The 51,040-nt window shown below is 39.8% G+C and overlaps 1 pseudogene; it reads left to right on the top strand.

Annotated features, from left to right (window-relative positions):
• Positions 1-18,405: 18,405 nt before the first annotated feature.
• LOC109054791 lies at positions 18,406-42,475 on the top strand (annotated as a pseudogene).
• The last annotated feature ends 8,565 nt before the right edge of the window (positions 42,476-51,040 follow it).

The following is a 51,040-nucleotide window of genomic DNA, read 5'->3' as shown; positions in this document are numbered from 1 at the left end:
ATGACGCCATCTGCTCAATGGCTATAACCATTTTGAGATGGTTCAGTCAGGTGCAGCGAGTGGATCCGTTCCATGAAGGATACTACTCACCCCTCAGGAGGGCAGAGATGTTAAGCCTTAGTGCGCTGCGCCTCCTCCGGCACCTGGTCAGACAGGATCCAGCCTGTGTGTTCTGCCAAGCCTGGAGTCCCAGTTTCAACAGTTGGAACACTTATGCTAACGTCCACAGGCTGGGGTCACACTCAGGAGGGCGGTAAGTGCATCGTCAAAGAAATAAGAGGAAATCTAACAGATTTTACTGTTTAAAAAAGTCCATGCCAAAAGGATGTGGATTTTCCTCTTTGAAGTGACAGCTGGATTTCGAAGTTTAATTTCTGTAGTGGTAGGAGGAGGAGAAATAGTTAAAAAGCAAGAGAATAAGGATGAGCACATGTATTTCATCTGGGAACTATTGATTTTTTTTTTCTACTTGTATACAGGGTTTGTATAGGGTAGGGACAAACCACAGCATGAAACTATGACTCACAACTAAGCTGCAAAAAAATAAACGCAAACCTTGAACAATAATACTTCTCACCTATTTACGAAAAAACTGTCTTAAAAACTGAATTTAAGAAATAGTTGAGGACGCTGACATTTACGAAATACATAAAATGTTTTCTATTTACAGTCCTATACAGCTGCCCCAAGGATGAAATAGGCAGGTCAATTGACACGCTCAAATAACCTAATCGTACTAGAAATTTAAGTATGAACAGTAATATTCGACAACACGTCAGACACGGTACAAGCATGTTTTCAGGAACCCTGAATGGGAACAAGATAAACATAAGTTATCAAGTTATTTTCTGACATCTCTGAATCATCCAGAGCATAAAATAAGATTCAGAAGATTTAGTTTATTGTCCTCCAGAGTGAGAAAAAACAAGTTGTCCTGATGCCTTGCATTTATGCAAACTGCCCCCATGCCTGCTGCATGGAAAAGATTTAAAATGATTGACATCGGAAATGAGAGATAAGAGATTGTTCTGTCCCTGTCAGTAGCAATACATATATGATAATTGTAGCAATCATTCAAAAAAAGAAAAAAAATCAATGTCCAGACAAAGCCGTCCTAGCTTATCACAGATCTATTCCTATTTTATGTTCTGTTAGTTTAACAATGTTTTGGACATTTGGTAATTATTTGCAATATTTGTATTTCGCGTTTTGCTCTTTTATTTTTTTTTTAATAGTTTCTCTCGGTCGAAAGGAGTCGGGTCGGGGCGTACAGGAAGTGCAGGTGCCCATTATCAACCAGTCCCTCCTTGCCAGTCAATGTAATCAGATTTTGTCCATCTGATTTAGTAAAGAGTTGACCATCCTTCTCAGACATGATCTGCTGCTGGATATACAGAGGGAGGCAAGGATTCCTGTCAGGTATGTGTGATACTATCACACCGCCATTGTACTGAGTATCTGACCATTGAAATAATCATTTGTCTCTTACAGGGGGACTCTGGAGGTCCCTCTGGTGTGTCCTGGTGGCAATGGGGACTTGGCTTCAAGCGGGAGTTGAAGTTTTTTGGACTTGGCTGTGCTCAGAAGAACCGGGCCAGGTAATCTATTCCAGAGTCTCCAGCTTCGCAGAGCCTCATCCGCCCACAGTTCCAGAACGCTCACTTCGTTCCGTTCACGCTCCAGAGAGGGGGGTTGGGGGGGGGGGGGGTGGGGGGGGGTTCTCTCTTTTCGGGAGTGCAAGGCAACCGCTGTCTGGTTCTAGGCCTCCTCTTTTTTTGCCATTAGTTAGCTTTGTGGCAGATAGTATATTGTAAAGTATATGCAAATGTACAATGAGTGAAACACAAAGTCAAGTTTTTGTCCGTGCTTGTGGCATTGATTTGCCATGTCCTGAATGCTTTTTGTGGGGCCACAAAAATACCCAGTGCTACAGCTTCATAGGTTATTGCAAAGTCATTTTTTTAAATTAATAATGTATATGTGACATGTTTTGAATCCTTCCTAACACCAGATCTAGTTGTATATATTCTATTGTTACATTGAATTATATTTCTTTTATGCAGTTCAGTAATGTCACCAAGACCGTCAGAACACTGTTAAAACAGGCACACAAATATTGAAACAGGATATAAATGCAATATAATTTGTATTTCTTGTATTGATTATTTGTAATGAACAAAATCAATTGAGTTGATTGCCGAAGTCAACAATATTGAACTATTCTAATATTGATATAATATTGCACAGTCCAAGCGTTTGTGTGTTTTCAGTACCCGTATTGTAACTTCTTAAATAACTATGAGGATTTATATTAAATTAGAATGCCGACTGTGTTTTCCCTTTTCTGCTGTGTTTTATTTATTAATGTTTTTTAGTTTTACACAGTTATAGCCATCGCAAAGCCCCTTGAGCTTTTTTTTACAATGCATCATATACTTTCCATGGGACTCACACATACCTAAAGATTGTAACCCTCTATGGTTTGTACAGCGTTGGTCATATGGCTTATTTCCTTGTTATTCTGAAAAAAAGATACATATAATACAATATGTTAAATTAAATGGGACGGGCTTTAAGATAGTCTTATGATGTGCTGTTTTTTAAGTCAAATGACATGTTTTGAACGTTCCCTCCTCGCAAAACACTTTTTTCTCATGTCCAACCCTCCGCGCGAGGAACATCTGCTGAAGTGCTCCAGAATTGCTCTGTTAACTTAAATTTCTGCAATCTCTTCTCAAGGGGGATTTTTTAATTCATTATTTTTGCATCATCGTTGGTAGTAATTTGTATTCACAAATCAAACATTGTTTAACAATAGCTTTAACGTGTAATGACTGCTGTTATCTATTTATTTGAAGTGCGTTATGAAGTAGAGGTTGTATTTATGTATGAAGAAGAAATTATTTATTCTTTTCAGAAAAATGAATACAGCAATATTTCACGGAAAGGGCATAGGAAGAGTGCAGAGTTGGCTCCTCCAAAAGTGATGACAACGAGGATGATGATTTAGCCTTTCATTTGACTGGAACGTATAGTGTGTGCGTTTGTGTGTGTGTGTGTGTGTGTCTGTGTGTATTTGTGTGTATGTTTGGGCAGATTTTGATGGAAATTAAGATCGATGCATACATTTCTAAAAGAAATGTCAGAATTTAATAGAAACCTTACGTTTTTTGGCCATTTTTTCCAGTTGTGGTACATATGGCAAAAACGTTTTTTAACACACCCAAACACCACCCCACAAGGTTTTGGTTTGTATAATTGAAGCGATTTCATGTTAATAACAAACATTTTGTACGAAAAAAAAAAAAAAAAAACTAAATTCTGGGGGAATAAGAAACTAATGCATACCAATCGAGTGGTCAGTTCTTTAGATCTGATCGTTACGTCCTGGATGTTAGGTGTTTAAAGTTGGGTATGGCACGCGTTTACTGTTATGATGGTAAGATTTCAGTCTTAAAAACATCACGAGCGTGAAAGGGATGAAGGTGTGCCATCAGCGGTGACGCCGCAAGGCTCAGACCGGACACAACAGTCCTCAGGTCCTCGACATTGTCACAGAAAACACTGGCTAACAGAAGGGGACTCTGAAACACTGATCAAATACTTATCTGGGGTTGTCTGCACAAGAGTCGGAACAACATTTCAAGGCGCGATTATGGCGTCAAATGGTAAGATGTGTTCGGTGGAATAAGATGTCCTCGATTTCTGATAGTCGCTAGGTTATTAACGTTACCTAAACACATAGCTTATGATGCAAAACGCTACTCGCGATTTCCCGCCTAATCTTCTTTCCTTTTTGGGTCACTAATCGTGCGTGGTGAGGACATTTCGTGATCTTATGTTACGTGTTACCGAAGCGATAGACTGTATTTTAAGGCGTGTATGGTTTAATTTGTGAAAAACGGAGAACATGTTCGGCATCCCGCCACAGCTTTGTGTTCGCAAGCGGGCGCTTTTGGGGTTTAAACTGTTGTTGTTTCTCCTTCTACTGACCTAATATTTGAAACCCACTGTACATCGATTTAAATTCAGTTTCAATAAATTAATACTGATAGATATGACTTATTTCGGTCGATCTGGCGTTCTCCGACAACCCCATATTACACTCGACGCGACCAAAAACCGGAACGCTTTCCGTTACCGTAATAAAATTGATGAGTGAGACGGATTAGTTCTCACAGAACCGGGATGCTTGTTTACTTGTCTAAAGGTGATAGTTTCATCCAAAAATCGGTTGCCATTTGACGTTCGGTTGTATGGACCAAAAAACAAAACAAACATATTATTTTCGGTGCTTTCACAGCAGAAGGACTGCCGGTTTAGAGTTGCATGGGGGAATAAAATAGTGACCGTTGCATTTTGTTTGTGAACTCATAAACTACTCTCTAAGCTTCCTAAGAAGGCCAACGTAGACTGATTTTTGATCTTGCCAAATACTTGTAAAGTGACCACAAACAGCCACCATCTATAAACAAAACATGTCTTTTCCTTTAGATTATGACCCAAAACTCAAGCCATGGGGTGATTTAAAGCATCCTTCCCAAAGTGTTTATCGTAATATTTAGCGGATTGCTCACGTTTTTATGCGTAAAATAATTGAATGAACTTGTGTTGTGCCCCAGTTACGGTGGTAATGGCGGACCAGTACCAGCCATAGTGTCAGTCAAGCCCTCCGGTCCAAAATTACAGGCAAGCAGAGCTATTGGGGGAATACACCACCAAACTCGCGAGAGCAGCTTCTGCCTCGGGGGGGGGATACAGTTTCCAGTGATGGACAGTCCCAGTCAGGTATTACTCAGTAATGCCTCTGATTACACTCAAGATGTTGTGACCAGGCCATCTTTATGCTATCATATCGAAATACTTGTTGTTTTTATAGGCGGATATGGGTCCTCCGACGCCTCCTCAGGGCTATAGTCGTCCGTTCCGTCCTTACCGCTCCCTGGAGGCTTACAGTAACCGCAGCCAGGCCTCCGCCAGCGCAAAGCGGCACCGGCATAAAACCAAGCCGTCCCTCTTATTCAGGCTAGAACCAGCATCAGTTCGCTACTCCGTGCTGCCTCTAGTGAGATTTTCATCTAGTCTACAGCTAGTGTTTGTTAAAGATAATACTCACAATGTTTTTAGTGAAGCCAGAAGGTGATGATGTTTGAGTAGAAAAGGTGAAACCCATTGGTGGTTTCAGCAGATATGGCAGCAGCTCGGCAGTTCATCTGTCTACGGTCAGCGCAGCAGGAGGTGGGGGTGGACTTTGGTGGCAGTGCGGGGGTCATTCCTGGAGGATACGGGGCCAGTGGGAGGAACAGAGCGGTGGATACCGGGGCGCCAGCGGGGGCAGCAGCAGCAGTCCTCTCAACATTGGAGGAGGGCTACCTTTACAACCATTCTCTCCCCAACTACAGAGCTCTCCTCCAGATCAAAACTATGGGCAAACAAAATCATAGTAACGGACAGGGAGGGTTGAGCTTGTGAGAGATTCGCTCGGAGTTATAGACATCGTCGTCATTAAGAATTGATTGGTAATAGGAAATAGAGCTGTTCAGTTTTTGTAGTTTCAAACTTCAAGAATTTGAATTGCAATTTTCCCCTTTTTTAAAAAACTAAATCAACTCAATGTGGCTTAAAGATTTGGCTCATTGGTTTGTTGTAGAACTAAACAAGTAATTCTAGGCACCAACCTTATAGGACAATACACAACAAAAAGAAATGTCCAAAGAAAATAATACTAGTATTTTTGTAGTATTTTGTCCTAAAATAAAAACATGAAACGCATAAAGACTAAACTGAAGTAGAACGAAGAACGAGTGTATTTAGGCATCAGAATATTATAATCTTTCATAGGGTAAAAAAAAAAATGTATATGTATAAATATTCCATTTATTTTCTATAACTCCATTCCTTTTCCTAAATATTCAGTTTTACAGGGATAGTTCACCCAAAATGAAAATTCTGTTGGTAAACTACTCACTCCCGTGTCGTTCAAACCTTAAAGCCTTTCATTCATCTGCGGAACACAACTTACAATATTTGTCGATGAAAATCCCGAGAGCTTTCTGACAGCAACGTACCTAACACGTGCAAGACCCAGAAAAGTATTAAATACATCATTAAAATAGTACATGCGCCATCCAGGGTTTTATTTTCTTAATTTTATGCAGCTATAAGAAAAACAAATCTAAGGTTGACCTTATCCAACAATTGTCTTCTTTTCTGTCTTCAGTCCATGCCTATGCACGTTCACGACGAAGCACCACACGCATGATGCAGCTAAACCACTGATGTCACATGGATTGTTTTTAAATCAATGTCGTTTACTACCTATTCTGTGCCTCTGAAGGTTGTCACGTTTCTTGGTGCTGTCTATGGCGGGTCCGAAAGCTCTCAGATTTACTCAAAAACATCTAAATTTGTGTTCAGAAGATGAACAAGGGGTTAGGAGTTCTGGAACGAACATGAGGGCTGAGTAAATCTAGTATAAGGTGAATCAAACCTTTAAAGCCGGGGCCACACCAAGCCGGACTTCAATAGAACTTAGTGGAGTTACCAAAGCTGACGGTGTTGTCAGCTAGGTCGGTGTCGGCCCACAAGCTAAGATTGACCTCAAACGACAGATGACTGCAAACCTAACACATGCGTTCTGCACCTTGCGTGAGAGGAGTCAGCTGTCTTATATCAGCAGCTAATCAATACTTAATATTGCGTCATTCAAAAAAGGAGAAAAACGAAACAAAGATATAAAGGGTAAACCACAGATATTGCGAAACGTAAACAAAGCCGAGAATTGGTTATTCATGTTTGAGTATGAGTAACATTGATGACGTTCATCATTTGAACAGGTTAATGTCACTGTGTAAGGGGGAAGATAGTGCATCTTGAGAAAGGCTTTGTGAAAGATCATTGCATCATTAGCATGTATGTTGTCTGGTGCGCCCTTCATTCACTTTGACATCACTTTTCGCTTTAATTCTCCTGCCCCAGACTCATTCGGTAACGCTGAAACATCCAATCAGCACGGTTCTCACTTAGTTCCGACTGCCCAACACTGATTACACATGTTGAATCGACAAAAGCTGCCGCTGACTTGAGCATGTCGGGAAGCTACAGAGTTGGAACACACCAAACAAACAAAACTATTCCCACAGACGCTCCGGGAACGTCGGCTTGTGTGTCCCAGCCTTAATAGTGCTATTTAAATATTAGTGTTTTTAAAGCTATACTTTAAAGGTTAAGCGTTAGACTGGATCCATAACACAACTTTTAAAATCTTGAAACGATTTAAATTTACCATGGCATCATACCCTGGCGGCCTTGGAGGAATCACACTTCGAGATTTTCAGATCATTTTAAACGCAAACTCACATCGAAATGTGCATCTTGTTACAAAAATTTGTACTACAATCAACTCACAATATCAACTATGTGGAATATCTTCTGACTGGACCAGGACTCATGGACTGTAAAAACAAAAAAAAACAAAAAATAAAAGTAGAGAAAAATGATCATGCGCAGTTTTTTCTCCATCACGGGTCCAATATACTTCCAATCGACCAATAAGATACACAGGCAAAAGCTCTGACACTCAGCTGATAACTTATTAATGTCAAACAAGGTATCCTATCTACTCCAATTGTTATTGTCAAAGGAGTAAAGCCAGTGCAGGGCTGGAATGTTTAAGGACAGACAGTATGTTTTTCCAATCTCAAATGTGGTTGTTTTTGTTCTATGGCAACAGCCAGGATTGCCCCACCAATGATTGGTGCGTGGAGGAGGCGGGGCGATGGTGGCCCGTGACGGTGGATATGGTCAGGATGGATAGAGGTGTACGTGGTCGGCGAGTGTGGAGGTGCGTTGGAGCTTCGAGTGAGACGGGTGGGTTTGACAGAGGTGCTCGGTGGAGGACCCCCGTGGCAGAGGAGGAATGGGGTAAGCAAATATTCACGTTCACAAACTTTTTCCCGTCACCCTTCCCCACATAAAGTCCCCCTGGTATGCATCTGCGTTTCATTTAGGGAAAAAGCAACAGGTAAAAGGTTAAAATAGTGCCAAAGGTGTTGCACCTTATCAACTGGCTGGGATGATAGTACATGGTGGCCCCTAGATCTCGATTAACTAGAGTTACAATGTCTTGAATTGTGGTGTACTATTTTCCGGTCGACTCAAAACGTGAATGAGGTTAAAAATCAATGCAGAAAATGCATCCAATCCATGATCCAGAATGGTCCTGGTGGAAGATTTATTGGTGTTTCTCACATTCATGTATTTACCTAAAATGATACACGATGTTAAGTTGGTGCCGGTGTGCTGAATAATTCCACGTCTTCAACCTTTCACAAAATGACACCAGCCAAAGCTCACAAAAAATTATACAAACACTAATCGAAAGTTGCAATAAGTGACCAGGTCTTTAGTTCGCTGTCATTGACTTTCGATTGGAAAAAATGAATGAATTCTGCGGGTTTGTGTCCCTGTGACAGATAATTGATCATTTTTACTACTGTGTCTAGGAGTGCATTCACATCACATGTTTGCCTTCCACACATTCTACATTGGCACCTTGTGAACAGGAGTTTATTAATTGTATAATTTATTAGATGATTTTTTTTTAGTTTTATTGACTTTTTGTTTAAATAAGTGTAGTACATTGTTTTTTCATTAGTGAATTCTCATCAGTAATGCTTTTATTATGGTTCTTAGTTTTCAGAGTACTTATAAGTAGGACCACTGATAATGGTATTTGGGTTTGATCCTATGTTAATTGTTCTGATACCATTAAAAAAGTTGCATATGCAAAGTACTTTTGACGACTTGTATTTAGCTTTTTTTGGTCTTTTTTTTTAATTCAAAAGTAGCATTGAAGTGTTTGAGTTATGGGTTGTGAAACTTGGATTCGGGTATGATGTTTTGTATATGGGAAAAAAACCTCTTCGCAGATCACTGCTTGAAAGTCGAGGGCATGAGTGTCTCTGATTGTTTCGCTAAAAACACGTTGCTTCAGCTGCATTTTTCCCCAGATGCAGATAGAACCAAGTATTGGCACATGCATAGTATCGCACAGAAACATACAGTCTTTCCATCAAACACGCCCGAAATTTGTTACTTAAAAGTGCCCCTATTATGGGATTTTTGAAAGAATTCCTGTAATGCAGTGTATCCGTGGGTGTCGAGGCCGATCTGGGTTCTTGACAGCTGAGGCTTCGATCTCCTTCGAGAGCAGGCCATGGCCGATATAAAGCGAATATGTTATAGACAGTCTATATATATTATTTTACATTTTAATCATCAATGTAGTTAATTTATTTTAATTTAATGTTTGAGAAAAACGTTGAAATAATTTGGAAAACCTTAAATTATAATAAAAAAATAAATGTTCTAAATAAACAGTACCTTTAGAGTGACAGCGTCCTGATTCTAGTAATTCTGTTACAAGATTTTTTGACCAAAGACATTATTTTACAAGGTATAAAAAGAGAAAGGGAAACACTGAAAACCCAACAGGGGAACGTCGGTCATTGGGGAAGTTTGTGTGCATGTGGGATTCATATTTTTCGAACTAAAGCCAACGGTAAACACTACATTTTACATGCAGCCACGCAGTAAAACTAACATGATTAGCCACAGTGTGCAAGCAACACGCGTTCAGGGGGCAATGATACAAATGCACATTTTCACAAAGATCTGCAGAGCTGGACTAAAAGGGGTTGTGAAGTTAAATGTTCATTAAGCATTTTAAAGTTTGTTTTAAAGATATGCGTATTGGTGCTGAATGCATGAACGATTTCAACCGAGAAAGTATTATTGTTTGCCTCTTCTGCTGACTAATAATCTAAAAAGCAATTCATTATACTACTTTTGTATACCTTTTAATTCAATTGTTTCAGCAGTTATATCTGATTATGAGACAGACACCTTCTCTCTGTATTAGGCAGAAAATGTGTTAACGAATGACCAGCAAAACAATGCAAGAGGGACATGGTTTGTGAGCACTGTGTGCTCTGGCCCCACTGCAAGCTCTCATCGCCGCCAAAATAAAAGTTATGCCCTGTCGTCAAAATAAAGGGTCCTGGCCCGAATACAATCTGGACAAGCCAGAAAACTTATCGGCTGATTGCCGACGCACTTGAAAAATGCCAAATATCGGCCGATATATTCGGTCGACCCACTTATGGCCGTGTGTAACACAGATCTGAAGTGAATGAAAAAATCCTGCGAAGTTTTAAATCTGAAAGTTACACTTCGTGTATAATGTTATTGTCTCTCAAAAGAAAGCATTCGACTCTGAATTATTGAACCGTGTCGTTTTAAAAACAAACCACGAGCTGTTTCATGTTGACCCGTCAACATGAAACTATTATTGCCCACCCACAGTCGCTCTCGCGCAGGCCAGACCTTGGACCAAACCTGTGGTCCTGAATGGCCAATGTCATATTCATTCTTTGCCGTTAGGTGCACCACTTTTGGCATCTGGTAAGAATAGATGTGTACCCAGAAGACACTGTTACAAATAGCTAGCACTGTGGCTTTATCAGGGAATTACAGGCTCCATGATGAAATGAAAATGAGGACCAAGTCGACCACAATCACCATTGCAGTTTAGGGTCAGGCAAAGGAGGGAGTTGTTTGGGAGGCGTTGAGCAAATAAGGTAAAACAATACTGCATTTTATACGACGAATTGAATGGTTTTATTTGACCGTGCATGCATGTCAACCTGCTCGTGGGGGACTCCCGCAATTAAAACCAAAATAACTGAACCTTTCATTAACCCCAATAGTAGGGGCACCTGAAGGGGTCAAGAGTGTTTAAGGTTAAAATGTTATATTAAGAGAACTATTTGAAGGCCAGACAGAGGGACCGATCCATCTGGCTGTGATCCCACATTTCTGGTCCACACCTTAAGGTGCTGTCATGTAAAAAAACCCTGTTCTCCTAAATCTTCTCCATCAGCCTCTTCCTACAGGATTATTGTGTGTTGCAATGCTTTAATGAATCTTTAAATCTCCTCCTAGGCTGTTTTCTACAAGGTTCAGCGACTTTAAGCTTATCCTTTTGAAGAAGGATAAAAACCGAAACACAGGCTCTAGAAAGCTGGGAAACTGGGGAAAGATTAGTCTCAAGAATAAATGTAGGCATGTGTGATTATGCAATTAAAGAAATAAATAAAAACTTATGGCCAAAAAAAAAAAAAGGTTTGCATTAGGGACTGTTTAAAGATCGTTTAAATTTTGTAAAAGGATTCTAAAACAGTATGGAACAGTTGGTTTCATCCAAAAGGGGGGAGAGTGGTCACATCAGTCAGGTCTTCTATTAATTTAAATGCAAAACTGAATTGCAGTGTGTGCAGGTTTCTGTCCAAAGTAACAGAACATGGATATTGTTTGGGGGACGTGAAGGTCCCGGGCTAAAAGATCTGATAAAAGAAAATAATTAATTTGGTGTGGGAAACAAAATGATTGAGGTTCACAGATGCACTGCAAATTCTGTACGGTAAAAAAAAGGTAAATTATTTTGAGCAAAGTAGTGGCAAAATGGTTATGGATATAGGGGTCCCAACATGATCTTGGGAAGGAATATCAAAGGGGTTGCCCAGAAAGCCAATATAGGTTATGAGGAAAAGGTGAAACTAGTGAGAGGGGACCCGCAGGGATGGGGGGGGCGGCGCGGGCAAGTGGGGATCTTGTAGAAAAGATGATGGGATGGGTGGGGCCTTTCCAGCCTCAAGAGTGAAATGGGGCATACCCCTCATCAACCTTCAATTCGTCTCGCTCGTCTTTCTTCTTCCGTCAGTAATGGGTGATCGTGGAGGATTCAATAAGTTTGGTGGTAAAGTGACAAACTCTTTAAACAAGGAAAGTAAGGGGTTTTTTAAAGAGAGCCCTGGTAAAAGAGGGGAGGAGTGGGCATCTGGTTGTGTCCACAGACAAACTTGCATTAGAAGAACACACTGAAGGGAATGTGGGTAAACCACGTGGTGTGTGTGGTAAAACAACTACGCTTTAATAGATTTAGCAAGAGTTGATGCTCAATATGGATGGTTAAGAAAAAGAAATACAAACTCATTTGAAAAACCATCATGGAAAATCAATAAAAATCTAAAACACATAAAAAAGGATATTTTTGCCTAAAATTACAATTCAGTAATTTACTACCCTCATGTTGTTTATGTCTAAACCAACGTTTTCTTCTGTTGAACATAACAGAAGGTATTGGAGAATTGAAATTTTTTGGGGGGTGAATTTAATTGCTATTATTTCAACATTCTTTTGTTACACACTTAAAAAAAAAATATTCTCAATAATACAAGAAAAAATATAAGGATATTTAGTATAGGAGTCTATTGAATTAAGCTATTGAGCAGACTCAGAAACATGAAACAAAATGGTTGTTACCTGATAGGTTTGGTGACTCCAAATGGATTGTTGAGGTTTATTATGCACTTTTATCAAAAAGCACGGTTCTTTAGGTGGACATGCAAAAAAAAAAAAAAAAAAAAAAAGTCAGCTGTGTTGCAAAAAAAATACTTTTTCAATGCTTGCACCTGACTGTGGGCAGTCTCGTTTTGTGGCAGTTGGACATTAAACTGATGAAAACCGACTACCTTTATCAGCTTGGACTGTTCTGTACGAGGCATGTAATTATGCCTCCAGAAGTCTGGGGAGAATATTGGATATTAAAAGTATTAATCAATTTGAATGAAAAATATCTGTACCCTTTACTGATTTTTATTTTACGGGGCCATTTTTTTTTTTTTAACAACCACACAAAAATAAGTTTGAATTTACCTGGAAGAATCCAATACATTCTTTTTTTTTTTAATTGTTTTATTTTGAATCTCACTTTTTGTTGCACCCAACTTGTACTCTGAGCACTTTTGCTTTTTAAAAGGTGGATTCAGGTGGCCAACAAATGGAATTCTAGAGGTTGTTCAAAATCCATGTCAGGTGGTTTTAGTGGTGTACTTGTCTGATAAAGGTCCTGATGGACTAATTCAACAGAAAACAAGTATATGATCTAAAACAGCAGGAATGGGACTGGAGATCGAAGGGGTCAATATTACAAAGCATGTTCACAAATATTTCTACATAAGTTGAAAAACAATGCGTAATATGTTCATAATGGTTTGAACATGACAGCATCGTCTGGAAACCAACATGCTGGTGTTCTCCACATGGTTTCTAACTGTCCGTAAGAACTACAGGTCAAATGTGCATCGTAAAGGTTATAACAAGGTGTTGAAAACTTATCTGGCTAGCGTCAAATACCAATTTGATGTGCAACCAGATCCAGTGAAAATTGTCATGGGTTCCGTATGGAAAAGAAATATTTGCTGAAGATGGTGGATTGTATGGTGAACTTCAAGGGGATTTCAAAGCTTGCTACAGGAACATCTGGCTGTCTAATACAGTCGATGCTCATATTTCCTAATACTGAAGTACAACTTTTTTTTTTTTATAACTTCAGATTGAGACTGGTAAAATGTGTGAGATGGTGGTTCATCGTTGATCATCGTTAATCTTCTTAAAACAAAAAAAAAAAAACGTCAGTGTGTTGGAACTATTCTAATGGTTTGCCAAATTACTTGCAGTTGTATAAATGTTGTGAAAAAATGGTTTCTTAACCTGGGAAAAATCTAATCTCTAGATGGGCTCAGAGAGCAATGATATAAACCCATGTGGTGACTGTTTGGAAAATCTGCTTTATGTGGGCATGGAGAATGAAAACCTTATCATATGGCCAATAAAACGTACGGTCATTCTGATGTAATATGTCGAAAATTTCACGTGTATTCCGTGGCGTGATGTGGCACACAAACGTGGATGTGTGATGGAGTTATCTCCTTCATCAAAAGCTGGTGAAGGAAACTGGGTGTGCAGTGGACGTCCAGTGGTATTTAAGTGTGTGAATATTAAAAAGTTGTCGTTATATAGCTGTGCATGTTTTAAGTTCGTGCGGCATCTGCCTACAACTAATAAATATGACGAAACCAAACAACGTAACAAAACAAAAGAAGAAAGAACCCCAATCGCGCGCTCTTTGCAAAGCTGACTGTAAAAGTATGGTCATGCAGGGGTTTGAACTCAGAAGGTTTATTGCAGGTTTTTTGCAATGAGGGATAAAAAGCCACTACATGGAGTTGTCTGAGTTGTTTTTCGGATGCCTTTGAGTCATAAATCAAAACTATTGGTATGGGCGGAAAGAATCTCCCAAATTGAGACCTCGGACTTATTCAAATGTTGGGCCAGTTGTTCAGGTCAGTTTTGAAAATGTGTAGTGTTGGTTGGTTGCTTGTGTGGTGTTCATCTCTCAAATATCCAGTACAGATTTTGCATCAGATCCTGTATTCTGAGTTTGGAGCATACACATATATACTTATAATTGACCTGGTACAGAAGTATATGACCCCCAAAAAGTGATTAAGATCATGAGTAATATAAGTGTGCCGGTAATTTGTGTATTTGTGTACATATGTTATATTAAGGACGTTACTTTCACACTTCACAAAGGGCCCCAGGGGATCATGGAGGTGTATGGGAAACCAATAGTAAGTCAAAAACATAAATCGTATATTACTTGCATATTAGACCATTTTCCAGCCTGATTTATAAATATCTGAATTTTTTTATTTTATTTTTTTACAGTGAGGGCAGGAGCAGGAGTAACTCTGACAACACACACCATCTTTGTACAAGGTCTTGGGAGACGGACTATACCGTGGGTCGTAGTCCGCAGATCATTCTTCAAACAGATCGAGCAACATCAAGTCCATCCACCACAGGATGGAAAAGCAAGAAGAAAACCGACAACAGTGTAGCAACTATCTTGCATAGTTGTCTCCTGGTCTTAATATCATTTTATGTTCTCGCACCAGGGTCAATAAGAAAACAGGATTGCCCATGATAAATCGTGTACACAGCACCCGACGAGGACAAGGGAAGCTTAAATAGGGGATAGGCATCCTGTTTCCCTTTGGATGACCCTCCTCTGCAAAAGCAGCCATCGATTGGTTTGATGGTATGTTGGTCAGAGTACATCACACTCGTGCCTTTTCCATCTAAAACAAGTTTGCAGTCTCGTTATTTTTCCTGGACATCGAGGAGTGGTCAGACATCTTTCCTCTACTCAGGTCAAGGATTTTATAGTGGAAATCATATCAATGGTGTCTTTCGCTACTCGCAGAGCTGAGTTTGGACGCGGCGGCAGGTGGCGGCATGAGAGGGGGTCAAGTGTGAGTCGAGGAGGGTAAGAGTTAGATATCTCGCGTGTGGTATTTTAAGGTCACCTCCTTTTTTCTTTGTCAGTCTTTGTTTGTTTTCCTGACATGGTTTTCTTCTCCTCTCGCAGGGCCATGGGCCGTGGGGGATTTGGGGGGGGAAGAGATGGTGGTGGTTTCCCAGGCAACAAATGGTGGCGGGCGGCGGCAAGCGGCGGGCCAGCAAAGAGCAGGAGAGACTGGAAAATGTTCAAACCCGTAAAGTGTTGGTTTCATAAACTCTGTACCAAATTGTGAAGCGTTTAACAGTTACATATTACAAAATATATAGAGGTACAGACCTACCGTAAAGTATTAAATACTATATCAAATCTCAAAATGACGGCTTCAACATCGTGTAATGTTGCTCTTCTCTTGTGTGTGGGCGGACTTGTGGTAATTTGAACTTCTTCATGGCGAAATGAGTGTAATCCATGTAGCAAAGCTCCCAAACCGGAGGGGGAAGTGGAGGAGGAATGCCACCGATGGGACGGTGTGAAGAGAAACATTTCTGCGAAGAAAAAAAAGAACAAGATGCTGCAGTCGTATGTGACCGAGTGAACTCGGTGGATTGCTGCTTCTAATGTGGTGTGGTATTTTGTAGGGTGGTTTTGGTGGAGATGGGGTGGCCGAGGCGGCGTTGCGGTTGATCGAGGTGGTTTCCTTTCGCCGGACGTGGGCCAGGTGGCGATCGAGGGGGGCCTTCAGAGGAGGGGAGGGAGGTGACCGGGGAGGGTTTTGACCGCACGGCAAAAGATGGACTCAAGGTGAAATTAATGTGATGATTCACACTCTTGCACGTTTAAAATGTTATTTAGTGGAAAATGATTTTCAGTATTATAATATTCACCAGTGAAAATGTATTTTCATTGCCTGTGTTGTGTTTTTCAGGGGTGAACACAGACATGACCGCAGAGACCGGCTAGGCCCGTGCGGTACTAATGGAGAGAGAAGTCTCTTTTGACTTTAATTGGATGATGAAGGGACCAGTTAGTCACTCCACTTCAAATGTATTACCTTATTGCTTATGTTTTGTGCTGTATGTGTCACAAAATAAGTGTTTTTGTTTGTAGTTCTGGTAATGTTTATTTTTTTGTATTCTCTCTATTCTGATATTCTTAATGCAGTGAATTTTGTGTTTTTTTCTCTGCTCTGAATTCGCTGTGTGTTAAAATTGTAATATTTGTGCAATTTATTAAAAGTACCGTCTTTGAATTTTTTGGAAAACCGTGTTTTAAAATTCAAAATGTTTGTAAATGTTGTAATGTGGCCTTACTTTATTCAGCAACATCTTTTTTATCGTATTTAAAATGCTTTATCTATGGCGTTTAAGAAGAAAAAACAAACAACATGGTTTATCTCTAACCGATGAATGATATTTTTTTTAAATTCCAGTTTTATTATAGTAAAGTAAAAAAGAAACAAACATGTATTACTTTTCGATTACATTCTGTTTTAAATAAAACAACTGAGATTAATTTAATAATAAAATTCACTTCCTTTCAGGTGTTTGCCAAAGTTTAACATCTTATTTTCATTTAAATTAACGTGAATCTACTAAAATAAGTTTTTAAAAAATAAAAAGTGAATAAAAAACTAATATTAAAAAATTTATAAAATATGACAACAAAATTAAAAATAAAATATAAAAAACAGTCAAAAGATCCATTATTTTAAACCTATTCATATTTTAAATATTCAATTGTAAGAGAAAATAACTACTTTAAACGATTTAATGGCACAACATTTTCACATTGTAATTATTTATAGTTTTCAATAATAGGACTTGTCATTGAAGTGACAAAAATTTATGATGGTGAGCTTGAGCTGCAGCTCATCCCAGTTGACTCAGTGCACTTGGTCTATAGAGGACCAGGATGGTTATAAAAGTATAACATGACTGTGTGTCCCTAAAATGTCAAAGTTTATTTTAATCAGTCCGGTCCTAGAAACATTGATTGTCTGTCCTTTGAATTAAGGGGAACTTGAGAAGGTGAGACCACAACACCAACAGTTCAGGTCTTGATTTTGGAAGGTGTGAACCCTCAGACCTCCAACCTGTACCCCAGGAGCCTCTTGGGTTGTTGTTGTGAACATTGGCATGGGAAAAAAAAACAGGAGCCAACAAACAACAGGTAAAAGAAAGAGATTATACCTACTACCATTATATCACCTCACTTATGTCGCACTTATTAATTGCAAAAAGGTCAACTTCAATGGTAGTATTTAGAAGAAGTGAACATAACTATCAATAAATTTTTGTTTAATTTACCTGTAGTGAGGTGGTAGGCAGCACCACCCTGCTCGGTCCACTAACGATAGAAAGAGGTTTCTGACATCTGTTGAATGACATGCCAATTCAAAAATACAAAACAACTTAAAGATAGTGATAAAATGTAATTGAATAATAATGCCTTATAAATGTCGATCGGAAAGCTCGGATATTTCGTCGAACTGTTGTGCGCTTGTAGCAGGTAGATTGCACACCACTGTCTCCGTATCTGAACCGCATGCACCAATATCGTCTAACAATAGGATGGGACAATGCCATTATTATTCTCATAATGCCGCGCAGGAGGTCCACGGGGGCAAAAATGCTGCAGGGCAACCTTTATTATCTCATAGTGATGTTTTATTGTCATTTGAAGTGTTTTCTTTGATTAAGTTATTTATAATGCGATTATACGAGTTATTTAGAACACACGAAGTGACATGTTGCATGATTTTTTTTTGTATGTTTAACGTTATTTGCAGCTCGTCGTGTTATACTCAAACACCCCCCAATTATCCCAAATTATCGGTTGTCGTAGTGGTTGAGGACAGGAAATTGTTTGGTTCTGCAGCAAGAGACAGCACATCAATTTGTATGCACCCTTCTTCTAAATGTGTTGTTTTTCCGTTAATAGAGTAAACGATTATATAAATTGTCCAGTGCAATTGTTTACGCACTCAACAAATGGGTAGCTATATTTATGAATAGAAAAGAACCTTTCAAGTACACGCAGCTATATCAAGTACGCACTTCGATGACGTAAAAAAGACTCGAAAATGCAGATTCGCCATAAAGAAGTCACGCTCACATCGGTCAAAAATATTTTGAGCTGTTCTGAGAAGGTAAAGGCAAGAAATAGTTTAATGTGGATGTATATTACAATTTTAATTTTTATGAGAACAGATACCCACAATCTATTTGAACGTTATTGGTCAAATATTGCATAGCAGAGGCACATAGCCGGGAATTATGTGGAAAGTGCGAGTGCCAATGCAACGGTTAGTATTTCTAGTGACTGATGGCGAGCAGGCGAGGCTCTCAGGTTAGTTACGCGATGGCCGCTCACTGTATTATGTTATTCTTTTAGTACATTTCATCTTCTGCTGGAATTTAAAGACGCACGCCGCTTCGATATAGCACCGGAATACAAGCGGCGCCGGTTTAGACTAGATTTAGGGCGCATACTTCAAACGGAGCTAGTTTTTCACTGAGGCTTGTGTGTTTTCTTCGCCGATGCAGGCCTAGCTGTAGCGAGCTAGCGTCTGCCGAAGCGGGCAATCCTCCTCAAGACCCGCGCTCCGCTACGTGAGGCTTTTGGTACACTGTGTAGTAATATTACTTTCTAGTTTTGGAAATTGGTTTGATTTCGTTTGCTAGAAGTAATTGGCATTTGCCCTGCACTCCACTGTCACATCATTTTGAAGTTGAACTTCAGCTAGCTCGCGCTGTGAGCAGCTAGCAGCCTCAGTGTTTATGTTAGCTTGTTGTTGCTGCTGCTAGCTGATGTGTCAGATGGAACTGTATTATACAAAAACTGTAGTGCATTTCGTTTATTACTCCGTAAAACACAGCGGGGAGCCGTGCTGTTATTTCCCACGCTTTATTGCGTGTGATAAATGTGACATTTTAAGTTGAATATAGCATATTTGTCTAACTCTAATATAAGGGACGTAGAATCAGTTTAACAGATTGACTACAAAATATTAGTCAGGGTCTTAAAAAAGAGACGACAACCCTAAATAGAGACCTCTCTGTGTGTGTTTTTATATGCAAAGTGAAACTTTAATTGTGGATCTGCGTTTGTCAGATTGTTTGCTGTTATTGTTTTGATGCTTACAGTGTGAGGTTTTCAAGATTATAGTGTTTGGTGCTCTTTTGCATGTGGACAGTGTCAGATTGGTTGCTTGGTGAAACGAATGAGCTATAAGTGAAGAGCTTTTCTCACTGCGACTTCAACACGAGCCGCTGAGTGCTGTGAGCCCCTGCACAACATCTCATTCTGGTCTCCTTCCCTGCAGTGATAGCATGGATCCGGACAGTGGGGCGGACACTCAGCGAACTCTCAGTCTGCAGTGGAAGAGCTATAAGCTAGTACAAGACCCTGCTCTCCGACGGGTTACTCAGAAAATCTACAGATATGATGGGATTCATTTTAGTGTACAGGTATGGACATACGTAATAATACACGAGGAATGCATACGTCCACACATAAGTGCATACTCATGTAAAGTCTGTGTGTTCTGCTGGTTTTTAGGATTCAGGATTCCCGCCTGTGGGGGACTTGCGTGATCCAAGACCCCGCAGAATCTGGTCTAGACACACAGAGCTGTCGCTGCCAGTGCCCAAGTTTAAGGTATGCCTCTCTTTTATTATGGTTTTTAATTTATTATGATTTTCTGGTAAGCACTTTTTGTTTTTTTACTGTACGTGCAAACCCTTTTCTTTATTTTCTGCTTGTTCTTCATAGTTGGACGAGTATTACGTAGGTCCCATACCACTTAAGGAAGTGACGTTTGCAGGTTGAATGATAACATCAAAGAGCCGTTCCTGGCAGAGATGTGCGCCAAGTTTGGTGAGGTTGAGGAGATGGAGATTCTGTTTCATCCCAAGACTCGGAAGCATTTGGGCTTGGCCCGTGTCCTCTTCACCAGCACTAGAGGGGCCAAAGACACCGTCAAACACCTGCACAATACTTCTGTCATGGACACATTGTCCACGTCCAGCTAGATATCAAAGGTGTGCTTCTCTCTTGATTGTTTCTGATCATTAATATTTTGAGGTATGTGCTTCTACATACACTGCTGTTCAGAAGTTCAGGGTCAAGGATTTATTTTTTGGTTTGTTTTGGAAAAAAATGCTTTTATTAACAAGGATGCATTAAATTGTTCACAAGTCCAGTAAAGATTTTGGGTTAATGTTAGAAAAGATTTTATTTCAAATAAATTGTTCTTCTGATCTTTCAGTTAATCAAATAATCCTGAAAAAAGTCTATCATGGTTTCCACAGAAATATAATGCAGCACAGCTGTTTTCAATGTTGCTGATCATTTAAAATGTTTCTTGAGCACCAAAGCAGCATATTACAATGAAAGATTATGTAACACTGAAGACTGGCGTACTGGCTGCTGAAAATTCAGCTTGACAATCACAGAAATAAATTGTAAGTATGTCTCACAGTATTAGTCATATTATTAATCAAATAAATGCTGCCTTGGTGATCCCAAGAGACGTCTTTTTTTATTTATTCCTGATTGCTTGTCTTTCCCCCCCGGTGTAATTTTAAACGACTTTTGCCTTCATCTAACTCTCATTAAAAATGAATCTTTAAAACCATAAATAATTTAATAACATTATTAAATGTAATCTTTAGAAAATCTCTAAAGGAGTATCAGTGTTTCATCATTAACGTTATTCATTTGTAGCATTTAAAATGTTTGATTTTAGTTTAGGTATTTATTATACGTTTATTTAGATAATACAGAATAAAATTGTAATATCCTGAAGAAGGCTGTGTAGCTGAAACACATAGATCTACACTTTCAACAATTTTAATGACTTAGCCCAGTTAATTAATGGCTTTTTATCTTTATTATACGAGTGCCTTGGAGTATTTCATCTCTCCAATTTCATATTTACCTTCAATTATCCAAAGAGCACCAGTGGCTACATGAAGAGACCAGTGCAGGATTCTTGCCTTCTGTTGCTTTGCAAAAAATTTAATATGTTTGCATCCCTGCTTGCAACGAAATGTCAAAATTCACTTTAGAACCTTGCTTGTTTATATCCTTCCATCTCTTAATTTCTTGAAAATATGGAGCATAGTGATATTGAAAAGTGGGAATGTCCAGCATTGCATGATGGAAATAAATGCACCACACTGTAGTTGAATTTATGTTGTGTGTGTTTTCTAGGCCAACAGAGGATGAAGTACTATGACTTAATAGTGAGTGGCTCATACACCCCTCAGACAGTCCCGACTGGAGGCAAAGCCCTCACAGAGAAATTTCAGCCCCCAGCCCCGACTCAGCCAGACACGGTGAGTACACAAACAAACCTTAGCTCAGCCACACTGGAAAGAATGCTTTGCTTTCCTATAAGTGTGTGCGGTTACCAGCCAACATTTCTTGGCATCCTTGAAGAGCAATGGCCTTCCTTGGATCGAGCTGTCTTGTAGTCTATGCTACACATTACAGTCACTCTCAAATACCCTGGTCCGTATTATTATCTTGACCACAAGTGGACCAAAAAATGTCTGAAAGACAAATAGCCATCTCGCCTCTCAGTGCATTAGATTTCCCCAAATGCAGACGACATGTTGTGTCTGTAGAAGGTGGCTGCTGGCACTGAGATTTCAGCTTTTAACTCAATATTAATTAGCCTTTTTTTTTTACTTGTGTACCAACATTATGATATTTTGTTTCCCTCACTTAGCTGGAGGACTTTTTGGATCGCTTTAAATAATGTTTCCCTCAAGTGATCAGTGTGTATACATACCCTTGTAATAAAACAATAGTGGATTTTATTGGTCATGCTGTAAGACTTTTTTTTTGTCTTGATTTGAGACAAAGGGATTTTAAATGCTATGTTCCTAAATATTCAGCTTAAGGTGGCTGATCACAGTTCAGGGGACTTTTTATTTTCCGGCGGGTCCTGTTCAGTATTTACTATATTTGCTGGTAGAAATGCAGCAGTTTTAAGGGGATCGTTCAGCCAAAATAAAAATTAGTCCAAGATTTTACTCAGCGCCCAAGGCATCCTAGGCATGTCTGATATTCCCTCTTTCAGACGAGAACACACATTCAGAGTTATATTCGACATTGTCCTGTTTGTTCCAGTCTGTATAATTGCACTTTGAACAAATGGTGCCCTGTTTCTGAATCCAGATAAAAAAGCATCCATATCCATCATAAAAACTACTCCACACAGCACCAGGGGTCTTGCTTTTATCTGGATTCCAGAGGCAGGGGCAGCATTCAGCACTTATACAGACTGGAAACAGACTGGAACAAACAGGTTTTAACTCCCACTCTGCTCTGCCTGATATTCGAATCTAATGTATGCCTAGGGATGCTGCGGGTGATGAGTAAAATCTTGTAGCCAATTTTCATTTTTGGTGAACAATCCTTTTATAAAGAAGTGATGATGCTGATAAAGATAATTATTTTCATGGCCAATAGCTCATACATATTACTAAATATTAAGGCTAGCACTTTAAAAACAAAAAAAATACACTTGCCAGCTATCATCTACTGTCCGGCTCTGTGCGATTTTTTTTTTTTTTTTTTTTTTTTTTTTTTTTTTTGAAAGAAGCTTTTTATAGACAAGTTCCTGTTTGATTAGAGATACAGTAAAAGAGTAATGCCGTGAAATGTTAATTTGCAATTTAAGGAAAATAAGTGTTTTTCCTACTTTGTTATTTATAACAGTACATTTTGAATACAGTTTGTGCTTTCGATGCCGTTTGTGGAAACCCTGATTCATTTTTTTTTTTTTCAGGTTTCTTTGAATAGAAATTTCAAAAGCGCAAGTTTTTTTTGAAAGAGAAATCTTTGTATGGTAATGTAAATGAGCAAAACACTAAGCAACCTAATACTGAATCGAGAAATATAAATTTTAGATTAGATTCGTTAGTGTTTAAAGGTTCATAAAATTTTACACTGATAGAATTTAAGTAATTGTTAAAACAGATGCATGAAGCCTCCTAGAAATATGGAAATCATATATATGCAATATCGGCAAAATGCCAGTGGTACAAAAAAAAAAAGCTGGTATTTATGTATAACTAATTATTTTTTTTATCTTTGGTAGTAGGTTCCACTGATATTTCCGTTTTTTCTTGTGCAAGGTCGTCTGATATCCGGGCGGAGGCTCTCCACAGATCAGATGGCAGCTCCTGCTGCCCCTCTGAATCCCCGCAGCACCACCCCTGTTCTGTGGACATGGTTGCAGACCAGCGTCTAGACACCCTCCAACCTCTCTAGGGGAGCTTATACGCCGGGTTCCTCTGCTTCACAGAGTGGCACCTTACACCCCTGCGCTCACAGAACCCCTTTCTCCCAAGACTCGGGATACTCTGTGGGCAGGTTGGTTTCAGAATAACGTAACCTTGATTAGAAAGTTACTTGGATTCAGTTTCTTTAGAGATTTGAGAAAATATCCTTTTCTTTCCAGGCACAGTGGCTTCTGCTTGGCCTCAAAGTTATCCCCCAGCAGGATATGCTTCCATCTTCCTCCTGCTCCTCTTCAGCAGTCTTCCTCATCATCAGGATTTAAGCCCCCTCACTTTCCGCGAGGGACCTGCGGCTCCACTCCCGCCCAGAACCTTCCATGTTCCACAGGGGACGGCCGGGATATCCTCCTTCTGTGCCCTTCAGACCTAATGAACCTCCCTTTCCGTATCCCAGTGTTGGAGGTTCAGGGATGCACATGCGCTGCATCCACCCATGCCACCTCCGGGGCCTCAGTTTGAGCCACCACCACTGTCCGACAGAGATAGAGAAAGAGAAAGGGGACACAGGGATCGGAGAGAGACTCAGGAGGGCGCTATGGAGGCGGGATAAGCTCCAGACGGTCCTCTTACCACTACCAACAGGAAACAAACTCCTCGTCCACAGCCAAATCCTACCATTCACATCACTCGCATCAGCTGATCGCGGGAGGACAGGGACGGCAGGGGCTACCGGCGCGACAGCTCAGGCTCCCGCTCAGGAGATCACGGTAGGCATCGGAACCACCATCACTCCCCACACCACCACAGCAGCGGCGGAGGTGGGTCGAGCCGGCGGAGGAGCAGCAGAGACGGGAGTGGGAGCGAGACAGAGAAGGAGACTATAACAGCTCGATCCGTTATGGAGGCCACTTTCCAGACTCCAGCCAACACTCGTCAATAGCCTCTCCCCTCCCTCTGCCACCGCCTCTATGGAGGAAAACTCGTCAGTCTAAAGACCTGTCCCCCTACGACACACCTTCATCCTCCCGGCTAGCGCCTCGCCGGTTTCCCGTCATCAGCAGGTGCAGGCGAGAGGGGTTTTGGGGATGGGAGAGAGCAGGATATGACTACCGTGCTCATTCTCAACACAGCCCCTGGCGACAACCACCTCCACCTCCTCCGCCTCCCGCCAGCCTCTGTCTCGCCGCCGCCTGTGGTGAAAGCTTTGGCTCTCTGATTTTTGGTCAGGACAGTCCCATCCGAGAAGAAACAGTGGACCAAACCCAAACGCTTTCCTAGCACCCCGCCCCATCCACCTCCGGACACCTCCGACCTCCTCGCCGGGGGGCTCCTAACGTCTCAATCCCGCACATCCTCCACCTCTCCATCCTCCACCTCCATGCCTCACCACTCCCCTTCTCGACAGCATCCTATCTCCCGCCTCCTCCACACACAAGGGCGTGACTCGTTCCCGAGAGTGTGACTCCCAACAATGAGAGACTGGCCGTTCATGCACACACAGCAGCAGCTTGGGGGACTCGCGTATTGAGATGTTGCTGAAGGAACAAAAAAGCCCAAGTTTTCGCTTTCCTGCGACTCAGAGATGAGGACGATGAGAAGGAGGAGGACCAGAGAGAGGGGAAAAAACAGGCGAGAATGCAGACATGTGGGGGAAAGAAACTCCAAAGAGGAGAATGGGGGAAGGACGCGAGTTAACAAGAGGACCAAGGAGAGACGGAGGGAGCCCATCAGAGGAGGAGAGGAGAGAAAGATTGCACGGCCGCCGCAGGGGCAAAAGGCAAGGGGGTGGAGTGGGTGAAGGCAGGAAAACACCTCCAGAGGTGGCCTCTTCCACTCCCAATACGCACAGTTGGTTCGTCAGAGTCTCTTCAGGGCCAAATGCCGCACCCTCAGGAGGAGCACACAACCTCTGACACACACAGGGGCTCCACACCACCCACACCACCTACAATGGAGAGGCACAGGTGAGACCTGCTTGTTACATGTTGGTTATTATTCACCTTATTTTTTGAAAAATAGGACTAGGTGTGCTATCATTTGTAATTTGCTTGTTGATTCTGGTGTCATGGGCCACCATTTCCAGGTCTGGACACTATCAGATCCCAAAAGCACACATCACGCAGTGCATGTGGTTTAATCATGTTTTGCTGCAGTACTACCAAAAAAAAAAAAAAAAAAAGCAATTCACACCTTGCAATCTCCATTCTGAATACAAGAGTGATTTGTTCATTTATCAGTTGTTCAAAATGTTGGTGTCTGGGACATCGTTAACCTGGAGACTGGTAGTGTACACCAGACATTTAAAAATATAAACTTAAATACTTGATGTTGAATTTGAAGAGTATTCATAAAATGACTGTTATGCTTGGAAACCATTATAAAACACCAGAAAACAATATTCGAAACCTCAAGACTCAACCAGCAAATAGCATCCAATTAATCAGAAGTCTCGGCCATTCACAAAAAAAAAAAAATTAAAGTGAATATATTAATGATAAATTACAAAATGCTCTGAGATGTTCAGAGTCCTGAGACTCATTATTAATTTCTGTGGCAGTGCTCAGCAACAAACTCTAAGGGAGGCATTGCCTCTCATCCTCTTTTAAAGATGATGTGCCTATTTATTTTGCTGTTATAAACTATGCACTATTATTTATATGGTTAGTTGGTGTTTATTTGCATTAGCTTTGTTTTTCCTGCCATTCATGACCCATCAGAACTGAACTGCGATCCATTATTGGTAATAAATTGTTAATTGTTGTATATAAAACAGTATTATGTGCTTAATATGTGCAGTATTAAGGGTTAGTTCACCCAAAATATGATGTGTATCATTAATGATATTTCTCTCTCTCTCTCTCTCTCTCTCTCTATATATATATATATATATATATATATATATTATTAGGGATGTGCATTTTAAGCAATATTCGATAATCGCTGGGTATTATTCGATTAGTAGTAGAAAATCGCACCCAAACCGCGCATGCACCCACGCACTCACGCACACATAAACACACACCCATAAAAAGAGACAGAGGGAGCGAGAGACTATTCAGGCTTTCAATCTGTATGATACCAAACTGTTTAAAATTTATTAGAGAATAGTCTAATACCGTAACCCAAGCCAATTGATGGTTGTTTTGATTGCTGAAACATATATCAAATATAACCAAACCGGATGACGGCACTTATTAAATCACATAACAGTTCGTCGATTTTCAACGGCTCAACAAGGCTGTAGGAGCCTAGGACATTTCTATTTTAAAAATGAGCGTGAACAATTAATAGCATTTAAAAAAGTTTACAGATTAATTTCAGATTAGAACCAGATTAATTAAGCATGAATATTTGGTTTAAAAACACATTACAATCTGCCGAGTCCGACCCGAGCCCGTGTCACTGTCCTCATTTACACAGCTGCTGTTGCAGCCATTATAATAGTTTAGTGCGGTTTTTAATGCAAAAAGTGGGGTCCTATTTCATTTCGAGTCTTTATTCATTTTAATCAGAAATATGATGGGAACATTTTATGTTTGTAAATTCAAAGTTTGTTTGTTTTTAAATGGCCTACAAAGCGGGCCAGCGCAAGACAGCGAGTTGAGCATTTTTGATCAGTTTATCCTTCTCAAAAAAAAAAAATACAAAAAATAAGATTAGCGTCATAATATTTTAGGAAATAAAAATCAAAAATTACAATAATAAAAAATCGTTACATTGTTGAAGTAAAAGTGAATATATTACACCTGTATACTCCGCCAAAAAAAATTATTTAAAAAAAAAAGTATGTGCTCCTGGTCATTTCTTCACATTAACACGAAAAACAGCAATAGGCCTTACTGACGATTTTTTGTAACTCAAATTGATTTATTTCACGAGACACTCGTTTGTCTTAAATTGTTCTGTTTTTTTTTTTTTTAACGTGAACTCAAATATTTATTCGTTTTTATTTCGTGCTGCTGCAAATATTAAACAGGAAAATATAATTGATTCACATGCCGCATGAAAGGAGGAGAAGATCTCACTACAAATTAAAGATTGTAAAAACATGTATTGTTTTCTATTTTATCTCAAAATTGACAGAAGGCTGAGGCTTTGTGTGTATAATAAAAAGTAACAAAGCCCAAAGCTTATTGCGATTAAAACGTTTACATATTATTTTCCAAGCATTTATACCATAATTAAAAGCTTGTGAATAGTCACATAACTTATTTACTTAAAAAAAAAAAATAAACTAACAGAGTTGAAATTTTTTTTATATATGGGCGGGTAAATGTTTATGGTTATCAAACCAGTGGAACAATTACATTTATTCTTTCAACAAATTAACAAATCATTTTAATGCAGCTGGCTCGTAATCACTACAGTGGAGTGGCATCGTTTTGTTAACTTTGTGGTTTATTATGATTTTTTAAGTCGTTTGGGACGCGGTGTGACACAGAAGACCCTCTCACAACCTATTGCTTTATAGAATATTTGCTTAAGTTGCTTCAAGTCATTTTCTAACTTTCATATGGTTCCAGACCCATAAGACTTTCATTTATCTTTGAAACAAATTAAGTTACTTTCAGTGAAATCCAATTCATTTGCTTAAGGTTGATATTCAAAAAACATCTTCATTGCATTCCAAAGACAAACCATTTTCTTATGGTTTTGGACTGCAATAAGGGTGAGTAAATGGAGGAATTTTTATTTTTGGTGAACTATCACAGTTGAAGTCACATTTTATTTTTATAAACTTTAGTTTTATAAAATTATAAAATTCTGACATGATGTAAATGATCCAGTAAGTTAACAGAAGTGAAACATGCTTTTGCTCTTTTTTCATGCTCTGGTAGGCTTGGGCATGCTCCTTTCTTTAGTGTGAGAGTAATATTTCTCAGTTTCGGTGCACCACTATATTTGTTTCTTGCTTGAAAATCCCCCCCCTTCCCCCATTGTGTTTAACATGTATTTTTTAGACACTTTTCACACTCACTGCTGTTTGTACATAATCCCACATAATACTCAAATATGTTTACGTGCTCGTGCACTACATATCATCTTGCTCTGTTCCCAAGCCAGCTGCTTGACTTACGATGTTTCTCTTTGCACATGTACAGTATTATGTGAAGCATTCGTTTAGTCAATATATTTTTCTTTTTCAGTCTATGTATAGGTAATTATTTATATGTAGGATATGCATATTCAAAATCTGTCAGTAGGTTAGTTGTATATAGGTACAGTGTTTAAGTTTAGCATTTGTATAGTTTGTATTTTTTAGCTTATGTGTAGGTAAACTTTTATATATAGTATATTTAGAAGCAAAATCTGTCAGTAGGTTAGTTTGTTTGTATAGGTTATACTGTTTAATTCGTTGTTGTATGTCTGTATTTGTGGGGGGTAGCACCCCTTGTCCCGGTGAGGCACGACATTTCGTTCCACTGTATGTCCACACACATGTAGCGGAATGACAATAAAGCTCGACTTGACTTGAACTAATTCTTCACACTCTCTCCTCTCCAGCCTTCTCCTCACGTCCTCGGGGAGGATATGGAAATATCCGATGAAGATGACAGTGCCATCACCACAGTGGACCCCCCATCCTGCTGCCTCTTCATCCTCCCTCACCGGCCACCTCCTCGCAATCTGCCTCTCCCCTCCCAAACCCCAGACCCCTCTGCGAGTCCCGCCCCGGACACCAGCCAGCACTCAGCGCCACCATGCCACCTCCGCCCATCCCGTCTTACCCTCCCCACCTCCCACCCCCACCTCTGCCCGGCTTCTCCCTGCAGCCCCCGCCACCCCCCCTGGCATACCACCTCCGCTTCCTCACATGGAGCTGCACCCAGAGTACCCTCCTCCGCTGCCTCATCACATGTACGACTACGCCAGCTCCATGGAGACTCATGAGCCAGTACTGCGGAGGAGCACCCATGTCATTCCAGATGCAGACCCACATGCTCAGTCCGCCTCCACCAAATGCGAATGGCCGCCTCCAAACAGCTCTACGGCACCCCCATGGAGAAGTCCCGCCCGCCTCTGATATCCCCCGTCATTTCACCTCCATTCAATACCCCCTCCGCCGCACCACCCACACCACCCATACATGGACCAAGATGGGAATGTTGCCACCCACTATGACCAGGACCACCGCTACATCCCTCCTCACTTACCATACGCCTACCCGGACCCTCACGCCGCACAACTTTCCACACCATCACACCATCCCGCCTCCCCACAGTCCCTGGCCTCCTCACCTACTGCCCCAACAGTTTTCCTTCCCACTATCCTCCGCCTGGCTTTGGCACAGTGCCTGGCGTAGACGAGAGCTGTACGGAGCGGCGGGTGACCAGATGGCCATAATGGGCCACAACCCCTACGAGGCCGTAGTGCAGCAGGTACTGGCAGCTTTGATCGAGGAGATGAAGAACATCCATGCAGAGGGACCTGAACCGCAAAAGATGGTGGAGAACATCGCCTTTGGCACCTTCGACGAGTGGTGGGACCGCAAGGAACAGAAAGCCAAGGTAACATCAGAGAGTTTTCTAGATGTGACCATGGACCACAAAACCAGTCATAAGGGTCATTTCTGAAATTGAGAAAGCTGAATAAATAAGCTTTCCATTGGTGTATGGTTTTTTAGGATACAACAATATTTGGCTGAGATACAACTATTTGAAACCCTGAAATCTGAGGGTGCAAAAAATCTAAATATTGAGAAAATCACATTTAAAGTTGTCCAAATGAAGTCCTTAGCAATACACATTACTAATCATAAATTAAGTTTTGATATAATTATGGTAGGAAGTTTACAAAATATTTTCATGGAACATGATCTTTACTTAATATCCTAATGACTTTTGGCATAAAAAAAAAATCAATCATGGTTAACCCATACTTGTTGTATTGTTGGTTATTGCTACAAATATACCTGTGCTACTATGACTGGTTTTGTGGGCCAGGGTTGCATATGTTTTTTGTGAAAGCCTCTCGGTGTTCATGAACTGTTACCACATCTTGCTCTCATTTTCTCAGCCATTCCAGACAGCCATGCGGGGAGTTGCAGTGGTGCGCGAGGAGGACAAGAAGGACGAGAAGACCAGCAACCGACCTCGGGAGCCACTCATGTCTCTGGTAGACTGGGCCCAAGAGTGGAGGCATGGAGGGTTTCTCCCTGCGGGGGGCCTGCGTTTGCCTTCTTTTAAGGTGCTTGAGTTATTTTACCACCTATTAAACATTTAAAATAAATTTCTTACGTTCACATGTGATTGTCACATTTCACCCTCTAGTGATCATCAGGTGGAGCTTTCAAATTGGTCGTAAAGATTTTTACTCAGTGGGTTGATCTAACAGCCTGACCCACAGCAGAAATATGAATGTTGGGATTCTGTCTAATACACAAACTCAAACACATGTAACGCTATCTGTGTCTTATTATATGAGGACGTGGACACAAACAACTTCATCTTCATCTCCAGAGCTGTTCTGAGAGTCGCTTCATTTGAGAGAATAGCTACCATCAAATACACATTTCACAACAAACCATCAAAGTAAAAGTTTGGTTGACCTTGAAGAAATTATAACAGAAATTGAAATATTTTAAATGAAGTACATTGATAAGACTGGCACACTTTATTACCATGATTTGAAATAATCTCGTGATGTTACTAATGAGGAATATGTTGTTCAGGTGAAGAGGAAGGAGCCTCAGGAACTTGTGGAGGGTGGTGAGCTGAAGAGAGCCAGGCCTTCCACTCCACCCGATGAGGAAGATGAGGGTATGTCTCTAATGCTGTGGTTTAGAGCTGGATTAATGACTTACTGTAAATTCTAATTGCTCTCTACTCTCTTTTTATCTCAGACTCATATCAGGGCAAATCTGCCGACACTGCTGCAGGAAGAACAGAAGAGAGGCGTGTGGCAGAGAGAAGAGCAGCCAGGAGAAGAAGCAGAGCAAAGGCACGCAAACCATATGACCTGGACAGTGAGGGAGAAGAAACATCAGATGGTTCCTCCTCAGAGAAGGTTGGTTTATTTACAATTATGGCTGTCATTTTGTATTCTGCCTATGATAAAACTGACGTGAAAGTGACATGACATGATATACAGCCAAGTATGGTGACCCATACTCAGAAATCGTGCTCTGCATTTAACCCATCCAAAGTGCACACACACACTGTGAACACACACCCGGAGCAGTGGGCAGCCATTTATGCTGCGGCGCCCGGGGAGCAGTTGGGGGTTTGGTGCCTTGCTCAAGGGCACATCAGTCGTGGTATTGCTGGCCCGGGAACCCACAATCTTAGGGTTAGGAGTCAATCTCTCTAACCACTAGGCCACGACTTCCCCCTAAACCGGGAGTTTTTTTTTTTAAGTTTTGTGAAGGAAGGCCACTGGTAGGAAGCATTTAGCTGTGTTTATGATCAATATGCTTCCCCCTAAACTGTGCTAGATATTAAGTTTTGTGAAGGAGGACCACTGGTAAGAAGTGTTTTAGCTGTGTTTGATCAATATGAATAACAGTGACCTGTAAAATATGTATTTTAGATATGGAAATTACATTTTCAGTTTTGATATTTGGGATATGGTCATTGCACTACTTTGAGCATTACTTTAACCAACCAACCACACCCCAGCCCCCCGCCCTGCCCCGCTACACCCACTGACCTCTTTTTGGAAAACTAAAATATGGCCACACTACATGACGTTCGTGAGTGCACAAAACTACTAGGATGGTATCTCTATGTTTCACAGACTCACCCAGAAATTAATTTTGAAAATATGAAAAAAATATCTTATACTTAGTTGTTGTTGTTTCATTGAATAATGGCTAGATGGCAGCATTTCTTTTTTCTTCAAATGCTTTGGGGAAATTTTCACAACTGTCAGCAGATGAGTTCAAGCATGTTATTGCTGGAACTGGTAATTCATCATTTTTTTTTTTATTTTTTTTTTATTTTTTTAGGAGGAGGATGAAGACAGTGACAAAGTGGATGATTCAGAAGGTATGCAGCTGTCTTGTTTTGTCTTTTGTACCAAGCTCATTAATTTGGGCTGTTGTTGCTATGTGCACTTTATTTTGGGCTTTTATGTGTCTATGCAATCATATCTTGTGGGTCTGTGTGTTTTGCAATTTAAAGCCCCATTCACACCAAGAACGAAAACTATAAAGATAACAATATTAGCATCCACACCAACAAACGATATCGTCTGTTTAATTCTAAGCGCACACGCGTCTGTCGCTTTAAATTCTCAAGCTTGTGATAGCAGGATTGATTCTGATTGGGTGCCAATGTTTTTATCGATCATCAGCTGAAAAAAAAATCATTCTGAAAGTGATTCCAACGATATCGTCTTTATTTTTATCTGTAGTGTGGACTCTGCTATTCTTTAATACTGAGAACGATTTTTAGCACAATATCTTTATCGTTATCTTTATAGTTATCGTGCTTTGTGTGAACGGGCCTTAACTCTTTTCTCTATTTCTCATGCTTCTCAGATGAAGCCCTTAGTGCAGACAGTGATGACGAAAGCATTTCTTCCTCCTCTTCCGAGAGCTCATCATCATCATCATCCTCAGCATCATCCTCTTCCTCCGATGAGGAAGATGAAGAGGACGGTGAACAGGCCGTTGAGAATGAATCATTGGACACAATGGATGAGTCTACAATGGACAGTGTGGCAGCTATAGATGCAGAAAAGGATGATGGGTACGTCCCTCTTTGAGAACTGATACTGAGATAAAAATGTGTCTTCACAGATACATTGACATGCATTATGTCTGTTTCTTACAGGGACAAAGCAAGTCCTGACCAATCATCAGTGACTGCTGCAGAGATCAAACAAGGTTAGTTAAAGATCACTTTTTACAAAAACAAACCAAAAAAGAAGGGATAGTCTGCCTAACAGTGAAAATTGTTTCTTTTACTCACCCTCATGTCGTTACAAACCTGTTTGACTATCTTTATTCTTCTGAACACAAAAGATATTTTGAACCAAACAGTTTCGTTTGGTTGGCTTCATTCTTCAGATTATCTTCTTTTGTGTTCCACAGAAGATAGTCAGTCATACAGGTTTGGAACAACGTTAGGCAGAGTAAATGATGTTTTAATATTCCTGAAATTTATTTTCAAAAGTGTGAAGTTCACTTTATTCTTTCTTTCACTACCAGAAGAAGAGAAAACGGCTACAGCTGTGCCTCCATCTTCTCCGTATCCCCGTCCTCCTTCACCCATTCTCCTCCTTCCCCCACTCAAGAAACGGCGCAAGACTGTTTCTTTCTCCGTGGAAGAGAGCGAGTTCAAGCCCTCCATTCTGTCACCTTCTGCTCCCTCTCTATCTCCCACTCCTGTCTCACAAGCTTCAGATATTCCTACTTCCTCTTCTCCCGTAAGCACACCCACAGCAGCTGCCTCAGCCGGCGCCTCCAAGCCCACCCCGATGCTCCTACCGTTTGCTTCTCGTCCTAATGAGAGTAACGCCCTGACCTCCCCTGCTTCCCCTTCTGCCGTTCTTACCGTCCCTCCACCGGTGCGTTCCCTGCGGCCTGATGAGCCCAAAAAGAGTCCAGGTCTCCCTCCATCCCCACAAACTCCCACAGCCAAAAACTCCTCCAAACGTGGCAAAGACTCTCCCAGAACGCCCCCAACGCCCGTCTGCCTCACTGTCCAGAACCTTCCACTGGACCATGCCTCCTTGGTCAAAGTGGCCTACGAGGACCCCATCCCTACTCCAACCACGCAGAAGGGTCGCGCACGTGGTCGCACTCGGACACTCAGCCAGTCGGCTTCCTCCCCTCACCTGCATCCCGCTCTGGAGGAAGAGGAGGAGGATGAAGAGGAGCTGGAGCAGCGGCTGAAGCTCAGGGAGCAGCTGGGAGTGTCCAGCCTGCTGCAGCTGGCCTCTGCCCCCAAACCTGATCTATCTGTGCTGGCTGATGTGGCACTGAAGATGGACCCGGAGGCAGATATCGACTCGGAAGAAACAGAGACCTCCGATGAGGCAGAGGAGCACAAGCTGGAGGAAGAAGAGGGAGACTTCTTCGCCCCGCACCCACGCCAACCACTCCCGGATCCAGAGGGTCTGTTCGTCCTGCAGGAGCACAACTATTCTAAAACTGCTCCTGCTCCTCCGCACCTCACGTCTCCACAAAAGAGAACGAAACAGGACCCCACGGTCCTGCTCCCTGCCGACCTCAACCAGCATGGTGTTCAGGAAGCCCCCGAAGAGGTCATCGGGGATGCTCTAGCCGCAAGAGGAGAGGCTCCAGAGCTATACGAGGACTTTTCCGGGATGGGCCTGCTGTGCGACGCCAGGGACACAGCTGAGACGCAGACCAAGACCCTCGGCCCACAACACAAGAGGAGAGGATCGATTAGCAAAGAGATGGAGATGGAAGAGAGGGGGAAAGGGAAGAGCAAGAAGAGAAGTAGGAAGGACAAAGAAAACGAGGAACTGGAAATCTCTAAGAAACAGAAGGAGAAACAGATCAAGAAGCAGAGGAAACGGAAGTTAGAGGTTTGTGTTTCTGTCTGGTTCTCATTAAAGAGCTTGTTGCAAGAGAATTCACCCATAAGCATCAATTACAGTAATTGTCGTATAAGGATTTTGTGAGAAATTTCCACTTACAAGCTACTACTTCTCAATATGTAGTGATAAAGCATGAACAAAGTGACGTTGTTGGTTGTGATTGTGTTGCATTTATTGCCAGTAGAACAGAGACAAAAATATAGTCCAATGGGGTGACTATAGAATTTTCTTACTGATTGTGATTGTCATTTAAAAAAAGATTCTTTTAAAAATCAGCAATTTCGTTTAACACTCTTACTCAAATTAGTAGTATACAAAAAAACGAAAAACAACCTAACAGAATGTGTATAACTCAAATAGATATTCTCATATATCCTCTCTCTATATGTATATATTATAATTTGTTGTAGGATATAAGATGAGGGGAAACAACCTACCAGAATGTGTAAGATAAACCCCTGATTCCTCAGCTTCTTAGATTGTTGAATAGGGAGGCATCTAAAGATTTTTGGGAGGTGAGTTCACAAGGGCTGTAGTTGCGAAACATGTAGTACCATCACAGAGAGGCTCAGAATCACTTTCCAGAACGTTCTCGTTCATCATTCCTGGCTGGTGGAATGATCTTCCCACCCCTCTCAGGAATGCTGCATCCCTGACAGTTTTCAAGCCACAGCTGAAAACACATCTCTTTCGACGTTTACTTTACTACACTTATTAATTCCTTCCCTTTCAAGCTTGTACTTATTTGAACAATGTCTGAAACGTGGTATTACGAGCACTTCCTGTGTCTGTTTGCCTCTTTAAGAAGAATCGCTTTATGTATTCCCCAATTGTAAGTCATTTGGATAAAAGCGTCTGCTAAATGACTAAATGTAAATGTAAACACTGATGTAATATACACACTACTGTTGAAAAGTTTAGGGTAAAATTTTGTTTTTAAAAAAAAGTATCTTATGTTCATCAAGTCTCGATGTGATCAAAACTACTAATATTGTGAAATCTTAAAATTTAAAATAACTGCTTTCTACTTAGTCTTCAGTGGCTACATTTAAATGCAACCAAATAATCTGTTAGTAATCAAATTGATGGCTCAATTGGACTGAAATGCCTTCATGTAAACACCTCAAGCGATCCGACTGAATCTGAATGGAATTTTGTTTGAAGTGGGATGGGTGGTGTAGAAGTTTTCTAATTCCTTCGAGAGGACATGTAAACACGCGATAAGATGCAGTCCAAAACCTGAAAGTATTGTGCATGTGTGATGACGTAGAATTTACATAATGATGAATGACACATGGAACGAGCTGTTGTTTTTGTAGAATTGAAATGTCATAGCTGTCATGTTTTTCTAAAATTCTCCTTCCACTCATTGACTGTGAAGTGGAGCAGAAAAAACTCCCAACAATCCCCAACTCAAAACGCTCATGCACAGATGGCTTGTTTTGACCGCGGTGGTTTACTGTGATTTTACTGCTTGATAAATGTAAGCAGCATGGCGCAAAGCTTCATGTGCTCGCCGTCTCCTAACTAGGACCTAAAAAGAGAAATGATAAGTCTGCTCTTTTAAACAAAAAAAAAAGAAGCAATGGTTGCAGAATATTGTGTACATACAGTGAGAAACTCTGTATATTTGTGGTGAATACATATAAAAATAACAAAACCAAAACCGAAACTTAAGCTACTAACTAACAACACAAAACAACAACACCACCACAATAATTATTTTATATCAATCAGAATGATTTCATTCTAACTGAACCAAACAGCCAGTGTCACATGATCCTTCAAAGATCATGCTAAAAATACTGATTTAGTGTTTAAGAAACATTTCATGTTATTACAGGGTTGAAAACACTTGTGCTGTTTAATATTTATGTGGAAACTGTGATACAATTTGTTTTTAGGATTCTTTGATTTAAGAGAAAAAAACCAATAGTTCAAAAACGTAACATTATAAATGTCTTAACTGTCAAACAATTTAGTGCATCCTTGTAGTATTAGTAGTATAGTATTATTAATATCTTTTTTTTTTTTTAAACTTACTCATCCCAAACATTTGAACAGTAGTCTAATGCCCCTAAACTGTAATTGTTTTGTTAATAGCTTTCAATGTAACAATTTTTTTTTTTAATTGTTCTTGACTAACTTTAAATCACTTTTAAATCATCATCTTTCTCTAGCATTGGTCCTTGTATTGCAACATCTTAGATTATTTATTTTTATTTATATATATATATATAGATATATCTCAATGGATCTATATAGTAGTTCAGGGGTACCTTGCATTGTTAATGTAGTTTTTTACCCCTGAAAAATGTTGCAAAACAATTTTTAACGTGCTGGGATGTTTCAGGTTGTTGCGATATAACAGTTTGTCGTACAAACCCACAGAACTTAAACTGCTTTCAACAGTTCTGCATTGTTGGGTAATAGGGTTGTTTGCCCAACAGTACCATTTGGTCTGCATTTTGTGTACATTTTGTCTGTTTCCTAACATTTTCCAACCATACTTTATTGTCAGGAATATGAAGAAGATGTGGATGTGGAACAGTTGGAGTCTGGTGAGCTTTCCAGCTCCAGCTCTGAATCGGGAGACTCTGACTTTGGTCTGGAGAGATCGCTGGAGTTTGAAAAGGAAGAGGTTCGAAAGAGCGAACGACTTTTCCTGCAGGAAGCAGGCTTGACCCCCTCGACCCAGCGACGGTCCAAACACGTGCCCACCCCAGCTCCCGTACCACAGCCCTCTTACAAGAACCGTAGCGAGTTTGAGCAGATGACCATCCTGTATGACATCTGGAACTCTGGCCTGGACCAGGAAGATATGAGGCTCCTGAAGAGCACCTACGAGAAACTGTTGCAGGATGATCATGCCCAATCCCCGCTGGCCCCAAATGACCACACCCACCCGACTGGCTCAATGACAACACTTTATACAAACGAACATGTGATCCTAAAATCCACCTAATAACAAAAAAACATTTTATACAAACGAACATGTGCTTTTATTAGTCATACAGAAGCCAACAGAATTATCAATACCAAATTTAAAGAGTCAGCAAGTGTAAGTGCATACAAGTAAGAGAGTAAAAGGCTTCATTTACATATTGATGCTGCTTTCTAAGTACTTTTTTCCCAAGTTTTGCTCCCTTAACCTCTTGCCTGCACTCACCAACATCCCCAACCCTCGGCGGAAGAAGAAGACCGCAGATGGGCAGCTAAGACAGCATGTCACGGGCTGTGCTCGTAGTGAAGGCTACTATGCCATCAGCCGCAAGGAGAAAGACGTCTACCTTGAGCTAGACCAGCCAGTGACTGTGCAGGAAGCTGGGGAATATGATACCTCAGTAGGTTCACTTTAAGTTTTAATAACTCAAATGTGTGTTTGAGTCTTGTTTGGTTTTTTTGTGTAGATGTCAGGTTTAAATGCACATACTGTAGTGGTGTTACTGAAATTAAATTACTTTGTTTAGCATGAACATGGCAGACAGTTTGGGTCAGTAGTTTGTATCCATCTGAGCATCTCTCTCTCTCTCTGTCTGTCATAGGGCTCGAATCGTCAGCTCTCTGAAAGGCGCTCTGAGCAGCGGCGTCTCCTCAGTGCTATTGGCACTCCAGCAGTGATGGACTCGGACCTGTTGAAACTGAACCAGCTGAAGGTAAAGTTCTTCAGTTCATTCACACAACCTTGAACCCATTGACCTCGCCACTCCTTCAATTCCATGTGAACCCCCTTCAGCTTGTTTTCAGTGTAGTAATTCATAGCATTCCATTCAGTGTTTGATGTAAGTGCAGTGCCCGTGTAGTGCATCTGTGGGCACAATGACCAGCAGGTCTCTTTGTAGTGTAATTCATACCCCCAATCAGCTCTGTAAAGTCTACCGACTCCTGTGTCAGCGACTCTGGCTGGATGAGCCTTATCAGGTTCTGGCTATTGACATGGTTTGATAAGATCTTTGAGATTGAGTTCATGTGTTCAAAGTTAACTGGTGTTCCTTAAAAAGCAGTTCTTCTTTGGACTTCCTTAATTGCATGTTCTTTGAGTAAAGAATGAATGAATGCACGCCATGTGTTTGGAAAGGGCAGACATGTCTGGTTGATTTATTATACCTTTTATCACAGTTATATACACAGTATGTGTATAGGACAATGTTTAGACGGATAGGAATGCTCTAGCCTGGGGATTTCTTGTAAGATTTTTTTCTTACATTTTATTCACCAAGGAAGCATTTAGTTGATCACAAGTGACAGTAAAGACATTCATAAAGTTATAAAGTATTTGTATTTTTTTTTAATAATGCTGTTATTTTGAACTTTTTATTCATCAAAGAATGCAGAAAAAAGATCAGTTTCCACAAAAAATTAAGCGGCAACTGTTTTCAACATTGATAACCATATTAAGTTTTCTTGAGGCAGCAAATTGGCATATAGAATGATTTCTGAAGGAGCGTGTGACAATGAAGCCTGGAGTAATGACTGATAAAAAAAAACATATTTTAAAATATATTCAAAATAGAAAACCATTATTTTTAATTACAACTACTGTTTTTAACTATTTTTTTGCATTTTATCAAACAAATGCAGCCTTGGTGAGCATAAGAGACTTCTTTCAAAAACATTCCAAAATCTTGCTGACCCAAAACTTTAGCGCAGTAATGTAAAACAAGATGAAAAGGTGTGTACATAATCCAAACTTAAATACATGGATCGTCTTATTAAGAATTAAATATACCAACATATTGGAATAATCGTGGTTTATTCAGTCTGGTATATGGCCAAATTGGGGTACTGTTCACAATAGTTATATCTTTGTTGCTTTTAACATGGCCAATCCGGTAGGTGTTTCCCATGTCTTCATGCTTTGTAATTCTTCCTGCCTGCAGTTCCGTAAGAAGAAGCGAGGGTTTGGCCGCAGCCGTATCCACGAATGGGGCCTGTTTGCCATGGACCCATTGCTGCAGATGAGATGGTCATTGAATATGTGGGACAGAGTTCAGACAGGTATGACTACCAGCTATTAAATGATCTCTGCAAGGCAGTGATGTATGGTTCCTCTGTGGGTAACACATACTTGTTAATTCATTGGCAGTATCTCCTTGTTCAAGCTCTTGTTCTGTCCAGGCTGGACTATTGCAATGCTCTCTTGGCAGGTCCTTCCAGGCCAAGTTTTCTATTCAAACCTTTACAGTTAATCCAGAACGCGGCAAGCAAGTTTTACTTTTTTGAGCCTAAAAAAGAATACACGTCACAACTCTGTTTATCAATTTGCACTGACTATAGCTGGCTCGCATTCAAATTCAAGGCATTGGATGTTTTGCCTACAAAACCACCCACTGGCTTTCTGCACCCCCTTTACCTAAATTCATAACTTCAGACTTATGTGCCTCTAGAAGCTTGCGTTCTTCAAGGGGAACGTCGCTTTTTGTACCATCCCAAAGAGGCACAAAATTCACTTTCACTGACTTTTAAATGAACTGTCTCCCCTCCTGGTGGAATGACCTGCCCAACTCAATCCCAGCAGCTTCAAGAATCGGCTAAAACACATCTCTTCCATCCTTTATTTGACCCTTAACTCTTAGCACTCTTCTTCTAATTTATTCTTTTAAAAAAAAAAAAAAACCATGTCCTTTTAGACTCTAGACACTCTATTTCATTACTCATGCTTGTTTCTTAAAAAAAAAAAAAACCTTTGTCCCTTTTAGACTTGCCACTCTATTCACTTTACTAACTGCTTGGTTTTCTGTAAAACAACAAAAAAAAAAAAAAAAAAAAAAAAACTAATGACTAGCTTCTCTAACTTTTTGTAATTCGTTTCTTTTTTCCTTTTATTTATTATACAGTTAACAAAAGCAAAAAGGGCCTCTAACACTAGCTTTGCTCTATTACATTTGTATATTCTAGGTTTTCTTTGTTATTTACTAATATAATAAAAAACAAAACCTTGCTATGGGTTACTGCATTAAGTAACTGAGACCCCTGTCATAGCAACTTGCCATATCTTTTTGCTCTTTTGGTTTGATTTTGGTTGCTTCCATTGTGTCTCATTGGTAAGTCACTTTGGAATAAAAATTGTCCTGCTAAATGGACTAAATGTAAATTTAGATTTATTTGTGTGTTTCGCTGCAACCATTTTGTAGATGGCTGTGATAATCGGCGGCGAAGCGATATGCCCACGAAGGGCATCGGGAGCAGGCTACCTATTTCCGTGGTCGATCATTACACTATCATCTGACGCCACCAAGTGTGGCAACTTCGGCTCGGTTTATTAACCACTGCTGCACGGTACGTCCCAATCCTAGTGACACATATGTATCCAGATATCTCAAAAATACCACATGACGTCTGATTAAACATATTGCTTCTGCCACTTCCCAGCGTCAGTAACTGCCCCACATTTAATATAAACCCACCATCAGTAGTTGCATTAAACTGAAGGAGGATAGGTCCCCCAATGGTTAACCAAGGTCATGCAAGGATTAGGTTTTTTTAGTAGTTTTCCTAGTGTCCTGTTAAAACATTAGTAGAGGGAGGCATGTAAACATCCACTTATAAAAATAAGAGAACAAACAACATTTTTTGTGCAAGCAATTAAACCAATAAAGACCACTAGAACAAAAGATAACAGATGAATGGTTACAGATTGTTATGTTTAAAGTTTCTTGTTACAGGTGTAAGTATACATTTAAATACTTGAGTAATATTTATATTAACTACATGTACTTACTATATGTTTAGAGATTAGGATTAGGATTTGGTTTTAGGGTTACTTGCATGTAATTATGCATAATTAATTTGGTCATTATATTAGTTAAGTTCACATTAAAATAAAGTGTTACCAAAGAATCATGCTTTAAGGCTTTCAGGGAAGTCCTTTAACTGTCTCGAACGTCTTTTCACGACTGACCCCGGGCCCATCAGATACTCCATTATTGGTCAAATCTGGTTATGAATGACAATGTTTTACTGATTTTTGTCCTCGATCTAATGGGCTTTCCTGCAGCGGCAGGATTTTATCATTTTTCTTTGCTGATAGACTTTTTGGATTAATGTTGTTATCGGGTCTTTACAACGGTTTTACAAAAGCCAAAAAGCTATGTGGTGTTTTCTTCCTCCAGCTGCAAATGGAATTTGTATGTGACACAAAATTGGTGATAATCTCCTCTCAGCAATAGGAAAATGAGCTCACATATGCGAACATGAACCCGAAAATGAAACCACTCAAATGTCCAACACATCCTATCGGAGGCCATGTATTCACGAAACACCGGTACTTGTGTCTGCTATTCTTATTGTGAATTTCATGCATCCTCTCTCGCAGGCCCAACTGCTTACGGCCAAAGTGATCACTCATCGAGTCCCAGAAGAAGATAGTAATATACTCCAAGCAGCCCATCTGGTGTGAACGAGGAGATCACATATGATTACAAGTTCCCCATTGACGACACGAAAAAATCCCAGGTCCTGTGTGGCACGGAGACACTGCAGAGGAACACTCAACTGAAAGTGGTCCCTAGACCGTCCCTCCCCAATACATGACTGCCAATCAACTTTCCTGTCCCACAAGCTACTCTTCTCAGCGCACAACGAATGTACGGTAGGTGTCTATGGGAGATCATCAGACTCTTTGAAAAGCGTCGGTTACAGCCACATATGTGTCGAGATGTTTTAATCAGATGTTTGGCCCATGGTGAACTCAGCACTGGCCCCGCAACACCTCCAGTTGTTTCTCCTCAAAGGTTTTTTTTTTGTTTGTTTTTTTTTATTCCTCCTGACCTGTCCGCATATCAATTTAAGGCCTCCTAGTTTTGCAGCTGTGTTTGGTGGTGGTTGTTTTGCAAGGGCCTCTAATTGGAAAGTGTGTTCATAAACTTGCAAACATCTTCTGCTCACTTATGCACAACTTCCTCAACAGTGGGCAAAACCCCCTTAAAGGTGCTGGGCTTTTTTTTTTCAAAGGGCAACTTATAAAGTCCTACATAAAAAATGGATTCAGAGACTTTCACCCCTGTCGTGAGAGAGGAGTAATAGTTTTATTTTCATTAATTATTGTCCCTTTTCTGAGGCCTGTTCGCGTCATGTTGTTTTATTTCAAAATGGTCCTAGTATTGTAAGTTGTTACATTTACTACTATGTGTTTTTTCACACATTAATTTGTTACAATGCCAGTGCAACAAAAGGTCATCAGGCACATGCCATTCATTTAATACAACCCCTTACATGCAAGTGGCTATCCCTTTCTTTCATAGTTTAGTTAGCAATATAAGAAAGAACAGGACAGATAAGGTAGTCTTTTTGGCGTGGACTGAAATATATGCGATTGAGATTTTGAGGCGAACGTATGGCTATATTCAATTGGTTTTTCCTTTGGCATTGCTATTATTGGTAGACCACTTGACAAAAGTTAAGGAATCGGGCATCTGTTTTGGAGACAAAGCACTCTAACTCCACTGCTAAGTAGAATATAATTGTAAAAATATGTATTTGGCCTCTATCTTCATTTTCTGAGCGCCCAAGATGCAAAATTGGGTGGTGCTTATTTTTATATTCACACACACTTAAAGTCCCAGTCCCCTTAGAGATTGTGCATGTGCAGAGATTCACTAGAACAGATGCTCGTGTCTGTTTCTTCTGTTATGTTCCTATTGTTACTGGCCGTCGCTTTGCTCTGCTCTCTCTCTCTCTCTGCTCTCTCTTCTACTCCGCTCTGCATAAATTTGGACATGTTGACATGACTTTTCCCCTATTTTTTTCCTCCTCACTTTCCCACACACCCTTTCAAACATCCTTTCCATCATACAGTAAAACCTGTAAAATATGTAGATTTCTCTTGTAGATTTGCTCGAGTCTTTCAGTAAAAACTGATCCAACATACATGTAACCATTAAAAAATAAAACAATGACAAAAAAGTTGAAACGAGAATACATGTATAATATTGTAGAGGTGTGTTGTTTCTCTTAAGAAACACACCGGTTTCTTGTCTGGTAAATAGGTCATAGCCTTTTCCTTACTTCCACTTGCAATAAAATACATTGTACCTACCTAAATCATTCAGAATATTTGTGTGTAGTTTTGTTGTTGTTTTTTCTTGTCCCTTTTATTTGAATTTAAAAGTTTTACTATTTAAATTTTGCAATATTTCCTCTTGTAGTAATGCGTGTGAGCCCATTTATTTACTGGTGCATTATGAAAATATTTTTACAAATATAATATGCTGGCTCAGTTTTGTTTTTTCTCCCCCCCCTTTTAAAGAGGTTGAAGGAAGAAAAACGTGTTTTGCATGGTTGCTCATTGCAATGGGTTTTCAAATGGGACAGGACCAGCCGCTTGCCACCCCTTAAAATAGAGGTATAGGATCAACTTGACGTTTTTTTTTCTGCTACATTTATAGTTATACGACTTATGAGCCATTATGTTTTGGTTACATTCATGCATGAGCTCTGCTGGAGCTCCCTGCTGCAATGGAAAATGAAAATAAAATGTGGTCTAAAGGCCTGTTTTAAGCTTAAGGGAAAGAACCCAACTTAATTGTTGAGTCTTTTGTTTAACAGATAACTTGCCCTTGTCAGGATCACCTAATATTGCCCACATAGTTTATATTACAGGACTGTAGCCTGACTATTATTATGTGGTTCACAATCCAATGACATCACCCCACTGAGAGGAAAACATCAATAGCGAAAGCTCCATGGCAATGATCCGCTTGGTTAAAATTTAGAGAGTCACTGATCCTTCTGGTTGTCTATGTCAGTATTTTCCCAAGTTGTATCCTGCCCAGTCTGCGTTGGGGGGCGTGGCTCTGGGCAAAGCTTTCCAGTAGGATTTTCGTTTGATTTGTGCATGAATCATCTCTTGCTGCTTAAAGAGGCAATAGCGGATTAAAGCACTTGAGATTGAGTAGCATTTCTTACATGTCTTCAGATTTTGGAGCTTTTGGGCTATTGTTACAACGAATAATAGCCTATATACTGTAGATGTTTAAGCTTGAATATGTGGGTATTATTTTATTTTGATTCACTAAGGCAGAGTATCGAATAACTGCCTCTCTATTTAGCCCTCTCATTCATGTTTCTGTATTCGAAGCTGGTCAGTGTGTCTGTGGCGGGAAGCAAGCGTCTTGCAGAGGAAGAAACACCGTCCTCCTCTTCAAAATGATACAGGAAACCAGAAACGTCCAAGGTTGAGCTCACTGCATTCATTTGAAGAATGAGGGAAATCTACTTAGGTATGGTGGTAATTTCGCATAGGAATAGATGTGTTTCGTATATACCACCTGCCTAATCTCTTCTATGGCGGCAAGCTAAACGCATTATTTTAAGACCTTGAAGGCAAAGATATAAGCACCAAGGAGAGATAGCAAGTGTAGGATAACATGGTTTAAAATATTAATGATGTAGGGCTATTAATTCTGGGTTCTATGTAGTTATTTTGAGTTTACCCAAAGTTGGCCAAACCCGCTGTGGTGAAATTGCGGCTTGCTGCTTCTGTAAAATCAACCTGATGTGACACAAGCCGCAGTCATTCACTGCTCGAGTCAGTCCTCACAATTGGTGCTACTACTGCGAAAAAACCTGTATTTATTTTATTATTTTTTTTGTCGGGCCAGGGTGGGAAAACAAACCAAAAACAAAAACAAATAAAGAAAAAAAAGAAAAAAAAAGGCTTTTTTTTTTTGGGGGGGGGTTTTTTTTACGGTTTTCCACGGAAACTGACACACATTATCATTTCTGCAGAGGAAGCCTGAAGTCGGGATCGGGTAAGGTTGCGCACCAAGAACAGCGCGGTCTTTTGCGCGGTGTAAAAGACAGGCACATGTCCGAAACAAGCCATTCATTCATTCATTCATTCATTCATTATTCGTCTTTATACTCTGCGGATTAATCCTCTCTGTCTGTCGTGTCTGTGTGGACGTTATGGCCATGTCCCGTGCCCTGAGCGGCACCTTCGGTTCCGGAATGACGGAGTTTTTCCCGAGTCACCGGTGGCGACCCGCTAATGCGGATAGTTTCGCTCGGACAGCCGCATTGTCGTGCTTATAAGATAAAAAACATCGTACCGTGACCCTCTGAAACATGGGCGTGTTTTTTTTTTTTTACCAATCCCCCCAACACAAAAAAAAGCTAAGACATTCACTTGATAGTTTTCGCGTAAATAAATAGGTCTAAAAGAACACATAAATAATTAACGCTGAATCCATGTGTACAAAATGCCATGTAAGGACTTATTATATCCGTAGCTACATACATATGACCTTATTACGTCTGTCAGTACCGTGGGAGGCAATCGACATCCACCAAAAGAGCAATATGCATGCTTGTTCTGGACAAGTCTCAGTTAGCTTAATGGCAGTACAATATATCTATAATTTTATACTGTTTTTGCCTTAATCTTCTGCAAGGGTGTTGTTGTCATTTGCATTATATAGCAAAAATGTTCAGCCTTCCTCATTAATTGACTCAAATATCGGCCAAATCTGGAGGGAAGTGGTTGGAGTGTGTGTTAGTCTTTATTAGTCAATTTTTGGGTTGTCCATCACACTAAAGCACTCGATTCCCAGGGAAACGCTAGAACACTCAATAAAACTGTGTACTGGAAGCTGAGCTGCTCAGAGCTTTTTTATTAATATATATATATATATATATATATATATTTAGAATATCTATATATATAATATATATATATTATCTATACAGATTCTACCTCAAGGAGCTCATTAATTTAAAACACATTTTTTGAAATTCACAGACCACAGTTTTTGGTGTAATGACATTAGTTTGTCTACTTTAATAATCTATTGCAATACTATAATTAAAACACATTTCCTGATTATTTTACTTTTAATTTACGATTCATTTACTTTTAATTTGTTATCTGTATTATTCCACATTGATTACATATTCAATTGCATTATATCTATTGTTTGTCATTTATTCTTATGCATTATTACATACAATTGTGCTATTATCAATTATTATATACTGTTCGTACTCGCTTTTATATTTTCACTTTACTACAAACTTGTAACATATACTTTTTAAGATACCTATCACTTTTGCTAGATTTTCACTGTGCACTGATCATTTTGAATTAATATGTTACACTGGAAACTGTGGTTTACTGGATCCAAAAGGCTATAGTTGCATTTGTTTTTTTTTTTTATTGTGGCGTTTTATCGTAGGCTATAGAGTGCTATCAAAATAAAAAGAGACTCCAGTGTGTCACTTTTGATTGTATTCACTGGTTGTATTCATTTTCCAATGATGGTTGCATATTAGTGCTTAAAGATGTATTTACTTTTAAGGATTTGTTTCGGTATTTCAAGGGAAGACTGTGTTCTGACCATTGACTGTATAAAAATAGGTTCTGACCTGACGCACACTAATAGCTACAATGTTGGGGTTGACACAGAGAAAGCAATGAAACAACTTAATTTACAATTTAATGTAACTTTCAAATTTAAATTACCTGTACCTGTCACAGTTATACTACATTAACATTAGAATGCGTAACCCGAAACAAAAAATCAATCAAATCAACAAATTGTGACAACTCTGAGCATTCACAAATTTCTTACGAAAATTACTAATATTCCAAAACCTAACTAAATTAATGTGAGACAAGAAGTTATTTTGCACTCCATGATTGAACATCGGTTGATCAATGTAAGCGTTATCGTGTTTTGGTCCGGAACCAACACAAAATACAGCTCCCCCGTTACCTCCATTTATTTTTAAGGCAGTTCCTGGCCCTCACAAACATGGCGGACACGTTGACGTATCGCAGCAATGGCTCAAAGGGTCAATGAGGCATCTAGGTATTATAATGTCTATGGTTTCAAGTATACCTAGTAAGACCTTGATTAGCTGCTTCAGGTGTGTTTGACTAGGGTTGGACAAAGGAGTATAGAAGCCCAAGAGGCGAAACCTCTGTTGTGGTTTATGGGTAACAGTCTGTAGATGGCGCTGCGGAGGCGCGGAGGCCCGCCATTATGGACTGAAAGCTGCTGAAATCGTTAGCGCCCGTTTGCAATAATTTGTTTAGAAAATCGATACAAAAAACTTGAACTGGCTAGTAGGGGACTGGTAGTAGTTTACACTGAGTTTCCGAAAGATGGTCAGAGTTCTTTTTGTTAATGTGTGCGTTTGCTAGATTAACACCTTTTTTTGACTAATGCTTCCATTCTATGTCAATGCCTTCTTCCTCTCCCAAAAAGAACAAAAAATACAAAACAAACTTCTCCATACACAAAAGTGCACACACAATGATGGTGGTGTCTGATTAATTACTGAGATCTTTATGGCACCACTTCCATTTTAGTACTGTTTATAGTCCATGTTGCACTTGCTAGATTGCACATCTTTTTTTTGTACCTTTCCGTCGGTAATAGACATTCACAGATGTTTTTGTTCTTGCCATTGAAACGCTTCACTGTGTGCACTTTCACTGAAGATGTTGAAAAACAAGTTGTTAATATTTTTGTGAAATTCTATGTAAAAGAGAACTTATCTTTAGAAATGCTCATTTATTATTTGTATTTATTTATTTATTTTTCCAAAATCATATATATGGTGATGTTCCACTATGTCAAATCAAACATTTTGAATAAATCTTATTACTGTGTGTCTTCCTATATAAATTATTTCATGAATTTCTGTTATTCATATAACAAGGAAAATGCATAATAGACCATAAATATTGATAGATTAAGGTTTTAGCAGTAATTTTATAATTGTATCTTTGCAACGTACCGTAGGCTAATGAAGCCGCTTCGGTGGGGGGCATACCCTTACGAAAAAAGTACTATAGGAATCTTATAGTATTTTTGGCGACAAAATATTATAATAATCTTATAGGAATACTAGGCCCTATAGTAATTTGGGACATACTACATAAGTACGATAAGGCTACTATAGAAATACTAACTAGCAGCTTAAAAATATTATAGAGGTATACAGAACATCACAGAAGTATGTTATGTTCTGTAATACCTGTATAATATCCTAGAGCCGCTATAGTATTTCTATAGTAGTCTTATCGTACTTCTATAGTAATATTTTGTCCCAAAATACTATTTTCCTAAGGGTAATTAGGCCATGCATAACCGACACAGACGTATTATTTTCTGTCATTTAACGCGGTCATCCTCATTAATGTATTTTAAATTGTTTCATATTTAGATATGACGGCCAGAAAAAAAATTAAGTATGTTTAAGTTTGTTATGTTAAGTTTTTCAGTGCCATTGACTCCCATTATTTCTCGGCGTTTTGCTTCAGTTTTTAGTCCACAAATGGCGGCCACGCTGTCACGTCATGGGGGCAACTGGTTTGCTATGGAGCGTTCTTAATTGAGTTTCGCCTCTTGCCTTCTAGTACTCTTGGGTTTGGAGCTAAACTCTGCAGGACACCCCCCCCTCCAGGACAGAGTTTGGATAAACCCTAGTTCTAATGTATTCGTATTCACTCCGCAGCTCGTGTAAGAGCTGTGTTGTGATGAGGAGGTTATGCTGTTGTTCTTTTTTGGTGGTTTTTCAGTGTATTACAATGGTTCAAAGCAGATTTTATTAATCAGAAGAGTTTGTTAACATTATATCAATTATTGAAGCAAGTCGGGGTTTTGTTTTCAGTGCAAAATAAGTAACCTTAAATGTTTTACCATATTTTTTTACGTGGTAAAGCTCTGGCAACCACATTCTGCTGGTATTTTAACTGGAAGTGTCACTGATTTTTTTTTTTACAGTGTACTTTAGTTATGTATATATATATATTAATAATATCCAAGCTGGTTCTCGAGCTTATGGGAACAGATCCCAAACCTGAAAGTGTTGCCTCATTCTTTTTCCTTGTCTTTGTTTGTTTTTGTTTTAAACACTGCACTGCTATTTACTTTGATTTCATCTTTTTTTTAAAGGAAACAAAAAAACTGTAATAGCCTATTTAGTTTTTAAGATTTCTTTTGTCATACATGTGGTCAGCTCTTAAGTTAAGAGCTATTACACACTGATGTAATCACTTAAAGTAATATAGCAACCCTGCTAAAAACAGTTTTGCAAATCCTCTTGCTTAAATTTGCTTTCATCTACAGTTTTCTCCCATGCAGCGTTGAAGATTATGCAAAAAGAAGCAGTTTTAAAAGTGCTGGTAGGGTGATTTTCTTTTCTTTTTTTTTTACATTCAAACATTAACACACTCTTCTCTCTCTCCACAAGTTATCACGTTCTGTTTTAAACAGGTTAAATTACATTGATATGGGTTAAATGTCCTACCCTTGACCCGATATGTTTTTGGTGATTAAAATTATGATCACTGTGTTAATTTTTAACTACTCACACACTTAGTGATTTAGCAAATTTCAGTACAGAGATGGCGCTGTCTTGCTATCGGCCCAAACAGGTCGAAAAACAGTCTTATAGATATGTCTAACACATTTCAGTCATACTAAAACAAAGCTGACTCAAATTTCTTGCATTGGCTGGGCCAGACAAACCACTAACTCTAACCATTACGGTATCCAGAATGGATAGGACTGGACAGGAATGGACAGGATGAATTTTTTCTTTGTGTACATGACTTTCAGGCCCATGTTATGGACTTTGTAAGTGGTTATCTGAGGTTTGTGCAGAGGAGACAATGTGATGGTGGATGAGTGATCATGCACAAAAAGACACTCATGAAAGAAGTCAAATGACAAAAAAAGAAAAAAAATGCACCAGTGGGAGGGATGGGCGTCAGGTTTATGCACATCACACAGTCTATTTTAAAAATACAAATATTCCATATTTTCCCTCTGTTAACCTAATTGCTAAAATATTTACTTGAATATTTCACACATGCACGGATTAATCTAAATTAGGTGAATAGGTAAAATATCTTATTTTTAGTTTTTTAAGGAAAGTAGGCTACATTTTAACGTGCAGCAATATGGGCGGGGGGAAAAGTAGATAGAAAAGTAGAGGCAGTTTTACAGCCGACCCCATATTCACTCTGAGTCCTGGGGAGACTATCATTCAGTCTCGTTGAAACATAATTTGTTGATAAGCTAAGACTTGACTCGTTCTTTCCGTTACATTC

The sequence above is a fragment of the Cyprinus carpio genome, unplaced genomic scaffold (genome assembly GCF_018340385.1).
Source record: "Cyprinus carpio isolate SPL01 unplaced genomic scaffold, ASM1834038v1 S000006603, whole genome shotgun sequence".
NCBI lineage: Eukaryota > Metazoa > Chordata > Actinopteri > Cypriniformes > Cyprinidae > Cyprinus > Cyprinus carpio.
This window is presented reverse-complemented; position numbering and strand designations above follow the sequence as displayed.